Here is a 72,089-nt window from a genome sequence, read left to right as displayed (position 1 = left end):
AAAAAGAAAGGCCCAAAAAAGAAAAAAAAGAAATGAAAAGGGGCAATGTTACTATCCCTTTTTCCACACTTGTGCTTCGAAGTAGCACCATGATCTTTATGATAGAGAGTCTCTTGTTTTGTCACTTTCATATACTAGTGGGAATCTTTCATTATAGAACATGGCTTGTATATTCCAACAATGGGCTTTCTCAAACGCCCTAGGTCTTCGTGAGCAAGCAAGTTGGATGCACACCCACTTAGTTTCTTTTGTTGAGCTTTCATACATTTATAGCTCTAGTGCATCCATTGCATGGCAATCCCTACTCCTCGCATTGACATCAATTGATGGGCATCTCCATAGCCCGTTGATTATCCGCATTGATGTGAGACTTTCTCCCTTTTCATCTTCTCCACACAACCTCCATCATTATATTTTATTCCACCCATGGTGCTATATCCATGGCTCACGCTCATGTATTGCGTGAAAGTTGAAAAAAGTTTGAGATCACTAAAGTGTGAAACAATTGCTTGGCTTGTCATCGGGGTTGTGCATGATGAGAGCATTTTTTGTGTGATGAAAATGGAGCATGACCAAACTCTATGATGTTGTAGGGATGAACTTTCTTTGGCCATGTTATTTTGAGAAGACATAATTGCTTAGTTAGTATGCTTGAAGTACTATTATTTTTATGTCAATATTAAAATTTTGTCTTGAATCATATGGATCTGAATATTCATGCCACAATAAATAAAATTACATTGATAATTATGTTAGGTAGCATTCCACGTCAAAATTTTTGTTTTTATCATTTACCTACTCGAGGACGAGCAGGAATTAAGCTTGGGGATGCTTGATACGTCTCCAACATATCTATACTTTTTGATTGTTCCATGCTATTATATTATCAACCTTGATGTTTTATATGCATTTGTATGCTATTTTGTATGATTTTTGGGACTAACCTATTAACCTAGAGCCCAGTGCCAGTTTCTATTTTTTCCTTGTTTTTGAGTATCGCAGAAAAGGAAAACCAAGCGGAGTCCAATTGACCTGAAACTTCACGGAACTTATTTTTGGACCAAAAGAAGGCCACGGAGTAAAAGAGTTGGGCCAGAAGAGTCCCGGGCTGCCCACGAGGTGAGGGGCGCGCTCACTCCCCCGGGCACGCCTGCCTACCTCGTGGACAGCCCGGAGACCCCCCTGACTTGTTCTTGATGCCAAAACCTCTTATATATACATAAACCTCTAGAACATAACCTAGATCAGGAGTTCCGCCGCCAGAAGCCTCCGGAGCCACCGAAAATCAATCTAGACCCGTTTCGCACCCTGTCGGAGGGGGGGAATCCCTCTCTAGTGGCCATTTCATCATCCCGGTGCTCTCCATGATGAGGAGGCAGTAGTTCACCCTCGGGGCTGAGGGTATGTACCAGTAGCTATGTGTTTGATCTCTCCATCTCTCTCTCATGTTCTTGTTTTGGCACAATCTTGATGTATCGCGAGCTTTGCTATTATAGTTGGATCTTATGATGTTTCTCCCCCCTCTACTCTCTTTTAATGGATTGAGTTTTCCCTTTGAAGTTATCCTATCGGATTGAGTCTTTAAGGTTTTGAGAACAGTTGATGTATGTCTTGCATGTGCTTATCTGTGGTGACAATGGGATATCACGTGATCCAATTGATGTATGTTTTGGTGATCAACTTGCGAGTTGCGTGACCTCGTGAACTTATGCAGAGGGGTTGGCACACGTTTTCGTCTTGACTCTTCAGTAGAAACTTTGGGGCACTATTTGAAGTTCTTTGTGTTGGTTGAATAGATGAATTTGAGATTGTGTGATGCATATCGTATAATCATACCCACGGATACTTGAGGTGACATTGGAGTATCTAGGTGACATTAGGGTTTTGGTTGATTTGTGTCTTAACATGTTATTCTAGTACGAACTCTTGAATAGATCGACCAGAAAGAATAACTTTGAGGTGGTTTCGTACCCTACGATAATCTCTTCGTTTGTTCTCCGCTATTAGTGACTTGGGAGTACTCTCTGTTGCATGTTGAGGGATAGTTATATGATCCAATTATGTTATTATTGTTGAGGGAACTTGCACTAGTGAAAGTATGAACCCTAGGCCTTGTTTCCTAGCATTGCAATACCGTTTACGCTCACTTTTATCATTAGTTACCTTGCTGTTTTTATATTTTCATATTAAAAAAACCTATATCTATCATCCATATTGCACTTGTATCACCATCTCTTCGCCGAACTAGTGCACCTATACAATTTACCGTTGTATTGGGTTTGTTGGGGACACAAGAGACTCTTTGTTATTTGGTTGCGGGTTGTTTGAGAGAGACCATCTTCATCCTACGCCTCCCATGGATTGATAAACCTTAGGTCATCCACTTGAGGGAAATTTGCTACTATCCTACAAACCTCTGCACTTGGAGGCCCAACAACGTCTTACAAGAATAAGGCTATGTAGTAGACATCACTCGTTTTCTTTCACACACAAATGATATATCTCCCTGTTCGGGCCTCGATCAACACACTCTATACTCTCTCATGCAGATTGTCTATCTAGGTCAGTCCAACCTAGTCGCCCCCACTCTTTCAACCTCATGGTGGGATACGCTCGCTCAATCTCTCTCTCTCTCTCTCTCTCTCTCTCTCTCTCTCTCTCTCTCTTTGTATGTCTTGATTGACCTCGCTCTTTCTCGAACACAAACGATATATCTCCATGTTTGAGCCCAAATCGACATATTCATATTGTATATGATCTCATGCACATTGTCTATCTAGGTCACTCTCTCCAACCCATCTCACTCTTTTGATCGCACGATTACCCACACTCGCTCAATCTCTCTCCCTTTATATATGTAATCGATTGACCTTGCTTCCTCCAACGCACAAAATATATCTTCATGTATGTGGCTGGATCATCTCTCAAGGTCTATCTTACAGCCCTCACCCTTCCCAAAATCTCAATCCGACAATATCTCTCTAGAGCATATACATCTTTTGAATGAATATCGAACCACACTCACTTTTTCTCTATCTATATGTCTCTCGATTGACCTCACTTTCTCACGCCATATCGTCCACACATTGAAGCTACCTCTCCATCCCTCGCAAAGCCGGAGCTATTTACATTGTGAGGGGGACTCCAACCTTGGATTAATTTGTGTAGGCATTTATTTCGGTGGGTTTAGATTATATTTTCGTAGCATTCGGCCCACAACTACTCCAAACACCGTTGCAACCCCCGCACCTCCCCCAATTGATTTCCCTCTCGCTTGGTCATCGCTCTCTCGCACGTCCTTTCTCGCCTTCAATTCTGCACCATGGTATTATTGCAAAAAACTCTATTGTTCTCTTTAATTATTACAAATAAGCTACAAAACTACACACTACTAGGGAAAACCTTATACACAGAATCTTAGCAGCAGCGCGGTCTAAAAACAGACACTACTGCTAATTAGCAGCAACGAGCTTTAGAAGAGAGCGCTGCTAATGACTGAGTAGCAGTAGCGCTCTAGGTGAAAAGAGCGCTACTACTATAATTGCCACGGTGTTGCCTCCAGGCTAGATATAGTAGTAGCGCCCTTCCCGTGGACGTGCTACTGCTAAAGAACTTAGTAGCAGCGGTTTTGCTCAAAACTCGCTGCTGGTAAGTATGACCGCAACTAATTAAGTTTAGTCCCATACTGCTAAGCGAACAAGATGTTTACCACCTTAAATATGTTGCTTCTCAACCTATCTCGAGCACTTGGTCTTCATTGAACTATATGTGTATGATTTGTGGTTGCAATATGAATCCTCGCCTGTACCTATACAGGTACAGTGAGGATTCATGTTGACTATTTAGATTATACACAAAAAGATCAATGATGACCAATGTATATTTTTTATGTTTTTACTAAACAAAAGAAATAACTGCTTCCATTAGCAGTAGCGGTTTTTCCCAAAATGCGCTGTAGATAAGTTAGCTATAGCGCGTTTTCTGTATGTGCGCTACTGCTAGTTCGAGTTAACCACCCCCCGCATCAAAATTTCGCTAAGTCCTCCTTTCCCCTCCATCGGCATGTTCCCCTACTCCCTGTCGCCGCCGCCCGAGCCCGAGCGCTCCTGCTCCCTCACCGCTGCCGCCGCCGCCCGCCCTCAACCTCACCGCCGCCGCTCTCGACCACACTGTCGCCGCCCTCGACCTCACCGCTGCCACCCTTGACCGAGCCCGCCAAGCCCGCTGCCCAGGACCGCCGCCCTCCCGATCCCGAGCCCGCCCTCGCCGCCCCTCCGTCGTCGAGCACCTCCCCACCACCGTCTCTCCCTCTGTAAGCCCCCCACCCCTCCCCAACCCCCTCTCTCTTTGCTTAGTTAGTAGATGATTTTAGTAGTAGTAGATGTTAATTTAGGGTTCATAGATAATGATTTTTAGAAGTAGTGGATATTAATTACTGGTAGTGATGGTAAACTAGTTGTATAATTAGCAGTAGTACATGTTAATTAGTAGTTAGATGTTAATTAGTAGTAGTAGATGTGCTAGTTTCTTTCTATTTATAGTAAGTTTATATTTAGTAAGAACTAGTTGAATTAATAGAACTAGTTTAGTTTTAGTTGAACTAGTTATGTTTTAGTTGAACTAGTATAGTAAGTAAATTAATAACTAGTTGAACTACTTCATTTTTAGAAAGAACTAGTTAAGTTTATATTTAGTAAGAACTAGTTGAATTAATAGAACTAGTTGAATTAATAGAACTAGTTGAACATGCCATATTTGGTGTTATTTTTTAGTTTAAGAAATTATTTCATGTTTTGGTTACACCTCCAAGTGGCCTATGTTTTGCCGAAGTGTTGATTAATTTCCGTTCCGGCAAATTTCAGGCACTCGATATGTCCCTTTTTAGCAAAGGTCATGCCGGATTTTTCCGTGAATTCAGGCATGACTTGTGCTAGAATATGTGGGAAATATCGAGTGGCCTGGATTTTCTTTGAAAAATAATGGTCTAATTTAGGTTTTTTAGTACATATATTTAATTGTACAAGTTTAATCTTTGAATTATGAACGTAGAAAATGCCGTACTTGGATGACGACAGTCTCCCGGGGGAGTGCAGCTGGTGCCATGATGATCGAGGTATGTGCGACAGGTTCATTGAGCTGGACAAAGATCGGTGCTTCAGCATTAAGCTCGAGGAGACCTTCGATGTTGAAACGGTACACAACAACGACAAGTGTTTTTTTCGTAATTAAGCATGACTTCAACTATTTCAACGTCTAATTTTCATCTTTTACAATTCTACTAGCTTATCCCATGCCATGCAAGACGCTATGTCTTGGAGAGGATGGGTTTTGAAGACCATGAAAATTTTCAAACAAAGAAAATACACCTAAGGACCCATCATGATATCGATTTTGAAGCAAATCTGTATAATTCTCAGAGCGTAACCCATTTTGGTTGTCAAAATTGGGAAGCACTTTGCAAAATGTATGGTTTTTATGAGGGTATGATTGTCACCATGGATCTTGGTCATCCTGACATCGAGCAAGACAATATGGACATTTGGGTCCTTGTTGATACGCTTCCGATTCTACCGCAATGTGAGTTTCTCAAACATAGTTATTAACTAATTTATATTGTTTATTTCAAAATAGTTGACAGCTTATTTCCATTGACAGCTTATTTTGAATCTTCAAAGAATGTGCAGAAGATGGTAGACAAAACCCACTACATTGATGGCTCCGAATTAACTTATAAGGAGAAAAATCATCTGATTGCTTATTGTACTTTTTTTGAGAATTACAATACCTATTATCGAACTCCTCCAAATTATGGTGAATACGTGCCACTAGTGCACGTGTTGAACCATGATAACTTCTATGGAGATACCCTGGTAAGATATTTTACTATTACGACATCCGTGCATCTTTTGCATACTTCTAAAACTAGTACATCATTGCTAACTACGAAGTTATTACTATGTTTTTCAACCGAAAATCCCGATGGATTGTGTGCCTCATCTGATGTATTACAATGGTCGCCTTGAAGTTCTGAACCTACAGCCAGGTCATCCTACGGATCTCACCTGTGCATATCGAATTTCTGAAACCGGTGAACACATGCTAATCAAAGAGTGGAAAAAATGTTTGGACATTCGTAAGGAGGTTCTTGGAAGCAACATTAAGCGAAAGGCAAGAATTGGAGACAGGATAATCTGCATTCTCCATAATGGAGAGCGAGGGGCTATCTTGTTTTTTGCTATTTTACCTTAGAGAATATAGTAGGTCCTAAGAGAATGTAGTAGGTCCTATGAGGTACAGTATGTTTATTATGTGATACAATGTGTTAGAGTTGAAGATGTCAGGAGTACTTGTGATTACGACTAGTGACCAATGATATGATGATGATGATGATAAGTTGTTAATGATATGATGATGATGATGATATTTATTATATCATTGGGTGAAAGAACCGCGGATTTGTTTCAAGTAGATGTCCGTCCACTTGAAACTAGTCCACACGGTTCTTTCACCCCGTGATGTAATAACTCATTATGATGTAAAAACAATTTGTAAATTCCTGTTGTATGAAAATTTGTGTAAAGGTGTACGAATACAACATGAAATAAAAAAGAAATAAAATACGAAATAATAGTAGCAGCGCGGGCAGAGAGAAGCGCTACTACTAATTACCAGCAGCGCTCCTCCTGGAACTCGCTGCTACTAAGTTGATTTAGCCGTAGCGTGGGTGGAGGCACGCTACTGCTATTCGTTAGCTATAGCGCCTTATTAGTAGCGCACCACCCCGCGCTACTGATAGGTCTAAAACCCGCGCTGCTGCTAGCCTTTTCCCTAGTAGTGACACACCGATAGTCCACCTGGAATGGAACAAATTTCGACCCACAAAATAAAGTGCTAAAACTACACACTGAGGGGTCCACCTGTCTGAAACTAATTTGGACCCATATACAAATTAAAAAATAAAGGACAAGGATCGAACATGCGACCAAGGCCTTCAAGCCGCACACCAATAGGCAACATACGTAGAACATCAATGTTTGTTTTACCCCCCTTTGTTCATATAATGTTTTTATATTACCACATACTATTTAATGGATAACATGTAATATTATTTTAGTACATTAGTGGGACCGGCTCGTTAGCACGTAGTACTATTTGCCTTCACTTACTGGTGGGTTCCATGTGTGCTCTCTCTCTTCTCCCCTTCTGCGTTTAGACGCACAAGCAAACACAAAGAACTCGCGGGCGATGTTGCCGTTGACCATATCTGGACGCGTTCACAAGTTACGGCACCAGTTTCACGTACTAGTAGTAATAGTCAACATGACGATCGATCTAAAATAAACGGACATGATATACGTTCGGATTTTAATCATGGCAATCCGAACATTTTTCATAGTAAATTTAGATTACGCGGCGGCGGCGGGGGCGTCTTGAGGTGGGAAGCGGCTCCTCTGCCATGCTCTGTGTGTCGTCGGGCCACTGACCAATGGCGACGGCGGCGTCTTGCGCCGTAGTTGGCGTACTCCTGGACATTGGCCCTAGCTTCAAGGAAGGCCACAATGTTCTGGACTTCGGTCTCCAGGAGTGAGTCAACTGGTGGGAGGAGGCGACTGGCGTTGGTGCAAGGAAGCGTTCGACGGCGGCCATCCATGCCGCTGATGGGGGCACGGGCACCCACGCGGGGTGATAATCCCCATGTGCAGGCAATCATCGTAGCAATTTCCAAAGGTGGAAGTGATAAGTATGGAGTGACAAACCCACAAGGAGCTAAAGGTAAGATCAATATTCTCTCAAGCCCTATCTGCCACTGATATGACTCTTCGTACACCGAACGTTTGCTTCCAACTAGCAACGAGAAATAAAACTACGTTGTGGGTACGAAGAGGATAACTTTGTATGATATCGGAGAGCTAAAATATAAAATTAGGTGATGTTATCATAAAGTTAGAATATGTTCCTAAATATTATAAATAGAGAGTGTGGAATAATGATGGGTCGATGTGCGGAATTGTCCTAAGAAATTGTTAACAAGACCGGTAATCACTATTGCAATTTCATATGAGGGAGAGGCATAAACTAACATACTTTCTCTTCTTGGATCATATGCACTTATGGTTGGAACTCTAGCAAGCATCCGCAACTACTAAAGATCATTAAGGTAAAACCCAACCATAGCATTAAAGTATTAAGTCCTCTTTATTCCCATACGCCATGTCCCGCTTACCCGTGTTTGTGTTTCAGTCACTCACGCAACGCAGAAAATAAGAAAACCATGGACATATTGCAACACCCTACAGCGGGAATCCCTCACGCTTGCGCAACACGGAGGGCACCATAGGACATCACCAAAGTAAAACATACAAATCATACCAATCTAGATCATCAATCAACCCAAAGACAAAGGATATCTACTCAAAACATCATAGGATGGCAACACATCATTGGATCATAATATCTGGCATAAAGCACCTTGTTCAAGTAGATTACAGCGGGGTGCGGGGGAGTGGACCGCGTAAAAGAGATGAGGATGATGATGATGATGGTGATGTTGATGAAGACGATCACCGCGGCGATGATTCACCTCCCGATGGCACTCCGGTTCCACCGAAAGAGAGGGGGAGAGGTTCTCCCCCTTGTGCTTCCTCCTCCATGGCCTCCCCCTGGATGGGGAGAGGTTCTCCCTCCGGTCCTTGGCCTTCATGGTGATGATGGCCCCTCCGGGACCCTCCTCCATGCCCTACGGTGATGATGGCCCCCTCCGGCAAGGTGCCAAAGAGGGCCTAGATTGATTTCTCATGGCTATAGAGGCTTGCGGCGACGGAACTTCCGATCCAGGTTAATTTTCGGAGGTTTCTGTATTTATAGCAGAAGTTGGAGTTGATTTCACGTCAGGGGGCCCTCGGGGAGTCCACGAGGTAGGGGGGCGCGCCCCCACCCTCGTGGGGCCCCCGTGACTCCCCTCCGGTGGATTTTCGTTCCAGTCTTTTTCATATTTTCCAGAAAAAATCTTCGTTGATTTTCATCACATTCCGAGAACTTTTATTTCTGCACAAAAACAACACCACGGTAGTTCTGCTGAAAACAGCGTCAGACCTGGTTAGTTCTAACCAAATCATACCAAAATCATATAAAAATATTGTAAACATGGCATGAATACATAAATTATAGATACGTTGGAGACATATCAGCATCCCCAAGCTTAATTCCTGCTCGTCCTTGAGTAGGTAAATGATAAAAGAAATAATTTATGAAGTATGAATGCTAGCAAGTGCACAAGTTTAATCAATGATAGTTCCAATCACTTTTTCTAGCATCATTATATGTCATATAGGTAGCTCATCTTCATAAAACTTTTCATGATCAAGTAACAAGCTATTCACATGTTAAAGTATAGATCATAAACTTTCTTGAAGCTAACAGACTATATTCTCAGTCATCAAATAATTGCAATTCATCTTATTTTCAGGAAGGGTCTATGTCAGAGCTTTGATTTAGCAAACTCCACATACTCAACTATCATATAATCTTTCACAATTGCTAACACTCACGTGATATTTATGGGTTAAAAGTTTTAATCGGACACAGAGAAAGATAGGGGCTTATAGATTCGCCTCCCAACCTTTTACCTCAAGGGTAATGTCAACAATAATAGTTCATGATAACTTACATCCAATTGGATATATATATATATATATATATATATATATATATATATATATCGGGATCTCTCCAACACAATGTGCTTGCCAAAGTATAAAATGAAAAAAGGAAAGGTGAAGATCACCATGACTCTTGCATAAGGTAGAAGATAAAAGTAAAAGATAGGCCCTTCGTAGAGGGAAGCAGAGGTTGTCATGCGCATTTCTGGTTGGATGCACAAAATCTTAATGCAAAAGAACATCACTTTATATTGCCACTTGTGATATGGACCTTTATTATGCAGTCTGTCACTTTTATTTCTTCCACATCACAAGATCGTATAAAGCTTATTTTCTCCACATTAATAGATCATACATATTTAGAGGGCAATTTTTATTGCATGCACCGATGGCAACTTACTTGAAGGATCTTACTCAATCCATAGGTAGGTATGGTTGACTCTCATGGCAAAACTCATTTTAAGGGATGTTTGGAAGCACAAGTAGTATTTCTACTTGCTGCAAAGAATTTGGCTGGCATGAGAGGGAAAGGCAAGCTCAACATGTTGGATCGATCCAAGACAATATACTTTATTTCGGATATAAGAAAACATAACCCATTATGTTGTCTTCCTTGTCCGACATCAACCTTTTAGCATGTCATATTTTAATGAGTGCTCACAATTACAAAAGATGTCCAAGATAGTATATTTATATGTGAAATCTCTCTTCCTTCAATATTCTTTCATGAATTGTTCAAGTGACCGATTCTATGTTTGCTAACTTTCAATAAGTTTACTACCTATACTTATTCTGTGTGAAGTCATTACTCCCCATGGTATAGGCATATGAAACATATATAAATTCAGATTTATGATATTCAATTATTCAACCATTTACTCATAGGATATACGTGAAGCACGTGAGTAAATGACAAACTACTCCAAAAGATATAAGTGAAGAACACTCAGTAGTCAAATAATTAACTAGCCATGGGAGGATTCTTTTTCATTTAATATTTCAGATCCAAAGATTTTATTCAAACAACAAGTAAAATTTAAAATACGCTCCAAGCAAAACGCATATCATGTGACGAATAAAAATATAGCTCCGAGTAAGGTATAGCGATAGTTTTGAAGACGAAAGAGGGGATGCCTTCTGGGGCATCCCCAAGCTTAGGCGCTTGAGTCTTCCTTGAATATTACCTTGGGGTGCTGTCAGGACCCTGATTCTAAGTCACACCGATCTAGCATGTAACACATCATATCACTTTGCGGCCTCACGCATGGTATTCCCACGGGTGCCACCTTACCTGGCCTGGGACTGTTTGGGCCTTTTGGCTCACATATATGATAGTGCCGCTAGCATCCATATGACAGAGAACCCGGGCCGACATGACTAGTCGTGAACCCAAAGTGGCACTAACTTACGGGGACAGGCATACATGAAACAACATCAAACATGTCGGTCATCAGTGTGTGAATTCGGGCTGTAGCAACTAGGCTACGACTCCGGGAACCCGAGCTGTAGTAGGCTAGAAGGACTCCGGAAGTCACCGCGTGACATTTCCCCGAAGGGATAGACACAGGAACGAAATGAATCACATGCCGGCCAGTCTAAGTGTTCTAGAGCAGTAGTACTGGGCTAGCAGGACTCCGGTAAACCGGGCTATAGCAGACTACCAAGGCTCAGTGGAAGCACCAGACTACATTTCCCCATAAGAGAGGCTACCAAGGATAAACAACTAGGTTGTCGGATCCCACACATACCAAGCATTTCAATCATACACACAATATGCTCGATATGTGCAAATACAACATGGCATCACAACAAGACTCTACAACTCGGAATATTTATTCATTAGGCTCCGAGGAGCCAAGTATTACAAACATGGGTCTCATGACCCAACATTCAGAGCATACAAGTGAAAGCACATGCGTAAGCTTAACATCTCTGAGAACAGACATCTTCAAATGAAAAAGGCTGAGAAGCCTGACTATCTACCAGATCCTGCCGGGGGCACAAGATCGTAGCTGAGGTATCAAGCTAAACGTCGAAGTCCAGGCGGAACTACTAGCGAGACTGAAGTCTCTCTGTAAAACATAATTTAAGCAAACGTGAGTACAAATGTACCCAACAAGACTTACATCAGAACTATCTACATATGCATCATTATCAACAAAGGGATGGCGGAGTTTGACTGTAGCAAGCTAGCTTTGACTCAGTGGCTATCCTAAACTATGAATGCAAGTAACTCTTTTGAGGTGGCGCGCACGAGTCCACATATTCACCATTCAATACCCCACTATAGATTCGCTCCCGTCTCCCTACGAGAACACCATCCATACATCCATAGAACTCATGCTTATCTTGCGCATTTTAGAGTATCCACTTTCACTTGTCTATGAACTATACAGGCAACCAAGTAGTCCTTTACCGCGGACGCGGCTATTCGAATAGATGGTGTTAACCCTGCAGGGGTGTACTCCTTCATACACGCTCTCACCACTTACCATCGTTTACACGACATGTACTCGGCAACCTTCAAGCGGAAGCCCAACGAGGGTGTCGGCCACGGCCTACCTAAACACTTAAGTCCCTAGTTCAGGTTTATCGCCTATCCAGGTTCCATCCACAGGGAGTCCGGCCGAGGTTTCCACATACGGCCCCGAACGATGTGTACGGGGTTCCCGAGACACCAAATGGGCGACTCGGTACACCGTGCCACGGTGTATCTACCGCATCATAGACCACCCCTAGGGTCAGTGCTACGCACGGCCGCCAACACATATCCTATAAACACCAGAAACTAATTGCAACTCCTGGACAGAGGACTAGGGTGGTTAAGAAGCCGAGAGGGTCCATTGGTTTCAGGCCCAATGCATGGTAGTAGCTGGTTCTTAAATCACACATATAGATCTCGGTGCTTAAGGACGGTTCCAATGAAACAACCCACCATGTACTCCTACATGGCCTCTCATCAATACCTTTACCAAATCGTGTTCAACACGCATAGCTCACACATAGTATGACATGTTCACAACTTTCCAATTCATCCCCGATGAATCAGACCTGACACAACTCTAAGCAATAGCAGGCATGACAAACAAGCATGAATGAGTAGGCACATCAGGTCTCAAACAACTCCTACTCATGCTAGTGGGTTTCATCTATTTACTATGGCAATGACAGGTCATGCAGAGGAAAGGGGTTCAACTACCACAGCATGTAACAGTTGAATCGTTGTTGTCCTAATGCAGTAAAAGAGAGCAGGAGCGAGAGAGTGGGATTGTATCGGAATGAACAAGGAATTTTTGCTTGCCTGGCACTTCTGAAGATAATATAGCTCTTCATCGGTGTCATCGAATTCATCATCGGAACATACGTCTACCGAGGGGAACAACCACCGGCAAACACAGAAAGAACACAATCAATGCAATGCACAATATGATGCATGATCATGACATGTCAATATGATGTGTTTTGAGCTAATGCAACTAAAACCAGGGTGGTTTGAGCTTATTTGAATCAAATATTCAAATACAAGCCTAAACTATGAACTCATATAAGTGCATTATCATGTTTCATCTAAACAGCAAGGTTAGGTTGCTCTAACATGCATGAAACCAGTACAGATTGATAATTGGATTTTTCTGATCATTTTTCATATATAATTTGTTTCATTCGGAGTTACGGTTGATTTTATATGATTTTTAGAAGTTTATAACATTTTCTAAAATAAATAAACCATTTAGATTTGTTTGAATTACGGAAAAGGGTTTACTGCGCCAACACTAGGTCACGCTGACCTTAGCAGGTCAACAGGCCCAGTCCAGGTCAAACCTGACCAGTGGGACCCGCGTGTCAGTGTCACATCTAACTAACAGTGTCTGTTAGTGCTAATTAGGTGATTAACTAAACTAATCTAGGGCTGGGCCCACATGTCAGTGGCTCATCTAGTTAACTAAGTTAATTAACACTAATTACCTAACACTAATTAAATAGGGGTCTGTGCCCACATGTCAGGACCCAGGGGAGGTCAAACAAGGGTCAAACCCTGCCGGCGACTCGACGCCGGCATAAGCAGAGGCGGTGGCGTTCGTCTTTCCGGCGATTCCGACGACGGGAGCAAGCGAGGCTAGTCCCGTTGGAACGGCTATGACGCGGCGCGTCCAATGGTGGTCGTGTCTGCAGCTAGGGTGGCCGATAGCGACGGCGAGGAGCTCGACCGCGGTGGCCGGAGCTCGGGCGTGAGCGCGGGCAGTGCTACGGTGCGTGAGCTAGCGAGCTGAGGCGCTAGCGGGGGCCTACGCGATGCGCTGAGTGGGTTGGACGCGTCGGGCGGACCATTTGGTCGCCGGAGTTGCGTCGGCAACGAGCGCAGGTGGCGGCGGGTTCAGGCGTAGGCGGTCCGGTGGCTACAGCGGCCTACGGGGAAGAAGAGAGGGATGTACGGGGTCAGGGGCTCACGGCGAATCGGACAAGGAAGTCAGCAAGCTCGGAGACGGTCCGAAGTAGTCGGGGCGGCAAGGGGATCTCCGGCGACCCATAGAGGAAGAAGGGGTCGGGGACGATGCTTCGAGGCGTCCTGCGTTGCATAGCTCAGCGAGGAGGTCAAGGACGACATGGCGGAGCTTCTGGACCACCCGAGAGGTCGTGGGAGAGGCGATGGCCGCGGTGGTGCGAACGGTGGCGGCGGTGGGGTTCGGTGGTGAGAGGGAGAGAGAGCAAAGGAGGGGGATGAGCTCGAGAGAGAGTGAGAAGGGGTCAGCGGGATCGGGACGACACAGGAGAGGCGTCCACGCATCTAGGGGCTCGTTGGCAAGGAGGAGGTGACCGGGTGCGTGCCGGCGTGCTGCGGCCACGCGCTCCAGTCCTTCTATCCAACGAAGAAGAGGACTGGCAGCTGGGCCATAGGCTGCACAAAGGTCGGCCTCTGCTACAGTAGCAGGCCAGGTAAGGTTTCTCTCTTTTTTGTTTGTGTTTTTCTATTTTCTGCTGTAGTTTTGATCTTAGGAAAAAACCAAGGCATTTCCTAAAATCCTGAAAATGTTCACGGACACTTGCTGAATTATTTCAGTGTCCCACAAATAGTTCCAACATTATTTGAGCATTTAAATTATTTATAGTATTTAAATGCCCAAAGTCAAGTACAAAATATTTAATTCAAAAATCCAGAATGGCCTAGAAATAGGTGCATCATTTTTGGCAGAGGTTTTCACCTTTATCAAAAATCATGAACTTTTCTAAAGGGCATTTTGGGTTTGTTGAAAATATTTTTATTTGAACCTAGTTGAATTTCATTTGCTGCTAGGGTTTATCAGTCCCCATTTCAACTTTCTGAGTAAAGTAGACATGATGCAACACTAGAAGCTAGCACTAGGCATTACTAGAACTAGGGATGTGACAACTCACCCCCACTAAACAAGAATCTCGTCCCGAGATTCAAGAGGTCAGGTAAGAAGACAGAGGGGATACAAGCTAACATGATCTTCATGATACATTGCTTCAGATCCATCTTGGCTTCTTTGCTATCGAGATCTTCATCCAACATGACCACGAGAAGAAAGGGAAAACTCTAGAAGGATCGATCTTCTCGAAGATCGAGCAACTGACGATCAACTCACGGAGTGAGATGTAAGAACACCTCTGGAGTTGAAACATAAATCACACATCAGGAATTAGGAAAGGTAGAAGATAACGAAGGTTCAATTCAGTAGGCAACAACTCCACACTTGGGTAAGATGATGCATGGGTTTCAAACTAGCGAGGAAGTAATTGCGATGGTTCTATAATGGGGCACCTTAGGAAAGGTGACTCATAGAATTTATTCTCTTAAGTGTCAAAAAGAATTACTTTTGATCCTTATATCATGGAAACTCTCTATACCAGCCTAAGGGAATTCACAACAAACATTTGGCAGAGTAAGAAGGGATGGCATACCCAGACTAGAATGGATGATGTGGACTACCTTGTTGAAGACAATGTAATGGATGATTTTTGCCTATCATTGGAAATGGATGGGACCCATGGTAGGACCACTTTTGAAGATGATCCTGAACAACAACTGCTGAGAAGGGCAGTCCATAGTACGATGACACAATGGCGGTGCAAGCTGGGAACAAAATGCAAATGTTGGGAATGTTCCAACCATCATATCTGCCTGAGATTTAGATCTGGTCAGTAACAGGATACTTCAGACTCAACATGTCTGAAAAAGAAAAGCTGCAACACAAATCGACGAGATAATGTTGCGAGATTCTCGGGAAATGAACTACGATAGCAAGCTCCAAAACATGAGTGGGTTCTGCTACACACATGTGAACATGCTGTCGCAGACAAGCATGACCACGTAGTAATCTTATAATAAAACACTACCGAGTTCAAGTCGAGAACCATCGTCGAGGATATCAAAGTCCTTGTATAAGGCATGCTCTTAAGAAGGAACTTCTTCTCCTTGAACAATTCATTCAGTGGCTTGGTGTGCTGGGAAACACATATAGAATGGAGCCGGCCAACCTATCAAACCATAGAGTACTTTGCACATGCGTGACTAACTTGGGATGATTCTAGAGAAAGCAAAAACAATCTTTCTTGTGTTCACGGCAACAACTTGCATAGAATGCACATGAATTCGAGGAAGTCACTTCTTCCATCCAATCATAAGCTTCATGAACGGAACACGAATCATTGCTTACAAAGTTTCCAACACTAATTTACATGTTCAACATGAATCATGGCCAAGTTGAAATTGTTGTCAATGGGCTCAACAACAAACAATCCAGACTTCCATATAGATGGAATTCCATAATTAAGTGAACATGGTGATAGGATTGGTCAGACCAAAGGATGTAATGGTGTATGCCCGAGGAATCAACCACGAGTAAGACAACATTACAAACATCGTTGGTTCTGATTTGATTTGAGAATATCCCACACTCAAATCAAAGTTTGGACAAGACAATATATCCAATAACTTATCATGAGGACCAATCGATGAAGATTTTATCTTCCTTCAACACACACACACATAAAAGATATCCCTTAACACGAACTAAGTCAGACAAGCTTTTATCTTCCAACTCTCCAAGTTGTTGTTTAGCTTAACCAACTAGCTTAGGGGTATCCAACACGGATTCTTGGAGAAGGAGTGGTTTACAAGAAACCAACTTGATCACGAACTCAACATAGCGGTCAGGTGACAACCTGGTAACACTTCCGAGAAGATATTTGGAAAATCACGAACCACCGAAATGTTATTATGCTCAGGAGCAATCTTGCTTTCGAGGCAAGATGATATGATCAAAAGAGCGAGGGATTGACACAATCCTAACTCATTGATCGAAAAGTGCACTGGAAATAAGGCTAGGTAGCACGATCAATCTTAGGATGATGATTCAGTAACCAACACGCTAAGAATGAAATTATTGTCCATTAACTACCAAGCAACGGAGTTGCTAGGAGTATAGATTTCACGCATCATGATTCACTTGTCGACATTCCGGTTACAATAACATGGGGACCAAGGAATGAATAATGATGGCAAGAAGTATCATTGTATCAACAGTTCATAGGATGGTGTGCAATTTCCATGACATCTTGATATAAAGATGGTAATACTCCAAGGTAGAACAGAATCAAAAGCTGGATTGGCATTTGATTTGCGGATTACAACTGCTTTGACCCAATTCTGGATATGGATGAGGTACTGGAGTTTGTTTCTCCTAGTCATTCTAGAATAGAATGGCTTGAGGAACCACAAGAGTAATAGGCATCGATAACATGAGTGCACGACTACTCCTGACTACAAATTGATAGACGGAGGTCAGAAAACAACTAATGAGGGACAACTCAAAGAACATATGATTTTCTGAGTTGTGGATGCATGGATTAGTATGTCGAGCAAAGCTCAACATTTCTTCTGGATAACCCATGTAGAAAGGTAGAACTGGCAGATTCACAATGTAGAACGAAGAACTCATCAAGAGCACTCTTGTTGTGATCTTTTGGTTCAAAAGAACTTCTGCCATAATTGTTCATGGTGTTGGAAGAATGATACACCATGGACCTTGAAGACTATCACAAGATTACTAATTTCCTAAAGGAACTAGCAAACACTATCAACATGGGGTAAGTAGAGTGTATCTTGGGTTCAAGAACCCAGGAAAGGAATACCTAATAACTAATAACATCACGAGATGCTTTTGCGAATGGCGGCCAGAATCATCACACTGGGACACAAAACATGGCTAGATTACTAGGTAATCTTCTAAGACACCTAGGGTCATAATAATAGCTCCAACATATATACTGAGGCAATGAAGTACCTCAGCACACTGGTTAGTGTGGTTAATCTGACACAAAGGAACTTCAGAGCAGTAAGAAGGAATTTGCAAATGCATCAGATTGTTTCGAAACCTGGGATGACTCAGACAGCATAACGGCTGTAAATGCTCAAAAGTATTTGAGACATCCTGCAAAATGGTGGCATAACCACTCAACAACACAATATTAAGGTTCTGAGATCAACTGTCAACACACAGAAGTAGTCGGAACTGAACTGGGGCTTGAAACCAACAATCATATAAGTCTACAGATTAGTAACACGTGATCCTGATAGAAGATGAGAAAGCCTAGTTCTTAATCCCCGCAGAAAAGAAGAGGGTGACTCAGATCAGAAGGGCATATGGTATACACTACAAAAAAATACACTTCCGTGATGATACGTGTTTGTCATAGTAGGTCGCATTTTCTGTCATGCATGTACATCCATGACGATTTTATGACAGAATCAAGATAGTCATACCTGTGCTGTCATAGAAGTGTTCCACGACAATACCAAAACTATCATCACGGAAGTGTCCACTTCCATGACGATAAATACCGCGTCACATAAGTGCTTTCGTCAAGGGTGACCAACACGTGGCATCCACCGTAACGGAATGTCATTAAGCTATCGGGTCGGGTTTTGGATCCGATAACCTGTTAATAGCCCCGACCAATGGGGATTTTCCATGTGTAAAATCATCATTGGCTGGAGGAAACACGTGTCGGCTCATCGTTGGGACAGATGTCATCCACTCATTGGACAGCAGGCGCCTATGATACGTCGACACGTGGCACGGCCCAACAGAGGCCCATTCCTATGAAAAGGCCGGCCCGTTTGACTTGGTCAAAAGGTGGCGGGCCGGCCCATGTAAAGCCTGTTAACGGCATGTTCGCATATAGCCATTTACAGCTCGCTAACCCAAGGCCCGTTACACCCTATCCGAATTAGGCCCAGTAGCGTCATCTGGGCCACCCAATATGATTCCAGCCCATTTTCACTTCTGGCCCATGTATGGCCCATGACGTCTTTCAGCCCATATGAGGCCCTATGTAACTCTTGGCCTATTAACGGCCCGTGGTCAAACTGGCCCGTAATGAACAGTGTATCACTTTACACCCATTAACGGCCCATCGTGAAACTGGCCCGGAATGTACAGTGTATCACTTTATACCCATTAACGGCCCGTTATTCCGTTGGGCCATTTCCTGCCCATGTTATCTTTCGGCCTTCTCAGAGCCCATTTATTCTTGGGCTCATTTCCAGCATTCGTTTACTTACGGCCCGTTACTGTCATTTTCTGCCTGTGGGCCAAATTCAGCCCGTGATTATAGTCGGCCCGTTTGTGGTCCGTTAATACGTTAGGCTGTTTTCATAGCGCCATCAAATACAGCCTATTAACGATGGCCCGTTATGGTCGGCCCATGAACGGACGATTCCAACTCTAGCCCGTTTACGGCCATAATGCGGCCTGTTATTGGCCCATGTTTGGCCAATCGATCATACTGCCCGTATAAGGCCCATTGATGATACGGCTCGTAGAAAGCCCATTGTTTCTATGGCCCGTAGAAGGCCCATTGTTTCTACGGCCCGTAGAAGGCCCACTTTTTCTATGGCCCATAGAAGGCCCATTGTTTCTACGGCCCGTACGAGGCCCAGTGTCACTACAGTTAATATTATCCCATGGTTATTGTGGCCTAGTTTTAAAAAAATAGGTTATTTGCATCCACTAGCAAACCGTGGAAAAAGAACTGCAATGACTACAAGGAAACAAATAAACAAGACAACAAGGAAGTAAATAAGGAAGCAACTTACGCTAGGCTATCACGGCTATCACACATATTACATCCACTTGGCATCAAAGTTCGCCACCAATGCAAATAAATGCGCTGACTAAAGAATATACAAAACTGAGAGCACTTCAGAAGGCACTAGGCCTGGCTAGGTCGAGCCCCCCCAAACAGCTGAAGAAGCTGAGTAGAACTTAGTTGTGTCAACGATAGATGCATCAACACTAGATTTAAGGCATGATGGTGCGCACGGCAGTCCTCCGACATCTTCATTGCATCTTTGACTTCAAGTCGGAGCTATGCTAAAGCAAGCCTTTCTGCTTTAAGTTGAGACTGAAGAAGACGAACTGATTGAGGCAGCGACCTGCACAGAGGTTGTCTCACACATGCTGGTGAGTAGCTTCAACTCACTGTCTTCATCAAGACACGACCTTGGGGTCATCTTGATGTACTCAAGATGGTTTGGCTCACTATCTTCCCTAAAGTTCTGCCTGGCGTAAGAGATACGAGTCTGAAAGAGAAACAAGGAGACACGTAACAGGTTTCACAATTATATAAGCAAATAAATGGATCTGTTCTGCATAAGGAACATGTTTTTACAACTATAATTTGAAACTGGTAGTTGTTGCAAACATCCAATTAGATGTAAACAGCAAAGCAAACAGCAGTGGAGGAAATGATGCCTATCCAAATCTATACTAGAACAAAGTTTGAAGGCTTGAGAAGGATGAACTTACATTACATGTTAACACGGGCTGGACAAAGCCCTTCTCCATGTTGATGGAAGGATAATTCAATAAATTCCCCAAAGAAAATTCTTTATAAGCGTTGCCATTATTCTACATTTTGCAAAGAGTAAATATAGATCAAATAATATTGGAAGAAACAGAGGATAATGAAGCTCAGGTGCAGACTGATGATACATAATCAAATAGCAATTAATTAAGTACAACGTTACAAGGCAAAAGGGAGAGAGGTACTGACAAGAGCAATGCAGAGCCCATTATTGTTTTGAGATCGTATGATCCTTTGAGCAAGGAGATTCATCTGAAATTAGTTTTCATACAAGAGAGAAGGTAAGGCACAAGCAGAAATTTAGGAGTTCAAATTTTGAATTGATATCATAGACAGTACCTGACGCTGGGCTCCCAGCAGTTCTAATAGGGGTTTGGCCACTGGAGTAGGGGTAAAGTGTGGTACAGTTGGGCCTGTGTTTTCTGTGGCTGCTGATCTATCTGATTTAACAGGTATCACTACCTTTTCCAAATACCTAGTTTGTACTCCTTGAGGATCTGCACTCACCCTCTTCCTTTTGGACATCTATTACGAAAGAACAACATTTGACTGGAAAAACATAGTGTGACGACACATGGAATAGGTACAGAAAATGGATAGGTATGGCATATACTCATATATGATGCTTAAACTAAGCAGATGGTGTAACAAAGTAGAAGTAATGCAAGAGGTCAGATGCAAAATATGTGCGACCAATACAACTTTGCAAAGTTAGAGCAAGCACCTTGATGGGTGAATAAGATAGGCCATCCTCCACCATGCCAAGTTTGTTAGCCAGTGGATCGTTCCGCAATATTCCTCTCGTGCGCCCATTCTCATATTCATTTTGATAATGTTCAATATCTGACATGCATGAAAACATAAAAACAAGTGAGATTTTCTTTGTAATGCAGAAGTGATTCTAATCCAATACTGCCTCCCTGTAAACCCCTTTGTGCTATCTCTGCAATTCTTTTAAAAGATGCCATGCATGCTGTAATTTGTTGTGTGCATTAATATAATGTGGCCTACTACTCAAAATATGAGAGCTCCAGAAGTGATGACACTTCGCAGATGATAGCTTCAACATATAGTAAAGAAGAACAAGTCGACCTGACCTGACAGATTCAAAATATACTAAGGGAGAACAACTCGACCTGACCAGTCGACCGCAAGAGAAGAGTATCATCTTAAAGAAGAGCAGAAGAGCAAGCAGATTGAAGATATTACAAGTCTTTCAATACAATGTCGGTTGGCCACCCATGATGAACCAGAGCGCACAGAGAAATACTATTCTTTCCGGTCTCTCCATATGTGGCTCACATGCATTTCGAAACTAAAGTAGGAACATTTAGCTAACCAATTAAACATCTCTCAGTTTTACTAATATCAGCAATAATATCAGATATGAATTTGTACAACTAAGCTTGTTTAGCTCGATGGGTGGAGCAGTGCTATTACGACACGAACCACGTAGGCTGATTGTGGTCATCATAAAATGGGGAAAACATAAGCATGATGAGTACAGTGTTGACCGTGGCAGTGGGATGGCAGATCTGAAGCTGCAAACCGCGCAAAGGGTAGTTAGCAACCGATGTTTGCTTTGAAATAACAACTAAGATTTGGTATGGACAAGAAAGTACGGTCAACAAGTGACAAAGAAATGCAATTATGCTGTCTCTCTATATGTCGCGACATGCATTTGGAAACTCAAGTGGGACCTTTAGCTAACCAATTAAATGTGTCGGTTAACTAATATCAGTATCATATCACAATCATATTTGAACAACTAAGCTTTCGAATTCTGAGTGTTGTGTTGTTTAGCTTGAAGGGTGGAGTAATGCTAGTACGACAGAAAGCACCTACGCAGATCATAGTAGAGTAGATAAAAGGGGAAAACCCTAAGCATCAAGAGAAAAATCAGGAAAGTGGAACTAGCTGGACCAGTGGGTGGCGCACATGCTTTTCGAAACGAATATAGGAACATTAGGTGACCAATTAAACGTTCTCTGTTTTAGTGATATGAGCATCATATCAGATTCGTATTTCAACACGTAAGCTTTGGGTTGAGGTCTTGAGGAGCAGTGCTAGCACGACACGAAGCACCTACGATGATGGTAGTGAATATAAAGGGGGGAAACCATAAGCTTTACGAGTATAGTGCCCGTGCCATGGCGGATCTGAAGGTGCAAACCGGACAAAGCTACTTCGCAACCAATGTTTGCTTTCAACTAGCCACTACGATTTGGTACGGACAAGAAAAGTACAGTAAACAAATTACGATCTATTTTCCGGGTGAGATCAATAACTTAAGCACATATGGAAGAGTACCACCTCTCTTGCGACGCCGTGTAGGCCTATGCTGATACGTTGAGGGTGCTGCGGGTGCGATGGCTGTCGGCGGCGGGGAAGAAGACTTAGACGGCAGACGGCTGGGTCGGGGGATATATCCTGTTGCCGTGGACGAGGCGGTAGTAGGAGCGGCAACGGCAAGGTGGACGACGGCGCCGATGAAGCGAGAGGAGGCGATGAAAGGATCCTGGTCCAGCGCCGTGGATGAGAGACGTCCATCTCTTGCAGTGGACGACGGGGTAGGGGTAGCGGCTCCGGCAAGGTGGAGGATGGGGTGGCGGACGGAGGAGGCTGGCCGCAGTGCGGAGGTTGTCGTGCCGCTGAAGGTGTATGAATGGGGAAATGGAGGGGAGCGGGGATCTCAAACTTTGGGACGCGCTTCTCTGAAATGGGGGAAAGTTACGAACTTATCCCCTGTTTAAAATTTCGGACATCGCGTCGGTTGGGGATAGGACGGTAATCTCGCATCTCCCAAATATTTGCCGGTAACTATTTCGGGCGAGGAGAGGGTGTTTTGCCGCCCACGGTTGGCGCCCACGGTGTATGAACGGGGCTGACAGGTAGGGCGGTTGTGTCACGTCTGATGGAAGTTACACATCTGCCCCTATTTAAAATATTAGCCTACATCGATTTCGGACGAGGAGAGTTTGTTTTGCCGCCCACCGTGTATGAATGGGGAAATGGAGGAAGAGACACATGTCTTTCGGACGAGCTTGAATCAAATGTGTTTTGCCGCCCACGTTTGGCGCCCACCGTGTCTGAATGGGCTCAGAGGCCGTCGTGTCACGTCTGATTGAAGTTACTAGTCTACCCCTATCGACAGCAGTGTAAATCCGGTCGATAAGGATGTCAAGTGTCAGGGGTAGACAGTAATTTCCATCTCGCAAACACTTGCTTCGGGCAGCCCACAAATTATAGTGGGTGTTTAGCCGCTTCGTTCAAAACTTGGGAGAATTAGCATTCACGTTTGCCCTGGGACCTGGCAAACTAAATTCAAATCCAATTTGTATTCGATTACGAATATCCACAGATAATTATACGTTTTGTTATTTATTTCTTCAAAACCACAACAAAGATTTATTCCACCTTTATATATGATTATGATTTAGAAATGCCGTGATCTTCGAATTCAGTAGGTTGGATACACTCTGAGTCAAACAGTTATTTCATCCAATACAATATGCTCACACGAAAAACAGTTCACCTTATGTCAATCATACAAGTACTGAGGATTACCTCGCCTAAAAAATTCGGATCATTACAACACATGGACAACATAGGGGTCTTGCAACATAATCCATTCAGAGACATGACACAACATGCAAGTACAATAATCTAATGACAATTTCAACTGGTATCTAAAGAAGAACCGGGATTACCTTGGGCTTCAGATAGCAGAAACAGCAGGACCTCCTCCGTCTTCAAATGCAACATTCTTACTTCCTCCAATTCTTGGGTTGCTTGCATAATGCATGCCGCTAATTCCGTGATTTCCAGCCTCAAGATAAAGATTACCTCATTCATGGCAGCCACACCATCTCTTTCTGTCTCTAGTAGAGCCTCAAGCACTATAATATCTGTGCTCAGACTGCTCTCCGGATGTGTTGCCTCTGAACTGCTACCATCTGGTAACATGGATGGCGCACTGCTTCCACAAATAGATTCTGGGGTTGTACATTCTGTCCTAGTGTGAACGACATCCTGAAAGGTTTCCTCTGGACATCAGTAAGAGATAGTTATCGTATGATCCAGGCAGTACGCTTACATGGTAAATGACGGACGAATTATTGCCGAGCATGGCAAACTATATTTAAATGGTTCGAAGCAGCATCAGCCGAAAAGAAATTAAAATGGTAAGATGAAACTAGGGATGTAAGTGGCAAATAAACGACATCCGCCAGTCCCATCTAGTTAGTTTTTGCCACCTCCCTAGTTCATTTCCCTCAAAAAACGAAAACTCTTTTGAACTATCATACCATTAGTGGACTTTAATCAGGATTAATTGGGACCCAGTTGACATCCCTAGTTGAAAGGGAGTGTACAACCGCTATATTTAAGTTGCCAAGGCATCTAAGCAATTGAAATAATCTAAGAAAGCACTTAACAGTGTGGCCTCATATAAACTACGAAGACAGTCTTGTGATGAAGTTGAGAGGAAAAGTTAAGGACTCAAATGAAAAAGGCATGCATTTCTTTACGATAGTACAGCAGGCACTGCTAACATATTGGCCAACTCAGGTATAGAGTAACAACAAATAAGCATTCGAATCAAGCAATACAGCAAAGAAGACAACTGAACTATTTGTAATTCGGTAGGATTACACATTGAGGGCACAAGCCAAGAAAGCGGCCCACTCACATTACATTTCACATGTACTAAAACACACTGGCTTACCATATGTTGTTGTGAAGCCTAGCTGCTGTTGCAATGTTCTTTGAAGATGTCGTCAGCATCCCATGGTTGCAAATCTAGTTGTTGTAGTTTATTCTGCACCATCTATTTAGGTAAAATTAATTTTAATCGCATGCACTGGTCCGAATTGATCATCAATGGTTCATCTAAACTAATGAAAGAAGGGTGTGTGCATACACGACAATATATCTTCTTCCCTCTATTTTTATGCTTGTTCAAGGTGCCAGCCCCAAAAGAACAAATATTTTGCTTGATGGGGTTGGCAGCTCCATAATTAATAGAAGCATCAAATTAGTCATGCAACTTGGGAAGATCAAGAACACACAAACAAGTAATGAAAAGAGGCTTGGAGCAGTGATGTAATAGCTAGTATCAGAAAATGTAGGGTAAAACAAACAAAAAGCAGCGGAACCACATGCTAGTTTGCTGATGTGTAATTAAGCATAGAGAACTTAAGCAGTCTGATGGAACCAACAGGTGGCATCAGAACAAAACTAAAGCATATTAACTATATGTGCACTGGTATGTAATTTAGCACATGTAACATGTTCACTGCCAGAAGTATGGCCCTACACGTGCAAGCAGAATAACGCGTCTCATGAAAACTGAATGATGCCCTGAAGAAATTCAAAGGTGCGGTGCTTATGCTAGGAAAGTGAATGTAGGCGCCGGCCATTAGATAATAGTACCTGATTCTCGGTGGCGTATGGGTATCGTTGTCATACTTGATAGCTAAGGATCGTCGATGGTGCTCGTGTTGCGGTTGAGTTTGGGCCGGCTGTCGCCGTCGCTGAAGTGGCACTGGTGCTACGGTTGCGGCGCCTGTCGATATAAAAGAAAGCTCATCCGTGGTAAGTGAACAGTTGCATGATAAAGAGAAAAACCGAAGGAGTACAAATCGAAATAACCTGATGAGGATATGGTGTTGGTAAAGCAGGGCCGACGGCGTTGAATATGGCGTCCGTGGAGCGGGTCCGGTGCAGTGGATGAAGGCTTTGGTGGGCGCGTTGTACAGTGCTTTCGGTGAGGCGGATCTATTGCGGCGGACGAGGGCTTGTATGAAGGGCCAGCGAAGGGGCGGATGAGGGAGTCAGTGAAGGGCCTACGCTGTGGTGGACGAGGGCGCCGGTTAAGCAGATCCGCGGTGGACCATGATGGTGGTCAAGGAGATCTGGAGCGGTGGACAAGCTAGTCGCTGAAGCGGCTCCGGTGAAGTGGTGAGTTGGCAGTTGGGGGTTCCAAGGTGCGGAAGGTAGATCCGGAGGGGTGTGAGGTCCACCGCTGCGGCGGAGGACTAGATTCGGAGGCTTGCCGTGGTTGGGGCGTCGTGGAGGGGAAGGGGAGGGGCTTTGGGGAAGAATGTTGGGGGCAAAGAGGGGAAAACAATGGAGTTACCAAAGCTGCCCTTTTCCGTTCATGTGGCAGGTGTAAAACAGGAATATCGCAGGGCTAAACTTTCGGGCACGTGATATTTCAATGTGAGCGGTCTCTCATACGGCCGACTATGATATCATGGCCGACAATTTGTTTGTTTTGCACGCAAAAAAATGTGCATGTTTTGAAAATCAATGTCTCCAACTCGAAACTTAGATTGTCCATTCAATTCAAATATGGATCATTGAGCTACTACAAGCAAATACCATCATACGGTCCAATTCAAATTAAATTCCAAACGTGTTTATCCTAAATATGATGACAAAAGCAAAAATGTATATGTGTATGAATAAAGTGGATGATTATAAAGTTTGAACATGGTTGTATGTGTATATCTCTAGGTTTGATATATGAATTTTAAATCACGAAATCCCGGCTTAAAAAATGTACCTCTGTTTAAATGAATTACAAAAGCTAATGATGGAGTCGAATTCCGAAATTCCAATCTTAGGTTTGTAATTCTGGTACATCAAGGTATATCACGCATGTTCAAAAGTATCGTTATCTCATAGTACAAACTGTGAAACAAATTGATCAGCCATGAGTGCACAATATCTCAATTACGCTAAAGTCCCTCAAATATAGACACCTCACTCTTTATCTGAAGTCAACCCCCCCCCCCACCATACACACACACACACATAGAGAAGTCGTTCTCTCCCCCAAACACCAACACACGAGCACATTAACACCCCTCTCTCTTGTAAAGTCCGGACCCCAACATAGGTCTCTATCACTTTGTCTCTCGGGCATGCACACATCTCTTCCCTCACTCTCTAGGTCTCCCGCTATCTCTCTTACCCAATCACACGCACTATGTAGAGTGTATATTTCCCATACACACAAAACGTCGCCCCCAAACGTCTATCTCACTAGTTATGTGGTTCTCACGCACTCACCTCACACACCACCCCCACTGCAAACAAGCACACTTTGTCTCCTTGTGCACCACTCTCCTCTTTCTATCTCTCCCACATGCATACCCGCCCCAGCTCCTTTCCTGTATACATATGTGTCGTGACTCTTTGCATAGCTCCCTAATGTATAATCGTTCTTGATTTCGCACATTGTTCTCTACACCATCTATTCTAGATCTCTCATGAAGTCCCTATCACACACACGATGACTCGCTTCCCTTGCATCTCCATTCATAGGCCAATTTCGGACAACATCAACATTGTATCCCTATCTATACGCCATTTATGGACACAAATGACCCCTCTCGCCCCCTCTCTTCTGCTCTCTCTCTCTCGCTAGCTCTCTCTTTCTCTTGCTCTCACACCCCTCTCCCACACACACTCGATGTCTCTTCCAAATAGTCTGCTCCCCCTGCCCGCACCCGTGCTATCTCGCTACTACACATGTCACACCATTCCCCCTTCCCTTATACTAGGTTTACATCATCAGTGGTCTCTCTACTCCACATACACTCTCTCCCTCTCACACACAAACGTGTGTACAAACACACACAGACACGCACAAACACCCATTTATCTGGATCCTCATCTCTCCTCATGTACACATGTGTATCTCACACACTCACTCTCTAATTATGTATATGTGTCTCCACATTACACAACACAAAGCCCCATGTACATGTCTCTCTCTATCCTCCACACACATAGACACAAAGAATTTGTTATCATTGCCTCAGTCTGTAACATATCACACACGCACACTGTCTCTCTCTCTCGCAAACACGCTCAACAAGGGTTTCCCCGTGAATAACTTACCGTCTATTCATCAACAGTCGTGGTAGTATGGCGAACACGAGACGTGAAAAAGAATAAATCTACACGTGCTTAGACCACCTAGTATGACTACTAGGACTAGAGCAAGCCAAAAAGCGCGCCGCCGTCACCCCCTCCTTGTCGGCGACGGGAAAATCTTTGTTTTACACAGTCGAGAAGTCATTGTGCTAAGGCCCCACATGCCGAGGCGTTGAATAGAATGTAGATGCTAGTTTATGGAAGAAAGTATCGATAATACGTTTGTATCTCCATACTTATATTTCTTCTCTTATAAAAAACCGAGTTGGTGATGATGGTACGTGTGCCATCTTGCAATATAGACCGTCCGATCTATATCTGACGGATGGAAATTAAACTAAAAGATACCCGCACCCCTCTCCACATTTGCAGACAAGGCCTTCCCTCGTTCATCCTTATCTCTAGCAAACCTCCTTGTTGAGCAATTAAGAAAGGAAGCCTATGGAACAAATTGGCCTGGTGCCCGCTGCCGGTGTCGTCGGTCCCCATGCCTCCGCTCAGTCCGACCACCAACCACCACCACACCCCACTCCTCTTCACCTTATCTCATATTTCTCGAGATATCATTAGTTTATACACATGGGATTACTCCCGCAAGGGTCAATCACAACAAGTGTTTTATAAAAAAATGCATCTTGATGTTCCGTGCAATGCACGGATCTGGCTAGTACTCCTACACAAGACTAAGTTGGTGATGCTGGTGTGTCTGCCATCCGTCATTTCTGACCATTAGATCTACATCTAACAATTGTGAGGTAAGTTGTTGCCTTTTCTCACCAACATCCCACTTGTCTACCAATTTGCGGAAAAACCCATAATTAGTATCTTAAAACCAACCACATCCCTCCCTGACCTCACCAAAACAGCCCAAGGAATATATTCTAATTGAAACATAATATATCTCTAGTGACATATGTATATCAAAATTAGAGTGTTTTGTACCAAGTTTGTGAATAAGTATTATTCTAATTATGATTCGTTGCAACGGACAAGAACATTGCTAGTATTTCCAACCATGCATTTTTTCATAGTATTCCATAGTTTCGAGTTTTCCATCAAGATATTAGTCACTCATGGTTGATATTTACTTTCAATCATGTACACGTATGCACTATGTAAATAGCCTTGCTTATTAGCTTCCAAAGCTTAACTTTCACTCCTACTTACAATATGTAGAGTATTTAACAAAAAACTACCACATTCAACCAGCTCTAGGAAGAATCTATTGTACAAAAAATAGCAAAAACATACCCAAAATTTCTTAATCCATGCCAAAAACTACCTAGTACTCCTACCGATTAGGTTCGTTTAAACCCATTTATGACAGGGTTGGCCCACACGTCCGTGCTGATGACGCAGCTTAAACCAACACATTTTGTTTGACCCGTTGACATGAGGGACCCACATCTAACCTTCTATTCTGTTATTCCCCCTCAAATCATTATTTTTCCTGAACATTACTTCAAACAGTACTGATGCGTGTTCGTCGGTGGCACCGGTGATGAGCGATTTGGCCGCTGCTCCGCCGGACGGGCCGGACGCCGCGCTGGCCTCCGCACGGGTTGGCAGGCTGGCCCGAGCGTGACTCACGAGCGAGCAAGCCGTCGCGCTGGACTTCATTCGAGCAAGATGGCTGGCCTTAGCGCGGCGCGCGCGAGCAAGCCGCCTCGCTACCGTGCCAATCTAGCTAGCAAACCTTGTAGACAAGTAGCTGGACGGAGCTATCTTGGCTAGCTAGCAGCCGTGAGCGCCTGACGGAGCTGGCATCCGGGCTGCCGCAACATGGGCTCCGCACCGCCGGTGATTTTGACCTTGCCTTCTGTCGGCGGCAGTAGCTGTGTCCCATGGCCGAGGATGACTAGGTGGACGGGCCGGAGGTAGGAGGTCACTCGAGGATTTTTGTTGGTAAGAGCATGTACAATGCTTGATAAGGTAGTATTATCTTAAGTCTGCCACGTATGCAAGTGGTAGTAGTTTCTTGGCATTTTAGTGGTTTCTTGCATTATTAGAGCAAGTACAATAGAGCTGAGTCAGCGGGCTATATGAAATAAACTAGTTATTTTCTGCTTAGTTGGAGGAAAGAGAAGAGGAGAGAGAAGGTAAGCGGGCTCTTCGTGAAGAGCCAGCTCTAGCACGTGCTCCTAGGCACTTTGTGAGAATGAGAAGTGGGCCACATAATAAAAAAGTAGTACACTCTTTTGATCTATTATTGTACATGTTAGCTATAAGATGGGATGATGACATGGCACTGGCTTATAGCCAGCAGCAGATGATAGGGGTTTCTTGTAAGGAATAATGTATGTACTACTAGCGACAAAAGGCGATTCTAGGTTGCGTTGTACTCCAACGAGTAGTACTAGTGGTCGCGGGAGTGTATACCACGTTTTGTGGGTTCGATCCCGGCCGAACGCACGTCGACCTTTTTTTTAAATAGTACTACTACACTTCGCTGCGAGCCAATATTTTACACGGGTAGTTTGAGTTTTGAAGTCAAACGGACGTGCGGCCCCACAATCTGGGTGCACTGGACAGCCTAGCCACGTGAACGGGTTTTCCTTCCCAGCATCCCGTGGCTCGCGCGCTCGCCCTAGCCGCACCTCGCTTGCAGCTTCCTCATCAGCTAGTAGCATATTTAAACTAGCGCTTCCCAATTAAGCCCGAGGAGCCGGAAAATCCTGGTGGGGCATTGGGAACTGTGCAATATGGCTCTATACGTAAAGTGCTCTACTCCCTTCGTCTAGGTGTGTAAGTCACCTTATGAAAACTAAATAATCCCAAAACACTTAGGCACCGTACATTAACTCCCTTCTCGTTTTTTGTTTTGTGGCATATCAACCAATAAGATATGTGGGATGTGCATGCTTTCAATGACTTGAGACTACCAAACATAACATGCAGTGGTTAGTTCATTGCATGCAATGCTATTAATTAGCAAAAAGACATTAAGTTTTCTCGTTTTCCTCTCCGCCTTGGTCGCGATGCACAACGTAACATGACTTACACACCTAGACGGAGGAAGTACTACTACTCTGTAGCTTGTGGCGTTGCACGCATGGACTTCATTCCATTATCGGCTCTACTATAAAAGAAATTCCTCTTGACGTGTTTTTTTTAAACGGAGGCAAAAGCTTTGCTTCATCTCATTCATAAAGAAGGAACTACTAACAAATTTCAACGAGATCCATTACACCTCCACAAATGGAAGCAAAAAGACTAGTCTCGCTATATCAAATAACTCAAATGTTCTTCCCCTGCAGTAACCGTCGCTCATAAACAGGCTGCTAGTGTGTGCGTGAGAGGAGCGGCTGAGTAGGCCAGCTACGTGAGAGGAGCGGCTGAATAGAGCACCGAGAGTACCCACTAGGCCACTACGCAGGTGCACTTCCCCTGCATTGATAGTACAGCGATGGTTCTAGAGAACAGTAGCACCCTCCACTTCCAACTGTAGCTCCTTGGCCCTGAGATTCAAGAGTTCAAAACTGGAGCACTATACTAGACTAGACTAGAAGTACAGTACATCGCACTACTAGTTGAGAAAAGTAGTACTTGTACTGCTACAGTACGTGTACGTACTCCTCCGTCACATAATGTAAGACATTTTTTGACACTAGTTGGCGTGTACAAAAAATGGAAAAAACATACCCAAAATTTCTTAATCCACGCCAAAAACTACTACCTAGTGCCAAAAATTTCTTACTAGTGCTATTATTTACAGTATAATGCAATCCCATCACGTTCCATAATCCATTTCTTTCAAAAAAAATCTCTTCTGGAGAGAAGATTTCTATCTCCACGTGAGCTTCTCATAGGCCAACGCCACCGCATGCAGTCATGTGAGAGAGAGGGAGACATACATGCAGCATGCAGAGAGAGGAGAACACGGGCGGACAGCCAATGGACTGCATGGGGCATTTATAGCTGCTAGCTCCTCCCATCCTTGTGCCAGGGGTATTTCCGTCCAGAAAGCATGCAGCGAGCCCCTGCCTTGGTATACGGGTCTGCTCTTATGCGCAGAGTAAAAAGAATCGGAGGGAGTACTAGTAGTAAATAATAGCATCACGCCTTCGCTGAGGAACGATCTACAGTTGGAAGGGACGAGGCCTTGCGGTTACAACGCTCTTATCTCCTCCTCGCTAGTTCCCCTACCCCGAAGAGAAGGCAGATCGTCGCTGCTCCCATGGATTTGCCAGGCGGTTCTCCTCCTCGTCGGGGCTGGGAGACCTTGGACGATGATCCTGTGGGAGAAATCGCACGCCGCTCCGACGTCCTCACCGCCGCACGACTCGGTGTTTCCTGCACCAACTTTTTCAAGACACTGCTTAAACAGGCCATGCTTGTTGGTCTTCCATGCGTCCTCGAGGAGAAGGTTCTTCTATGGGACAATCCTTCGAACATTCCACCGCTCCCTGGCCATGGTTGCATGTTGACTCCGCTAGAGTTGCCGATGTTGAGAGGTAGTCGGATTTTGTCCGATGAGCTGGTCAGTAATGGAGTTTGATCATGTAGTACTTAGTTATTCCATTTCCATCCCGTAATTTCTCCGCTGCCCACAGTCTTATATATAGGTCTGGGTCGGTGCCAACAAAGATTGGCTTGCATACCTCCGGCCGGATACCACCGTCATTTTGCACGACATCCACAGCAGTGCGGCCGTTCTGGTAGACCCCTTCTCCACCATTGGGATCGGCCTTCCGGACTGGCTGGGCTTGAATACGTATGATGATGCCTACATGATATTGAAGAAGATAGCAATTGCGGACCCGCAGACAATGCGATGCGGCTACGACGATTACTATCTCATCGCGGTGTTCGACATAAGGATTGCCATCAATGCAAGAGGCAGTAACGACAAAGGCTAGCGCATGTTGGCGGCGGTAGATTTGTACCCCTACACGTTCGAAGACGTCATGAGCCATCTAGGCCGCATCTTCGCGGTGACAAGCTAGGGGACTTGTTTCATCTAGTTGCCATCCTACGGTACAGGAGATTACAAACGGAATGCACAAACCATCATTTGCATCCCTAACGGTACTCCATTATTTTGCAGGGACCAGTCATCCCCCGATCAAAATAAGATCGCCGATCCTGGATGTGCATTTGCATCCCCGATTCGGTCTAACCTGGAACCTTGTAGCTGACTTTGGCATATTGGGATCAACTATCTTAGCAGTCGTTACCCATGGTACCACTTATGTGCAACATGGTCACACAATCTACCACGATCGGACCGTCACCATCTACCCAGGTATTCCATTTTTTAACCCTCTCGCCTTCTCTTTCATTGTTGTACTAGTAGTATACTTTGTAGTACTAGTAGGAGTACTTTTTACCTTGGAGGACGCGTATCGCTAGCTAGGCCCTTGAAGACTTGAACCCACTAGCGGCCACCATTTTTGTTTTTCCATGTCTTACTATCTCATCCATGTAGCCAAGAGTGGCTATATATAATAAGCTAGTTATTTTACTTCCTCTATACCGGAGTAGTACTATTTGCTGCATAGTATTATTGACCGCCAGATTTGAGCACAACATTATTATGCATGGACCTTGACTATGTATGTCACCATGTGTCCAGATCTGGGATGCCGCGTGTACCAGATGAATGGTGCCGAGTTTGACCCCCTTGATGCTACGTGGGTGCCGAGGAACACTCTTGGAGAGTACTCGCTTTTCATCGGGGACAGCTACCCCATTGTGAAGTGGATGCCACCTTCCGTGCACGACACGGAAGGCCTGCCGTTCATGAAGCATGGTTGTGTCTTCAGTGTGCACCGCCGGATGAACGACATGCTGGGACACGCTATCCCTGATTTATGCCGCTTCAGCTTGGATGAGTCTCCATCGTGTGGAACCGGACTAGAAAGCTGCGATAATGATTCCCGTTGCCCACCGCTATGGATCGTGCCATCCATGAAGAACACCTGGGACTGGAACCTGGAGGAGGACATGTAGCCCATCTATAATGTGTAAGTGGAGTACGGTAATTGTGGACGGTAGCGCTGTGAATATATGTAGACTAGTCGTGCACAAATTTATCACATGAATTGGAGATGAACTTGTGTGGCATACTGGCATTTGTCCTTTAGAATTTATTACTAGTAAATGTGTTATGTGTACATGCAACTTGTGTAGCTGTTGCACGGGCTCCAACACACTCTTTGAGAAAAAAAGGTGGCACAACTTTGGATATACGTGACATGGCGGCATCATACAGTAGCATCGTTCGCTATAGTTGTAGTACACTCCTACTAGGACGACAACTCCTATAAAACCTTGCGCTTGGCTCTTTGCCTCTTCGGGAGGTTCAACAGTTCATACTCGTGTGAACCTTGCACTTGGCTCTTCGCCTCTTCGGAAGATCCAACAATGATGATACTACAGTACAATATGCTTCTGGCAATCTGACACCGATTGAACTGCTACACGTCCACCGTGAGGGTGAGGGCGAGGGAGAGGGAGAGGGAGAGGGAGAGGGAGAGGGAGAGGGCGCTGTAGTCAAAACCCTCTCCACGTCCTGCGAACCACCGCACGCGTGGGCGAGCGAGAGGCATAGTAAGCAAGCTTCTCCTCGTTCGGTGAGTTGACGGGACACATCAAAGCAGTACTAGTACTAGTAGTAGTAGTCCATATTGCGTCCTTTCTGATTAATATGGCTTAATTTGAAACAATAAAAATACACTGACGGTCAAGGTATGTGACAATACGCTCTTTACGGTCACTATATATAGTTTTGCAGCGATTATACGATCACTAGCTCATCGTAGAGCACCGTATTGCACCCTACTGACCGGCCACATAGTCGACGTGGCACTTTGTTGACTGGTTAAATTGTCACCTGGTTTCCGGGTCCCACCTGTCAGTTGGCAGAGCAAAGAAATCAGTTAAACAAAACTTTACGCAGGCGCAACACGAGTCCAACCCTTGCGCACGAACCGCCCTGGCTGTGTATGTGAGTGCATGCACGTGTCCTCCCTTGGTCTTCCAACAAAGAGTGTACATCGGCTATAAAACAAAGAGTGTAGTACATGATGTACATCTACACTTCCAATGCATTTAGCCTTTAATCTAAATCGATATTGATTGACTAATGCACCAACTTGTGCTGTAGGTATAGGCTACATGTCTATCCTTAATTACAGCATGCGACGGTCTTCATTTAATCTTTTTATCTCAATGGTCGCATGCACACAAAAGTCTGCTACTTTTGGGCGTTAATTATGCCCTGGTCAATGTGTAAATCTCTAAATGTACAGTCTTTCACGAACGTAGGGAGTAGGTTGAGCACTTGAGCGTGAGCGTGTGTGTTGCGTCGTGTGCTATGTGCCACATGGGTGCGTGAGTGTTGCGTGCGTCCATGTGTACGTGTGAGTGTTGCATGTTGCATGCATGCATGCATGGGGCTTACTCCCTCCCATTGACATGTTCATATTTCAAGCTTCCTCTGTTCCCTCCATATGGTGATACTCCCTCTGTTCCCAAATAGTACAGAGTAAAAGCCTCCCTCTGTTCCCAAATACGGAGTATTTGTCTTTCTATAGATTTCAACAAGTGACTAGGTACGGAGCAAAATGAGTGAAGTGAGCGTAGAGGCATAGGGATACTGTAGAAAGGAAGTCCTCGCGATCCATTATTCCCATCTCGGTTAGAGAGAACTATTCAACTAGTCTTCACAGTGAAGTGACAATACACGCTGCAGCAGATGGGACACATAATTAATAAGCTGAACCAGCATGTTGGTGTTACTAAGTCAGCCTTACCCAGTACTGTCATCTCTTCTTCTTCCTCATCTCTTCCCCATCGTCGGCCGCACACCATTTACCCCCTCTCACTGCTCACCCGCCAGCGCCATCTTCCTTGGTAGCTCGCACGTACCATATCCCCCCGCTCACTGCTCGGCCACACGAGGAGAAGCTTCTTCGCTCGCCCGCCCAAATCCACTTCCCCGCTGGCTCGCAGGCACCGAAAACCCCAATGGCAGAACCGACTGACACGCAGAGCCGTGATTGGAATTCCCTCCCCGATGTTCTCTTGGAGCAGATTTGTAGTCGTATGGACCTACTCAGCACCGTCTGTCTGGCCGCATGCTCGGTGTCTTTGTACCTTCTACTCGTTTGCAACCGGCTGGCTCTTTTTAAGACACCCTGCTTGCTGATGCCCGATCCTCGCAGGTGGCCCAGACACCGACTTGACGATCCTACGGAGGTTGTCGTGGTGCCCCTCGACATGCTAATACCCGTCCACCTGTCCTTCATGCGCGGCCACTACTGGGCGGGCATGAAGGCCAACTGGATCGTCCTCATCCACCACACCGGTAGTCCGTGGCGTCTCGTGGATATTTACACCCAGAGAGAGATCACCCTTCCATCGTTGGATACCGCCGCCATCGAGCCTCGCGGCCCGCCGGACACTCCTGCCTACTACGCATGAGACGCGTCAAGCTTTTGGCTCGACCTCTGTTTGCAGAAAGTTGTAATCTGCGAAGTGCCCACACCATCAGAAGACTACATGGATTACAAGCTAATTGCCTTGTTCAACATGGGATTAGTCTATCTGGAATCCGGTCGCCATACATGTTATGGCTCATCATCAATCTTGTTGAGGCAACATTTCTGTCTGATGCTATAGTGCACGATGGCATCGTTTATGCAGTCGACGCATAGATTGGCTGCCTATACTGGTGGAATTTATCCTCGTGTAATTGTTCTATCTCATCTCATCTTTACCTTATGAATACGGCTGCCTGTTCATTTGTTACAAATTTAGAATGCATAGCATGTCTATAACCACATCATTGCTATATGTTCCTCTCATTTCCTAGATTTTTATGACCACACATGTTATTGTTAGAGTTGATATGAGAACAATTGGCATCTAATGATTGTTAGAATACATATTATGAGCATAACATCATGATTGCTATATGTTACTCTCGTTTACAAGATTTTTACAACAACGCATGTTATTGCTTAGAGTTGATATGAGAACAGTAGTAGTAAGTGGTATGGTAGAATATGAGTAGGCGATGTCATAGCTGTTTTCCTCTTATTGTTACATGATGTTTGAACCATGACATATTGCTAGAATATGAAAGCCATTGGCTTATTTTTTTAACTTGGGGTATGGTTATGACCACGGCATTGCAATTCTCTGTCTATGATATGTGTCACTGTTATAATAATCTTAATTCCACACATACCTTGAACATGATTGTTTATTTTTGTCCTTTTGGTCTCCATTTGAATTGTTGCAGCAGACGCAAATGCTCTGGCCTTCATGATTCCAGGACCTGGAATCATACCAGCCGATGGGTGGTGGTTTATCGCTCGTTCAGCTGAGGGCAGTCATTTCATGCTTATTCACACGTACCAAATTAACCAAACCATTACATCAAACCCCATGCAGTACAATGGGTGGGGCGTTCATGACATTGATGGCTATGGCTGCTTCGTGTTCGAGAAAGATCCCAGCTCCATTGGGCCAGGCGTATTCAACTGGAGGCGGGTTTACAGCCTCGGCAACCACTCCTTGTTCCTCGGGCTTAATTATCCGATCATCCAACCAATCTCGATCATATCACCGGCGATGATTACTGTGCTATGCAACTTCCATTCGCGAGGGGGCTGTGTTTACACATCATACCATGAGTTTCATGAATCACCATATCCAGAGATTCGTCGACACAGCTTGTTGCCAGATAATCTTCAGTGTGTGAAAGGCATCCATCTTCCATGCGATGGATGGCTTTTGCAAACCCAACATGCAGCGATGTGGTTCATGCCAACAGCAAATATGCACAACTTGATTCATGCTGATATCTAGACTGAGCCATGTATTCTGCTGCTGTAGCACGACCCTCTTTTGTTGGATATTATGTACTATTGTTAGTTTGAAGCACTCCTCTGGTTTAAAGGATAGATACCTTCCTGGGATCAAGTGCATCCTAACTCACGTGCGTAGGATGTACTGATAATGATGATGGAGCTGCTGTGCAGAAGCCATATATATATATATATATATATATATATATATATATATATATATATATATATATATATATACCCGTCTATTCTGATAATATTATCAGAATAGTTATTCTGATAACACTTCCGCACTGCATGCTCAACGCGAGGGCACTGCACTTTCTTGAGGAAGAGCACTGCATTACAGAGACTAATGAACTTCGTGTCGGAAAAAACTGCGCGTAGTGTTTTTTTGGTACCATTTTCACTCTAATTTTTTAACCGTTTATCGGAACGAGGCATATAATATACCATCGAAAAGCTACGGATTAGGCGCAACTTCGCCATGTTGAACACTTTTCGAGATTCCCCGCGGTTTAAGAGCAGTTTCAAAAACGATGCGGCCCACAAAGAATGGCAGCGAGCGTTTTTTCGCGTTTTTTCCTAAACCGCCCGTCGGAATGAGGCAAACGATACACCATTGGATAGATATCGTTGAGGCGCATCTTTTTCATAAAGATTGTTTTCTCTAATTCGTTATGGTTTAAGAGCAGTTTCAAATTTACTAAATCGCGGAATTCTGTTTTTCATTTTTTTTCAAATTTTCGGTACTGTTTTTGCTCTAGTTTTTTAACCGTTTGTCGAAACATGGCATGTAATATACCGTTGAAAAGCTATGGGCGAGGCGCAACTTTCATATGTTGAAATGTTTTTGAGATTCCTTATGATTTTAAGTTAATTTCGAAAATCGTGCGGCGGACGACGAGTGGCAGCGGCCGTTTTTCATGAAATTTTTACAAGCCACTGATCGGAATGATTCAAACAATACGCCATTGGAAAAATATTGACGAGGCGCAACTTTTTCATGTAGAACACTCTTTGTAATTCTTTACGGTTTAAGAGGAATTTCAAATTTACCGAAATGCGGACACTCTGTTTTTTGCGACACCTAAATCGACGTGGGTACTTCATCCGACTGAAAATCGCACTGCATCAGACGTGTAAGAGAACTGCATGGTTTATTTTATTCAAACGTAATTTTTTTTTCAAGAACGAGAAAGTAGAGTGCACTTCACATCGGGTGTAAATAAACCACAACATTATTAAGAAGTGAACCGCGTTACTTTTTTTCGCTTCCGTAGCAATTTTTTTGCACTTACGGGATGAACAACATCATACGGCCGACCGCACTGCTTCAGAATGAAAACCGCACTGCATCAGACGGGCAAGCGAGCTGCATAATTTCTTTTGTCGGACGTAATTTTTCTCATCCGAGTTTTTGTTGTTTTTGTTTTGACTTTTTTATGAACGGTAGTGCACCGCAAAGACGAGGGCAAGTGAATCTCAACATATATCAAAGTGAACCGCATTACTATTTTTTTGTTGTTTCCCTAATGATTTAGTTTTTTGCGCTTCATCCCGGGTGCAAGTGAACCACACCACTAATGAAAATGCACTTAACACTCTCAGAAGTGAATAACACTAATTTTTGCTAGTAAACCTCAAATCCATATTTTTCTATCGTCCCAAAAAGACAATCTTCATCTCGGGTGCAAGTGAACCAGACCACTATTGAAAATGCACTGTAACACTCTCAGAAGTGAACCACATTAATTTTTGCTAGTGAACCTCAACTCCATATTTTTCGATAGTCCCACAAAAATAATCTTCATTCGAAAAAGAAGTGAACCTCTCACGTGAATTTCTTTTTCTCCCTTCTAACAAAGTAAACTACCAACCACCACATAATGGACCACATCATGTTTTCTCGAAGTAAAAAAATAACATCAGTGCTTCAGAATGCTCAAAACACAAATTCATATATTTTTTACACAGCCATACAAGTATATACTGTACCAGAGCACCCCAAGCAGAGAAACTCATGTTGCACTGCACAATATAATCTGAAATGGCACAAGGTCAAACTCCAACGGGACATCCAACCGAAATGCACCACTTTCTTTCCTGCAAAAAATAAGTAAAGGAAGAAGGGGTTACAGTACTGGGCGATATGGGGTGCAGCTATGTGTCCACCCGAGAGGAGACACAAAACTGCATCACACACGCCACTATGCGACCTAAAACTACAACACAGGTTCAGCGACGAACTACACCAGTATGCGACCTGTACTACACGCATGGCCGACGGACTACATGCACATGTGCTCCACACCGCATGGGCGCATCGCCTGAAACTGCACGTGGACAGGAACCAAGATCGCCCTCCTCTTCTCGCTTGGAGAAGAGTGTCTGCTCAGCTGACTGCACCTGTCGCGTCACCAAGCTGCACAACAAAAGCACCGAGGTGATGAAGCTCGTGCTCAGATTAACCACAAGCAGAGGAAAAGCAAACCTCACCTGGCCAGCCACTGAGCTGTACCACAACGGCCACCAGAGTGCACCACGGCAACTACCGGAGTGCACTGCCTTGCTGCCATCGTCACCGGCGCGCTCATGAACTACACCCACAGGAGCACTGAACCACATCTCATGCCTGCGAGCTGCACGTCCGTGGTCGCCAGACTGCACGGGGAGCCATTGGTGAGCAGAAACAAAATTATATGTTTCCACCTGAGCACACTGCTTTCACAGACGTGAGCACCATCGAGGCTTCACCTCCATGGATCTTGAGCCAGAGGAGTGGTTCCGCTGGGGCCGGGGTGGAGCTGCCGCAGGGGAGGAAGATACGACCACGAGGGGAGCCGCGACCTGATCCGGTAGATGGGAGGGTGTGGGCGGCGTGGGAGGAGTGGACTGCTGCGCCGCGCAGAGCCAGTGCTGGAGGCACGCCAGCGGGGCGCTCGGGCTGGTGGAGGTAAGGGTGTGCGCCGCCCGCCGGATCCATGTTGCTGCTCGGGGGGCAAGGACGAGGGGAGTTGGAGGGGGTTGGGGGCAGTCGCCGGGACAGCGCTGGGGAACGGCGGCGCTCGACCCCGGCGCCTGGGCGGTGCAGCGGGGCTGGATCCGTCGCCTGACCGCCGCGGCATGGCCGGATCCATGGCCCGAGCGGCGCGGAGGCGCGCGGGTCACGAGGGCGCTGGGGAGACGGCTACGCGGGTGCGCGAGGGCGGCGTCGGTGCTGCAGTGGGGGCGCGGCGAGGGAGGCAGCGGCGCTGCAGCGGGGGCGCCGGGAGGGAGGCGGTGGCGCTGCAGCGGGGGCGCCGGGAGGGAGGCGGTGGCGCTGCAGCGGGGGCGCGGGGAGGGAGGCGGCGGCGCCATGGGATGGAGGAGCACGGGGCAGAGAGGAGTGGGTGGGGCGGGTCGTGGGATGGAGGAGCACGGGGGGAGAGATGAGTGGGGTGGGTAGCACCGTGGTTGGGATAAGGTTAGTTTTTTTTGTGTGCGCAGTTCGGAAGGTGTTAGCAGAATTAGGCTCTAGTGTTACTAGCACAAATGTCCGTGCGTTGCAACGGGTACTATAGAAAAATGCTTAGAAACCTGAAAAACAATTGACCACTTAAACAACTTTGCAAGTAGTAAAACAATATTTAACATAATCACATGTACCGAGGACCATATTCTTGAAACAAAGAGCGAAAATCTGATGATGCTTAAAGAAAGAAAGAAATTCCCTTAGTTGCGTGAGGTTAGAAGCAAAATGATGTACCCCGTGTTCTTGTTTCAGCTGACACCAGAACATAAAGTAGAAAATAAAAGGCTTAGTAATCAAAAGAGATGTAAAATGTCCAGCAAAAAGATAAAATAGTGAGACCAAGAGTAATTGGGTACCAGTCACACCTTAAGCTAAAGGTTTGCTAATGTGAATATTTCTATCTCTACACAACGATGATACTCACATATACCTGTCACAAGGAGTTAACACCTAAAGATAAAAAAATTGTCTTCTGGCTCCATCTCGGTGATATGCAAAGATACAGGTGATAGACTTTTCTAGGGGCTTGATGCTGGTGTAAAGATTGGCATTTCTGTTTGACGTGCTTCCTGGTCAAGGTCGCAGCGGGAGAAGGTCGGGCACACACACACTTTCTTGTTTTTGGTGAGAATGTACATGCGCTTTTTACATGAAAATCAATGAACATCTATTGATTCAGCTCGTAAAATATATGCTTCCACTGGTGAAAAAGTCTGAAAATGGATTACATCACACACTAGACGTAAAGAATGATACAGAACACACATATCAACAACGCCGACAGGAAAGTAGGTCTAGGCATGTGCGCAGAGCTGCTCGAGCTGCTCCTCGAGTGCAGATCCACTCTCTAGTGAAGTCATAGATGTTTCTACATAGGCCTTTACTGAATTAATGAAGCCTGTTCGGAATTCCTCTGCAAATACTACGGCTCCAATCTTTCAGTATCGAGTTAAGTAGTTAACATTATAGTAGTGATAAATCATAAAATTCACAGCAAGCTGGAACCTAAGTCGCTTCTAAAACCACATACCAAGTAGGATATCCGGTCCCTTCTGGCCATTTCATAGGTTGTTTAATTTGTGGGCGCTCTGAATAAAATAGAAACAGGAATTTAGCCAAACATGCATTATAGACAAAATGCAGTTGCTCCTTTTGAGCAGGTGCTGCATGAATATGATGCTTAATGGCCTAAAATTGCTCAAAACACAGCCATGCGCCAGATGGGCAGGCATGTGTAGGGCTTTGCTTTGGATTTTGCTCTCTGGTCCTCTAAGTATAAATCGACAAGGTAGTACTGAGGCTGAGAGTCACAAAATAATTCACTTCAAAACGATTTATATGTTCAACCATTGGCCCAGTTGCCATGAATTTTCTAGATAGTAATATTGTTCCGCCAAAGCTCCAATCCATCACTTTATCCTCTCTTTTTCCCAAATGGAAATGCAAGCATCCGTGCTCAACTTAACAATTCATCAAGAAAATTAAAATAAAAAATGGTACATACCATTTGACATCGCTTCTGAATAATTGGAAGACCTTGTCAAAGGACCAGAAAACTTACATGTGAAGCATCATCAACAAGGCGATGATGGTTCATGAAGCCTAATTCTGGTGTTCTTCAGCATATACTTCTCTGAATTCAAACTTTATGGCGTCATAATACTCTTTGCTTTTTTCCTTATGGTGACAAGGGTTAGATCTCTTAAGAGGGTGAGGCCAATCAGTAAACACAGGGAATGACACTCCCCCACCGCACAAATATTATTGCATCATTTAGCAATCAGTATACACAGGAAGCCCAGTATGCCTTTTGCACCCTTCCAGAAAACTAAATACAGTACTATTTAGACCGCACAAATCTGCAACAACAAAACAACAACTTTTAGCATAGGAACACTCTCCTTAGGAAACGGTGGATACATGGTACGGACTGCAACAATTCTCAAGCAGTAAGAATAGACGAGAAAAAGAATGAAGAGAGCTTTTCAAAAGAAGAAAAAAAGGACTAACATTTGTTTTTATGAACTCTGCATTCCAAATATCTTCTAGGACATATGCCCGTGTGTTGCAACGGGGTGACAAAATTCAGCCTTTAAATGAAAATAGTATTAGTATAAAATACTGAAATTGTTCAACCATGCCCATTTATTTATTTTCTTCGTTTCATAGCATTTATTTATGCCAACCGGGAGGCCTTTGCTTATTTTTTGTTTCACAGACCACAGTCGCTTTTATTTTTCGTTTAGCATACAACAATCGTGCTCAACTGAGATTATTTGTTTCGTAGCCCACAATCTCCTTTATTTATGTCAACCAGAATTTTTCATTTCAGAGCCCACAATTTCCTTTATTTATACTAAACAGGGTTTTTTGATTCGCAGCCCACGATCCCTTTTATTTAGGCTTCCTGAGATTTTTCGTTTGGCAGCCAACAATCCCCAACTCCTTTTATTTATTATGCTAACCAGGTGATACTTTTTGCTAAACACAGCTCACCCTCCGTCAGTTTATTCTCAGGCTGCTTGTTAATTCTCATACTTATAGGCATATATAAATTGATAGAATTTTTTTTAAAAAAACTTGATAGAATTAGCTGTAAGAAGCTAGGTGCGACTATTTAATCTGTTAACAAACTTGTTTTATTATAAGCATGAGCAGATTCTGCCCAACTTGGCCCAAAAACATCAGGGTCGCAGCGAGGCCCAATAACAGCACAAATCAAACTTGATTGTGCTTTGGTTGGGTTCCAGATCTAGGAAGCGTCATGTGTAGTGGTATGATTGCAAGGACATAACAATTGTAATGGATTGTGAAATGAAAAATGGGCAGAACAATGCGATTATTTATCAACCATGTTTCTACTTTCTTTATAGCAGCAAGAGGTACTGCTGAATATAAAGAAAGAAATGCCTCCATCATATATAGATATGTCTCAGTTTTGATGTAAATAATTTACGTGCTAGTCTGCTAGTATATATATATCTACATGAGGGAGATGGCACAAAGTACAGCTGCAGAAATTCTACAAATAGCTGGCTTGGCAAAAACTTGATAAACTATTGCTGCCAAATTAATTCAAACTAATACCTTTCATCACTTTTCTACACCATACTACAGGTCACATCCATGTGATACAGAAAGCCTTATCCAACATGACAAAAAGGTCGCACTGACACCAATTTGAACTAAAATCAGCAGTGCAAAAGAACACCAAATGAGTAATTCTTTGTTAGAGAAGCACTTGTGGTCCTCTTAGTTTAGATAAAACTAAATTCAGGATAATAGCAGTTAGGTAGTTTTTCGAACCCAAGAAGCTCAGTGACTTGCGTGACAATTCACGGCTTCATCATGTCCATCTGCACCTTTGACATGTTCACCTAAACACAATAAAAGAAACAAATGTTTACCTTGGACTTGCATCAGATACCCTCTCTACACTATTCGCCTCCCATTGAACATGAACCAAAAAAACCTGGCGGTCGAGCTTGTGGGCGAACTTCCATATCTTGAGCATCTCAGCATGCTTGTTTGAGAATTGGGTATTGTGACGCCCTCGATTCAATCGTACACTAATCATACACGCAAATGTGTACGATCAAGATCAAGGACTCACGGGAAGATATCACAACACAACTCTAGACACAAGTTAAAATAATACAAGCTTTATATTACAAGCCAGGGGCCTCGAGGGCTCGAATACATAAGAGTCAGCGGAAGCAACAATATCTGAGTACAGACATGAGCTAAACAAGTTTGCCTTAAGAAGGCTAGCAAAAAAGCAACATTGATCGAAAAGGCAAGGCCTCCTGCCTGGGAGCCTCCTAACTACTCCTGGTCGTCGCGATCTTCATGAGGTAGTAGGCGCCCTCGGTGTAGTAGCAGTCGTCAAAGGTGTCATCTGGCTCCTGGACTCCGTCATCTGGTTGTGTCATCCGAGAAGAATGGAAAAGGGGAAAAAGAGGGAGCAAAGCAACCGTGAGTACTCATTCAAAGTACTCGCAAGCAAGGATCTACACTACAGATGCAACATTATCAAAGGAAGGCTGTATATGTGGACTGGGCTGCAGAAATGCCAGAATAGAGAGAAGGCCTAGTCCTATCGAAGACTAGCATCTTCTGGAAACCACCCTCTTGCAGCAAACAGGAGGGAGTAGAGTAGCATAAAGTAAAGTAGTAGTAGCGTTATCAACCTCGGCCAGAGATCCTTTCTCGACTCCCTGCGAGAAAGAAATCCCAGAGCCGTACTATCCAATTATCATCACAATCAAATCCTCATCACCATCCAGTTCTCATCACAAGTATCCAGTTCTAGTTGTATCGATCGGGATACAACTCCAAGTGTCCGTTACCATAGGACAGGCTATGCATAGATTAGTTCTTCCCTGCAGGGGTGCACCAACTTACCCACCACGCTCGCTTAACTCCGGCCGGACACACTTTCCAGGGTCATGCCCGGCCTCGGCCAAACAATACGCCGCAACCCGGCCTAGTCTTAATAGAGAGGCCAGCACGCCGGACTAAACCTATGCCCCCAGGGGTCATGGGCCATCTCCCTGGAAACTCCTGCACGTTGCGAACGCGGCCGGTGAGCAGACCTAGCTACCTCCTTAAAAAGGTAGGTGCTTACCAGTCCAACCCGGCGCGCGCCGCTCAGTCGCTGACGTCTATTAAGCTTCGGCTGATGCATACGACGCAGAACGCCCATACTATGCCCACGTGATGGTTAGTGCTATCAGGCCAGAGGCCCCTCGGATCAAATATCCAAATCGTAGTGGATTAGGAACGCGCGATAACAAGTAGAGACTCACAAAAGATGTGACCCCGTTGCCCCGTCTCGAGGACTTGCGGCAAGGGCTAAGAATGCCCGGCCACGCCTCGTAATTATCTCACGGGCACCTTCCAGGTCAACCCGACTCCTCATCACTCGCAATTATGCTCGCGCGGGCACCCCTCAGGGTCGACCCGTCTTTAGTAACATGGTTCAGTGTAACATAGTAACCATAGTAACTGTGTGTCCAAACATCAAGGGAAAAACCCGAGGAATCACCCCCGATGAATTTCACTCGATGTAATCATCAAGGTGAACGTAAGAGGAATCACCCCCGAGGTTCACACTTGAGGGGTTGCACGACAGAGTCGTATCGAAAGTGGTTAAGGCGGAATCACCCTCGATGACCACGACCGAATAGCTACACCACAGGGTTAACATCAGAAGTGTTGTTCACCCTCGGCACTCGATAGTAACCCAGCAGTGTCGAGCAACTAAGGGGAAAGTGATGTGCGGTGCCGGGGCCTGGTCTTCAATCCCGTTGATCGGGTCTTCAATGATGAAGCAGGGGCAACAAGGACAAGGTGGGGGCCACTGATGGATCACTAACCAACCTATACTAAGCAGTTTAGGATAAGCAGGTAAGGTACAACAACAGATACAAAAGCAGGCTATGCATCAGAATAGGAGCATACAATAACAGTAGCAAAATCTAATGCAAGCATGAGAGAAAGGAATGGGCGATATCGGGATGATCAAAGGGGGGGCTTGCCTGGTTGCTCTGGCAAGGAGGGGTCACCGTCGACGTAGTCGATCACAGGGGCGGCATCGGTCTCGGGGTCTACCGGAGAGAAGAGGGGGAAGAAACAGTAAATACATAGCAAACAGAGGTAACACTAAGCATGACATGACGATACGTAGCGCTAAGCGTGCTCTAACGCGGTACTACACATTGCAGACGAAGGGGGGAAACATCCGAGGGTGAATTCCCGACATTAGGTGGATTCCGGACAAAGGAAAAGAGGGGGAAAGTTCCATGTTCAGCATGCTAGGGGCATGTGACGGATGAACGGACCACGTATTCGGATTCGTTGGATTTTTCTGAGCAACTTTCATATACAAAACATTTTTATCCGAGCTACGGTTTATTTTCTATGAATTTTTAAAGTTTTATTAATATTCGGAAATTATTTAAATTAACAGAAAAGGAATACGACGTTAGCATGACGCCATGCTGACATCAGCAAGTCAACAGACCGGTTGACTGGTCAAAGCTGACCAATGGGGCCACTGGGACCCACATGTCAGCCTCTGCTGGCTTAATAGTGGATTAATTAAACTAACAGGGTTAATTAGGGGCGTGGGCCCTGGGTGTCAGTGAGTGTTTTAGGTTAACTAATCATTTTTATTTATAAAACGTTATTAGACTAATATAACAGAGGGGGCCCACATGTCAGTGCCTCGGGGCTGCCCCGATAGCACGGTTGACTGGTCAAACCAGTCAACGGGGTCAGCGGGTCCACTGGGGGCCACCAGTCAGTGGCACGGGGCGGTGCCACGTGGGTGCCAGCTCGGCACCGGCCGGAGACGCGCCGGAGCTAACTCCGGCGACCATTCCGACGGCTGAGCGAACGGGAGGGCGGCGGGATTCGTCCACAGGGGGTCGTTTCGCGCACGCGAGGGTGCGTTCGAACGGGCGAACGACGCCGCGTCGAACGGTGGCAGAGGCACGGCCGGACTTGGATGGAAACGGCGCCAGCGACGAGGTTTGCGGCGGCGGTCCTTGGGTGCGAACAGAACGCGGCTCCTGGGGTGTTTTGAGAGAGCTAGGTGGCTGGGCGGTTTCCTGGGCACGCCAGAAGCATGACGGTCAAGACGGAAGGGCTCGGGCGGCTGCGCTTCGAGCTGCACGCCGGCAATGGCGGACGGCAGCACGTGGCGTCGGTGTCGGGTAGCTACGGGGCAGCAGCTCGCAAACAGAGGGGAAGAGGAGAGGGAGAGACGCTCACGTAGGGGCTCACGAAGGCCGGTGCTCAGTTTAGTAGCAGAAGCAGTCGGGGGAGGTCGACGGAGTTCCGCGGCGGCCGGAGAAGAGGACGAAGGGGATCCGGTGCTGCAGCGCCTCCGAGCCCCAGCTGAGGCCACCGCTCGAAGGAGTCGACCCCGGCGGAGCTCGTGGACGTGCAGCCTAAGCTCGGGGTCGACGGTGGCCGTAGTGACGGCGGGGGACGGCGGAGATGGCGCTCGGGTGAGGCGGGCGAGCGAGACAGAGAGGGGGAAGAGCGCGTGGATCTGGGAGGCGAGAGAGGGGAGACGTGGGGGATGAGTGGAGCAGGGGAGGAAGAGAGAGCCGGGGACCTTATCCCCTTGCCGACGCCGGTGAACGGGTCCGACAGGGCTCGCCCCTGTTGCGACCCCGGTCGGAGGAACAGGGAGTAGAGGTGACCCCGGGGCGGTGGTTGGTGGGCTGGGCCGGTCGGGTGGTCGAGGCCCAGGTCGGGGTTGGGGCCTTGCTCCTTTTTCTTTTATTTATGATCTCCCTTTTATTTTTCTATTTTCTTTTAACATCCTCCATTTGCATTTAAGCCACAAAAATGACTTTGCAAAAAAATGTGGAGGTGGACAGAACAAATACTAGGAAATAATGAGCGTTGCCACAAAAAGTTTGGGAGGCTTTTGAAATGTTTTGGATTTTTCATAAATTAGAAAATCATTTTAATTAAAGCCTTGGCCACTGTTTTATTAGCTTAGGGCATTAAAAACACACTCTAAAATATAGGTTTCAACATGACAAATAACCAGAGATTATTTGCCACACTTTGAACATTTCAGTTTTCAGGTTTGGCAAATATGAATTTTTGACTTCAGATTAGATTTGAATTTGAAGTGTGATTAGGATCAAGTGAAGATTAGCAACAGTAACATGATGACATGGCACCATTAACAGGGGATTACTGTAGCATGACACTCGGGGTGTTACAATTCTCCTCCACTACAAGAAATCTCGTCCCGAGATTTAAGGGGTGGAGTAAGGGGAAAAGACTCGGGAAGGACGGAGCTCATCACAATATAGTTACCTGGGGGCTATCTCAGTGAACGTGGCAAGGAGGCATCTCTCGAGTTGAGATTCAAGAAAGTCATCGATAGCAAGGTAAGAAGGTGTAATAAGAAGCTTCAATCGGGTAGGCAATCATTCGTTGCCTGAAACAGAGTGCGAAAGGAGTTTCAGAGCGACGGGGATAAGTATTTTGTCTGATACCAGAATAGACCACTAGGAAGGTGGCTCGTGATTTGCATACGATGCCAAGTGCAAGGAACAATTTTGGAGAACAGGAATTACAGGAGAGTCAGGTTTCGATCCTGTGGAACTGTGGGTTATGGGCCCACCATGTGGGTTAACAGCAGGAGGGCACTAATCATTTTGCACGATCATGATATCAAGGCAGGTCAGAGTATAGCCTGTCAGTTATGTTGGCAACAACACTGGTACCAAGGGTGAGGGACGAAGAGAACCATTTTCCTGCTCGTTAAACGAGGCGGACCAATAGGCAAGGTTCTCGTCCATCGGTGGTTACCAGAATGTCATCAACAATAGTAGAAGGGTCTCACTGACAAGGTTGTACATCAGGGTATTTTATAAGCAAGGAATTATTTCTGCTTATATCATATAGACCATAAGAAGGTTAAACAACCCAACGGAAAGGAAAATGAAATTATCGGATTAATCAGACCAATGGAAAGGAAAATGTGTTTACACACCAGAATTGGGAGTATATCCTTCCCAAGGGAAAGTAGAGCATGATATACATGTTACAACAACCAGTACATCACCATTTAGATAAAGGGCAAGGAAATTCATGATGTTATCCATGCAACGGTGTCCGGATGATAGATCCAAAACCTTTGGTAATGTGCTACCAATGTTCTTGTCGATATTCGGAATACCACAGTCATGCGTCGTGGTAGCATTGATATGGTGTTTCAGGTAAGGTTGGATCTAAAGATCACAAGAGATACAAAGGAACATTTCCAAGATTATCTCAGATCATAAGGAATAACCAAACACAACCAGGTCTGTGTTGGTAGAAAGTCAAGGATGTCATCAATGATATCACAAATCATCGAAGAGCAAGGATGGTATTTCTCAACATGAATTCGATTGGCATCTCTAAAGAAATCAAAGTGTTGACGGTGATCACAACAAATTTTGTCAGGAGATTCTAGGAAGATGCCATCAAGCAGCGACGGCAACAAACAAAAGGAAAGATGAAGTGAAATACCATGAGAACCACGGATTCGACACAAGCTCGAAATCAAACTTGTTGTTCGAGAATGATAGGATGCGGAAGATCGACGCAAGCTTTGCTCGTGTTCGGAAGTTGCTCCGGGCATAAGGACCAGGTAGCACAGTTAAAATTAGCACGATAGTGATAAAGCCAATCAGGCTAGGAATGACGTGAGGTGGTATCTAACTCCACAGCAACAAGGCACTAAGAGTGATGTATCACCGAGCAAAATCGATTCATTGTTTGGTGGTCTCGGTTGATGACAACCCAGATGCCGTGGAGTTACTAAGACAGGGAAAAATTACCACTCCATCGAAAAGTTCATAGGACATAGTACAATAGGATGATATCCTCGAGACAGTAGAGCTAATACTCGAGATAGTTCGGTATAGGGGTTGTACAAGCATATCGATTTGCAGAACAAGTGCTTTAACTTGCCCGCGAAATGGGGTCAAAGAAGAACAATCATGGTCGGGACAACGATTGCAAAGGACCAAATATAGGTACAAGATGAACTTATACCAAGGGGAATTATTTTTATGAGCAGCTTCCATGATAAGATCTACCTCGTGTCCATGGGCATGAACACAAAGTTCAAGGTCGCTCCCACTTCTTCAATGCATAACCTTTCATTCACTCCTCGTTTTCGAAGAAATTGTAGTGCGAAAGATTTACCTAGTGAAGCACCAGAAGAGTATGACTCACATCTCTTTCGAGTTCACATGTATTAGTGAAGGCATAGGTTCAACCCGTAGGGGTATCTTAGGAACATATACCACTAACTTCAGGATTAAAATATACCAGCTCGAAAGCAGAGCATGGTTGACAAAAGCAGATGATAGAATTTACCAAAGGCATTATGTGTCAGGGCAAAACTCACAAGTTTAATGAATATGAAGGACATTGTCGGATAATAATCCAACCAAGGATATGGCGGTCCATAAAAGATCTGATGTGAGTATCGATACTCACCTAGAAGAAGAAAGAGTGCAAAGACATCGGGTTATAGATATAACTGGATAACTTCAAAGCTTGAATACAAAGGAATTACGATTTTCAAATCAGAAGATCTGAAGCAGAGGCTCTGATCAAAAGATAATTGAGTTGAATCGATACAGATCGATAGTCAAACAAGGTTTGATTTGACAAGAACAAGCTCATTTTTGGAGTGACGTCTAAGCCGGAAGGATGAATGTTAGGATCTGATTGAGGATTACGAGCATTCGTGACATTGGATCAAGGGACTCGAAACGATAGTGATAGAGGATGTCAACGAAGATTACTAGAATTATGGAATTAGCCATAATACAAGCAAACAAGAATTTCAACAATAATAGGCTACTGAGGATTATCGGAAGATCAAATAGTATTTCGAAGAATTTTGTGAATCACACGAACAACTGAGGATAAACTGATCCTCGGTGAGTGCGAGGAATTATTCAAAGGGGGGGGGGTATTCATGGGGCAAGGAACTGCAAGGCAGTAAGCTCAAAGGATTCTCGAAACAATGACAAGTATTTCAGGGTATCTTGTAATAACAAGAGCAACTGGGGATGAAGGTATGAGCGACAAGGATATGCAGTTATCCATAGGGATTCAACGGTGTTAAGGGACTGGAAAGGAAATGAACACAAGTTCTCGGGAGTAGATTGGAGAATATCTTCGAAGTCTTCTGGTGAAGCAGGCAACCATCCAGAATGAAGGGGCTCTCCGGGGAAAGTCGTTACGAGAACCTAATGTAGTTAGTAAATTCATCTAACCCGAATAGAAGAGAGAACAGAGTCCCAGAGTAAAGACGAGGAATAAAAGATCCTAATACCACCCAATAGCGACGTGGGCCCGTAAGCCACACAGCCAATGTTAGTAAAAGTTTTTCAGTACTAGACTCAACTTCGGCCAAGGAGTTGGAAAGGGGGCTACCTACAGGCAGTTGGCTCTGATACCAACTTGTGACGCCCTCGATTCAATCGTACACTAATCATACACGCAAATGTGTACGATCAACATCAAGGACTCACGGGAAGATATCATAACACAACTCTAGACACAAGTTAAAATAATACAAGCTTTATATTACAAGCCAGGGGCCTCGAGGGCTCGAATACATAAGAGTCAGCGGAAGCAACAATATCTGAGTACAGACATGAGCTAAACAAGTTTGCCTTAAGAAGGCTAGCACAAAAGCAACATTGATTGAAAAGGCAAGGCCTCCTGCCTGGGAGCCTCCTAACTACTCCTGGTCATCGCGATCTTCATGAGGTAGTAGGCGCCCTCGGTGTAGTAGCAGTCGTCAAAGGTGTCATCTGGCTCCTGGACTCCGTCATCTGGTTGCGTCATCCGAGAAGAATGGAAAAGGGGAAAAAGAGGGAGCAAAGCAACCGTGAGTACTCATCCAAAGTACTCGCAAGCAAGGATCTACACTACAGATGCAACATTACCAAAGGAAGGCTGTATATGTGGACTGGGCTGCAGAAATGCCAGAATAGAGAGAAGGCCTAGTCCTATCGAAGACTAGCATCTTCTGGAAACCACCCTCTTGCAGCAAACAGGAGGGAGTAGAGTAGCATAAAGTAAAGTAGTAGTAGCGTTATCAACCTCGGCCAGAGATCCTTTCTCGACTCCCTGCGAGAAAGAAATCCCAGAGCCGTACTATCCAATTATCATCACAATCAAATCCTCATCACCATCCAGTTCTCATCACAAGTATCCAGTTCTAGTTGTATCGATCGGGATACAACTCCAAGTGTCCGTTACCGTAGGACAGGCTATGCATAGATTAGTTTTTCCCTGCAGGGGTGCACCAACTTACCCACCACGCTCGCTTAACTCCTGCCGGACACACTTTCCAGGGTCATGCCCGGCCTCGGCCAAACAATACGCCGCAACCCGACCTAGTCTTAATAGAGAGGCCAGCACGCCGGACTAAACCTATGCCCCCAGGGGTCATGGGCCATCTCCCCGGAAACTCCTGCACATTGCGAACGCGGCCGGTGAGCAGACCTAGCTACCTCCTTAAAAAGGTAGGTGCTTACCAGTCCAACCCGGCGCGCGCCACTCAGTCGCTGACGTCTATTAAGCTTCGGCTGATGCATACGACGCAGAACGCCCATACTATGCCCACGTGATGGTTAGTGCTATGAGGCCAGAGGCCCCTCGGATCAAATATCCAAATCATAGTGGATTAGGAACGCGCGGTAACAAGCAGAGACTCACGAAAGATGTGACCCCGTTGCCCCGTCTCGAGGACTTGCGGCAAGGGCTAAGAATGCCCGGCCACGCCTCGTAATTATCTCACGGGCACCTTCCAGGTCAACCCGACTCCTCATCACTCGCAATTATGCTCGCGCAGGCACCCCTCAGGGTCGACCCGTCTTTAGTAACATGGTTCAGTGTAACATAGTAACCATAGTAACTGTGTGTCCAAACATCAAGGGAAAAACCCGAGGAATCACCCCCGATGAATTTCACTCGATGTAATCATCAAGGTGAACGTAAGAGGAATCACCCCCGAGGTTCACACTTGAGGGGTTGCACGACAGAGTCGTATCAGAAGTGGTTAAGGCGGAATCACCCTCGATGACCACGACCGAATAGCTACACCACAGGGTTAACATCAGAAGTGCTGTAGAGGTCTCACCCTCGACACTCGATAGTAACCCAGCAGTGTCGAGCAACTAAGGGGAAAGTGATGTGCGGTGCCGGGGCCTGGTCTTAAATCCCGTTGATCGGGTCTTCAATGATGAAGCAGGGGCAACAAGGACAAGGTGGGGGCCACTGATGGATCACTAACCAACCTATACTAAGCAGTTTAGGATAAGCAGGTAAGGTACAACAACAGATACAAAAGCAGGCTATGCATCAGAATAGGAGCATACAATAACAGTAGCAAAATCTAATGCAAGCATGAGAGAAAGGAATGGGCGATATCGGGATGATCAAAGGGGGGGGGGGGGCTTGCCTGGTTGCTCTGGCAAGGAGGGGTCGTCGTCGACGTAGTCGATCACAGGGGCGGCATCGGTCTCGGGGTCTACCGGAGAGAAGAGGGGGAAGAAACAGTAAATATATAGCAAACAGAGGTAACACTAAGCATGACATGACGATACGTAGCGCTAAGCGTGCTCTAACGCGGTACTACACGTTGCAGACGAAGGGGGCAAACATCCGAGGGTGAATTCCCGACGTTAGGTGGATTCCGGACAAAGGAAAAGAGGGGGAAAGTTCCATGTTCAGCATGCTAGGGGCATGTGACGGATGAATGGACCACGTATTCGGATTCGTTGGATTTTTCTGAGCAACTTTCATATACAAAACATTTTTATCCGAGCTACGGTTTATTTTCTATGAATTTTTAAAGTTTTATTAATATTCGGAAATTATTTAAATTAACAGAAAAGGAATATGACGTCAGCATGACGCCATGCTGACATCAGCAAGTCAACAGACCGGTTGACTGGTCAAAGCTAACCAATGGGGCCACTGGGACCCACATGTCAGCCTCTGCTGGCTTAATAGTGGATTAACTAAACTAACAGGGTTAATTAGGGGCGTGGGCCCTGGGCGTCAGCGAGTGTTTTAGGTTAACTAATCATTTTTATTTATAAAACGTTATTAGACTAATATAACAGAGGGGGCCCACATGTCAGTGCCTCGGGGCTGCCCCGATAGCACGGTTGACTAGTCAAACCAGTCAACGGGGTCAGCGGGTCCACTGGGGGCCACCAGTCAGTGGCACGGGGCGGTGCCACGTGGGTGCCAGCTCGGCACCAGCCGGAGACGTGCCGGAGCTAACTCCGGCGACCATTCCGACGGCCGAGCGAACGGGAGGGCGGCGGGATTCGTCCACAGGGGGTCGTTTCGCACGCGCGAGGGTGCGTTCGAATGGGCGAACGACGCCGCGTCGAACGGTGGCAGAGGCATGGCCGGACTTGGCCGGAAACGGCGTCGGCGACGAGGTTTGCGGCGACGGTCCTTGGGTGTGAACAGAACACGGCTCCTGGGGTGTTTTGAGAGAGCTAGGTGGCTGGGCGGTTTCCTCAGCGCGCCAGAAGCATGACGGTCAAGACGGAAGGGCTCGGGCGGCTGCGCTTCGAGCTGCACGCCGGCAATGGCGGACGGCAGCGCGTGGCGTCGGTGTCGGGTAGCTACGGGGCAGCAGCTCGCAAACAGAGGGGGAAGAGGAGAGGGAGAGACGCTCACGTAGGGGCTCACGAAGGCCGGTGCTCAGTTTAGTAGCAAAAGCAGTCGGGGGAGGTCTTTGGAGTTCCGCGGCAGCCGGAGAAGAGGACGAAGGGGATCCGGTGCTGCAGCGCCTCCGAGCCCCAGCTGAGGCCACCGCTCGAAGGAGTCGACCCCGGCGGAGCTCGTGGACGTGCAGCCTAAGCTCGGGGTCGACGATGGCCGCAGTGACGACGGGGGACGGCGGCGATGGCGCTCGGGTGAGGCGGGCGAGCGAGACAGAGAGGGGGAGGAGCGCGTGGATCTGGGAGGCGAGAGAGGGGAGACGTGGGGGATGAGTGGAGCAGGGGAGGAAGAGAGAGCCGGGGACCTTATCCCCTTGCCGACGCCGGTGAACGGGTCCGACGGGGCTCGCCCCTGTTGCGACCCCGGTCGGAGGAACAGGGAGTAGAGGTGACCCCGGTGCGGTGGTTGGTGGGCTGGGCCGGTCGGGTGGTCGAGGCCCAGGTCGGGGTTGGGGCCTTGCTCCTTTTTCTTTTATTTCTGATCTCCCTTTTATTTTTCTGTTTTCTTTTAACATCCTCCATTTGCATTTAAGCCACAAAAATGACTTTGCAAAAAAATGTGGAGGTGGACAGAACAAATACTAGTCAATAATGAGCGTTGCCACAAAAAGTTTGGGAGGCTTTTGAAATGTTTTGGATTTTTCATAAATTAGACAATCATTTTAATTAAAGCCTTGGCCACTGTTTTATTAGCTTAGGGCATTAAAAACACACTCTAAAATATAGGTTTCAACATGACAAATAACCAGAGATTATTTGCCACACTTTGAACATTTCAGTTTTCAGGTTTGGCAAATATGAATTTTTGACTTCAGATTAGATTTGAATTTGAAGTGTGATTAGGATCAAGTGAAGATTAGCAACAGTAACATGATGACATGACACCATTAACAGGGGATTACTGTAGCATGACACTCGGGGTGTTAGAGGTATCCTGATCAGCCAACAACCCCTGCAAAAACCACGACAAATCAGACTACCTCTCAAAGGTCTGAAGAACATGAAAAAATAATAGATACTCTGAAATTAAATGGATCATGTGGTTAGCGATCTAGGAATCAAAGATCAAATTATATATGGAGCCTTTGGCCAAACATTAGATGATAATTTGAATATGAGCATAGAATATGGCAATCCCACCTGAGAGGGTTGTGGTGTTCATATCCGTTCACTCTCACTGGAGCTATTCATGCTTTGTCCTTCCTCATCTCTGTTGCGCCCCAATCCAAATCTGCAAAGCATCCAAATCCATGGCAGAGAAGGGGATATTAGAGGTTGGCACAAAAAATAAAATCCCCGAACAAATTGCTACCCATTCTTTCTGTTCCCCCTTCTATTCAACCTTAGAATCCTTTAATTCAAGATCTTAAATTTGTCCTTGTAGCCAGTAGAAAAAAGCATAGTACGCACCTCGTCCTCGTCTGACGGGAGGACGTACTTGGGGATGGAGGTGTCAGGAGGCAGTACTTGAGCTCCAAATCGGAGCCGTCCTCCTCGAGGCGGAGGAGGCTGGGGGTGAGGAGTTGGGGCGGGTGAGGAGGCGAAGAACAGGGCAACGGCGGCGCTGCTGGAGGATAGCTAGAGAGGAAGACCGGCCGCGCGTGGCGGCGTCGAATCCTATCCAAATCGGAGACGTCCGCGTTGAGGCCGAGGAGGCTGGGGGTGAGGAGTTGGGGCGGGTGAGGAGGGGAAGAAAAGGGCAACGGCCGCGCTGCTGGAGGGTAGCGGGAAAGGTATACCGGCCGCGCGCGGCGGCTTGATTCATGGCGGCGCTGCCGTGCTATCCCCAGGAAGAGGACCCGTGCTGTTGTGCGTACTCAGAGAGGACAGGCCGCCGTGCTATATTTTTTCCCTAAAGGCCAAGCCGAGTCCCAAGACAATACACGAAACGTTTTCCCTTTGTTCACCACTCAAAACTGTACTGCGGGTTAATTGTCAAAAAGCACAGGGACTTCTTTGCAAAAACGCTGCAACGGTGAACCCGGAGACCCAATCCGTGCTTTATTATTAGGGAGAGATTAGAATAAGGGTCATAAGGGTGTTATTAGAATAGACCCACCCTATATATATATATACATCAGTTAAGCGTCAAGTACGTACTTGTTAGTTAAACCTATGTATAAATTGTGACACTAAATACGACTAGTAAGTACTCCAGTACAGTAGCAGTACTAGTATACATCGGTCAAATTATTCATCATGTCCACACATTGAATTGACGTGACAACACACTGCGCGTGAGGTGACACAAGAATCTCGACGGTGTGTTCGGGTATTCTGAACTTCAGATTTGGAGTACCACTATATATCAAAATCTTTCATCATTCACTTAAAATAGTCGATTGATCATACATTGAGTATTATATAACTGGAATTACCGATGCAAGTCGAAGAAGGATTGGCCGGTGCTGCCGGCTGGCGTCACGTTCGATCCCACGGATCAGGAGCTGAGCGAGCACCTTGAGGCCAAAGTGAGTGCTGACAACGCGAGATTTCAGTCTCTAATCAATTTGTTCATACCAACCATCGACAGCGAGCACAACATATGCTACACCCAACCTGAGAAACTTCCAGGTAAGACACCGATCGGTCGTCTACTTGCACAAACATATTCCTTTGTTTATAGCTCTATTTTTCTTTTTAGACGCAGACCTGGTGAAGCAATTACAATTTGATAGTTAATAAAAGGTGAAACAAGTGACTGCAACATGCCAAAGATGTTATGAAAATGCCAACTAGGTACACTAAAACATGTATTCCACAATACTGCAGGTATCACACTGAGTGGCCTAAGGAAGCATTTCTTCAGCGCAATTCCAGGGCGTTCAAAAGGGGCACGTGGACGCGTCGCAAGATACAGTCGGAGTGCGTCATGCACGTGATGTGGCACAAGACCGACAATACCTTGCCGGTGATGGTCAACGGCCGGCAGACGGGCAGCAAAAAAGGTTCTGGTGCTGCACACCAACAAGAACTTCGACCAGCAGAGGACCAACTGGGTGATGCACCAGTACCACCTCGGGGACCTGGAGCAAGAGAAGGAGCGGGAGCTGGTCCTCTGCAAGATTTTCTACCAGACGAACACTAGGGCCAGGAGTAAAAAGATTATAAGTTAGTTTGGTATTGGTATTTGTACTACCTTGTCGTCCGCAAGTTGGTATTGTTGCTAATGATTTGTTGGTATGAACTTGCATTTGCTTCCAACCATCATGCCGAGGGTCGACGTGGATATAAAGCTGAATCATTTGTTTCGAAACGAATTTTCAGGCACCTGATTTTTATTTGATGGGTAGCATAAGCACCCGCCGTTCAAATTCCCAGTTCTCCAATTTTTTCGAAACAAGTGCATGCACTTATTATCACGATAGAAGAACAATATCCATGATGCATCCTAGTTATCAGTCTGTACTTGAAGAATTCTCTCGTTTATTGAGCACGTATATTTTTTTTAGGTCGAGCAAGTTTCAACTGGGCTGTAGACTGCCCAGGGTTGGTTTTGTTTTTAACAGGCCCAGCCCATAACGACAACGGGGCACAAAGATCCAGCATGTATCTACTGGCCTCTGGCCCGCCAGCGTTAGTTATATTTTGTCTTACAACATCCGCAGGCAGTTTTTTTACTGAATCAAACACACAGCCCAGTTCTATTATCCTCTTGAAACGCATGTCCTACATCTGTTTTCTAATCTCTACCTATAGTTTTACTAATTCATATACACGTATCATTATATTGAAAACACATAAAATTCCCTTTTCATATTTACATCCTTATTTTTGTTGTTTTTTCCCACCTAGCCCTGATTTTTTTACCACTGGTTTTCCCTTAAACCAACTCAATTGTCCCATGTCTTATTTGCTTACAAAAACAAAATGATTTTTTGGTAAATCAATAGATTCTTAAAAAATGTTTATCATTTTGGGATTACAATAGTTCGGACTCCACCGAAATATGCAAAATAAGGTTGAACTTTTTGACCGTGGTCCTGGGCAGAAAATGGGTTGTAATAAATTACTTAAGAATTAGCAAATGGGCTGCAAATTATAAAAAATAGCAAATGGGCTTTATGTTGTCTGCCACAGATTTGGAGGCTGACTTGTGGGCCTACTAAGTTCATGCGTACACAAGGTTTCTCAAAAAGGAAACTTAATCAACAATCGACTCTACCAGCGTCAGCCGTTAGATGTCAATCTAACGGCAATCGTGCTTCTTGAGTCTCTGATCTTCCTGCCCCAGCCGCCCAAACCAGCGCCGTCGGAACCGCCTGCTCCCGCCTCCCATGGCCGACAGTGCTGCCGGGCAGGCCTCACGGCCCCATCATACTCGCATCCCTAGCCTATCTATCCCTCTACTCACCCACCCTCCTGTTATTTTCCGGTGACGGCAGCCGAACCAGTCAACCCTCGTACTCTCCACCGCGTGGGCAGCCACTGTCGTGTCTTCCCCGGCTCTGTGTCCTTCCCTTTGTAGGCCTCGCCGTCGTCCACCGCCCTGGTGCTCTCGGCATGGCATGGTCAACGATGTCCATCCAACGGCCGTAGTGCTTCTTCAACCTTTGGTTCCCCAGCCGCCCAAAGCAGCGCCGGTCGTGCCGAATGCTCCTGCCTCCCGTGGCCGGTTGTGCTGCCGTGGAGGCCTCACCGTCCCCATACTACTCCCACTGCTGGCCAGGCCATCCCTCCACTCACCCACTCCCCATGTTATTCTGCGGCGACGGCAGCCTCACACCGCAGCCGAACCAGTGAACCCTCGTACTCCTCTCCGCGTGGGCATCCACTGCCGTGTCTTCCCCGGCTCCGCGTCGTCCCCTTCCAAGGCCTCTCCGTCGTCCACTGCTGTGGTGCTCTCGGCGCGGCATGGTTAATGTGGTCAACGACCGACTTCCATTGGAAGAGTACTATACATGGAGAGGCTGACAGCTGGGTCCAGGGCAGCCGCAAGGAAGTGCCTCCTTATTACGCGCAAAATAATTATTCCTCCACCTGACAACGGGGACCCACCGGATGGGCCACCGTATTTAAAAAAACGTTTCCCCCTGATTGCTGGGACCCACCAGCTACACCTTCGCACGCAAGGAAGTGCGTCCGGGCAAAAAACGATTCGCCCCCCTGACTGCTGGCACCCAGCAGCTACATCTTCGCATGCAAGGAAGTGCCTGACAGTCAGGACCCACCTAGTCGAAGCGTACGTAGCGTTGTCATTCTGGTCATGAACGTGTATGTACATACTGGTCGATGTAGAGGCGCGCACGTGTCGTAGTAGAGGCGTGCACGTGTCGTAGTAGAGGCGCGCACGTAGCATGTACACGTATGTACAATGGCCAGGGTGCAAGATAGAAAATACGGCCACGTATGTGTAAATACGGGCGGGGTCTCGAACGCCTACTCGCGCATACGTACGGCCAGGGCTCGTGTACATGGCTGGGTCAGAATGGAGAAACATCGTCGTCGTCGTGTTCATGGGGAGGCAACGGAATGCGTCGTGTTCATCGGGAGGCAACGGAATGCGTCGTGTTCATCGGGAGGCAAGGTAATGCGTCGTGTTCATCAGGAGGCAACGGAACGCGTGGGAGCCAACCGGTTGGGTCAGAACGGAATGTGTGGTCGTGTTCATCGGGAGGGCTTGGACGGAACAGGCGATGGAAACGAGGCATGGTGTACCATAGAACGGAGGAAACGGACCTCCTACGGTCGAAACGGGTGTCCTGTTGATCGAGAGGGGTGTGGCGTACCGTAAAACGGAGGAAACGGACCTCCTACTGTCGAAACGGGGGTCCTGTTGATCGGGAGGGGTGTGGCGTACCGGAAAACGGACGAAACGGACCTCCTACGGTCGAAACGGGGGTCCTGTTCATCGGGAGGGGTGTGGCGTACGGCAAAACGGGACTCCACGGGATACTGTTCATCTCCACCGTCGACCTCCTCCAGCCTCCACGGGCTACCGTCGACCTCCTCCAGCCTCCACGGGCTACCGTCGACCTCCTCCAGCCTCCACAGGCTACCGTCGACCTCCTCCAGCCTCCACGGGCTACTGTCGACCTCCTCCAGCCTCCACGGGCTCCTGTTCATCAAGCCTCCACTGCGCGCTACTCCACCAGCTACTGTTCAACCACCCCTCCACCGTCTACTGTTCATCCAGCCCTCCACACCACGGGGTCCTGCTCAACCACCCCTCCACGGGCACCCCTCCACCGTCTACTGTTCATCCAGCCCTCCACCACACCATGGGGTCCAGTTCATCCAGAGGCAATGCCACCGCTCACTGTTCATCCACCCCCCCCGCAATGCTCACTGCTCATCCAATCGATTGGCTTCAGTTAGCAGCAGTAGCGAAGGAATCGCTCGATCGGGTTCAGTTAACAGCCATCGATCAATTGCTCGGGTTCAATAACGCGTAGCCTGCAGTGAAATCGCTCGGGTTCAGTTAGAGCCCAACGCCTCGCACGGGTTCAGTTAGAGCCAATGCCTCGCACACACGCGCGTACGTGTACGAGAAAAATGCGCATCGCTCGGCCCCCGACCTCCCACCGTAACCAGGAACTCCTCGAAATTTTCCTCCCCCTCGCTTCTACCATGGTTTTTTCTGTCATGGACGACCCAAAGAATGTCATGCAGTTGCGTCTCCGTCCCGCCCAGGACGAAAAGCCCATTTTCTGTCATGATTTTTTGTCATAGAAGTAGGAGCCCACCACATCTATGATGATACCGGGTTTTGCCACAATTATTGTCATAGAAGTGTCATATGTATGACAGAAAAAAAATCCGGCGGCCCAAAATGTCACGGATGTGTCTTTTTTTGTAGTGATAAGAAGTAAAAAGAGCCTTACGTTCCCTTCCACAATCAATTCCCTTACATAACTAAAGAATTTCTAGACTCAACTTTGACCAGTTTGGCTTGGTAATCCTACAGGCAGTCATGCTCTGGTACCAAAGCTGTCAGGACCCTGATTCTAAGTCACACCGATCTAGCATGTAACACATCATATCACTTTGCAGCCTCACGCACGGTATTCCCACGGGTGCCACCTTACCTGGCCCGGGACCATTTGCGCCTTTTGGCTCACGTATATGATAGTGCTGCTAGCATTCATATGACAGAGAACCCGGGCCGACATGACTAGTCGTGAACCCAAAGTGGCACTAACTTAAGAGGACAGGCATACATGAAACAACATCGAACATGTCAGTCATCAGCATGTGAATTAGGGCTGTAGCAACTAGGCTAACAGGACTCCGGGAGCCCGGGCTGTAGCAGGCTAGCAGGACTCCGGAAGTCACCGCGTGACATTTCCCCGAAGGGATAGACACAGGAACAAAGTGAATCACATGTCGGCCAGTCTAAGTGTTCTAGAGCAGTAGTACTGGGCTAGCAGGACTCCGGTAAACCGGGTTGTAGCAGACTACCAAGGCTCAGTGGAAGCACCAGACTACATTTCCCCATAAGAGAGGCTACCAAGGATAAACAACTAGGTTCTTGGATCCCACACATACCAAGCATTTCAATCATACACACAATATGCTCGATATGTGCAAATACAACATGGCATCACAACAAGACTCTACGACTCAGAGTATTTATTCATTAGGCTCCGAGGAGCCAAGTATTACAAACATGGGTCTCATGACCCAACATTTAGAGAATACAAGTCAAAGCACACGCGGAAGCTTAACATGTCTGAGTATAGACATCTACAAATGAAAAAGGCTGAGAAGCCTGACTATCTACCAGATCCTACTGGGGGCACAAGATCTAGTTGAGGTATCAAGCTAAACATCAAAGTCCACGCGAAACTACTAGCGAGACGGAAGTCTCTCTGCAAAACATAATTTAAGCAAACGTGAGTACAAATGTACCCAGCAAGACTTACATCAGAACTATCTACATATGCATCATTATCAACAAAGGGATGGCGGAGTTTGAGTGCAGCAAGCCAGCTTTGAATCAGTGGCTATCCTAAACTATGACTGCAAGTAACTCTTTTGAGGTGGCGCACACGAGTCCACATATTCACCATTCAATACACCACTATGGATCCACTCCCGTCTCCCTACGAGAACGACATCCATAGCACTCACACTTATCTTGTGCATTTTAGAGTATCCACTTTCACTTGTCTATAAACTGTACAAGCAACCAAGTAGTCCTTTATCGCGGACGCGGCTATTCGAATAGATGATGTTAACCCTGCGGGGGTGTACTCCTTCATACACGCTCTCACCACTTACCGTCGTTTACACGACATGTACTCGGCAACCTTCAAGCGGAAGCCCAACGAGGGTGTCGGCACGGCCTACCTAAACACTCATATCTCTAGTCTAGGTTTATCGCCTATCCAGGTTCCATCCGTAGGGAGTCCGGCCGAGGTTTCCACATATGGCCCCGAACGATGTGTATAGGGTTCCTGAGACACCAAACGGGCGACTCGGTACATCGTGCCACCGTGTATCTACCGCATCATAGCCCACCCCTAGGCCAGTGCTACGCACAGCCGCCAACACATATCCTATAAACACCAGAAACTAATTGCAACTCCTGGACAGAGGACTAGGGTGGTTAAGAAGCCGAGAGGGTCCATTGGTTTCGGGCCCAATGCATGGTAGTAGTTGGTTCTTAAATCACACATACAGAACTCGATGCTTAAGGACGGTTCCAATGAAACAACCCACCATGTAATCATACATGGCCTCTCATCGATACCTTTACCAAATCGTGTTCAACACACTTAGCTCACACATGGTAGGACATGTTCACACCTTCCCAATTCATCCCTGATGAATCAGACCTGACACAACTCTAAGCAATAGCAGGCATGACAAACAAGGATGAATGAGTAGGCACATCAGGGCTCAAACAACTCCTACTCATGCTAGTGGGTTTCATCGATTTACTGTGGCAATGACAGGTCATGCAGAGGAAAGGGGTTCAACTACCGCAGCATGTGATAGTTGAATCGTTGTTGTCCTAATGTAGTAAAAGAGAGCAGGAGCAAGAGAGTGGGATTGTATCAGAATGAACAAGGGGTTTTTGCTTGCCTGGCACTTCTGAAGATGATATAGCTCTTCATCGGTGTCATTAAATTCATTGTCGGAACATATGTCTACCGAGGGGGAACTGTCGGTGTCAAAATCGGCGGATCTCGGGTAGGGGGTCCCGAACTGTGTGTCTAAGGCGGATGGTAACAGGAGGCAGGGGACACGATATTTACCCAGGTTCGGGCCCTCTTGATGGAGGTAATACCCTACGTCCTGCTTGATTGTTCTTGATGATGTGAGTATTACAAGAGTTGATCTACCACGAGATCGTAGAGGCTAAACCCTAGAAGCTAGCCTATGGTATGATTGTATATCGTCCTACGGACTAAACCCTCTGGTTTATATAGACACCAGAGGGGGCTAGGGTTACACAAGGTCGGTTACAAGGGAGGAGACATACAAATCCGTATTGCCTAGCTTGCCTTCCACGCCAAGGAGAGTCCCATCCGGACACGGGACGAAGTCTTCAATCTTGTATCTTCATAGTGTAACAGTCCGGCCAAAAGATATAGTCCGGCTGTCCGAAGACCCCCTAATCAAGGACTCCCTCAGTAGCCCCTGAACCAGGCTTCAATGAAGATGAATCCGGCGTGCAGTATTGTCTTCGGCATTGCATGGCGGGTTCTTCTCCAAATACTTCATGGAAGATTTTTGAACACAAGGATAGTGTCCGGTTCTGCAAAACAAGTTCCACACCCCATCATAGAGAGAATAATATTTCCACAAATCTAATCTGCTGACACATTTAGCAATATCACATCATGTCGTAGCTCGGTCATTATTCGAACCATTTTCCTCAACCAGCACTACACATATCACGAGGCGGTTTTCTTGACACGTCTAGTCGAAGCAGAGATCATGTCCCCCTTGTCACGGGATTCTCATTAATACGGGTATGGGTAACCCAACCGCGCCATCAATTACGGTGCTCGGGGAGTAAGCGATTTTAACAGGTAAGTGGGGAGGTGCATCGCCTCCTCCGCCCTTATAAAGGGACAAAGATTCACCCTTTTGACCCATGCCTTCTCCCTCCTTGTTTACCCATTCTCGCACACTCGAGCTCCAGCGCCCAAGTTTGTGTCTTTCTTCTCAAACCACTCCCAGCATGTCCGGAGCGGGGGGCAAGTGGATGGTCTCCTCCGTCACGGAGGAGAACATCACAAAGTTACGGGAAGCTAGATATCTGGCCGCGGATATCGCGCACAGGCTGCCAGATGTAGGGCAAATCATCCCTACGCCTGAACCCCATGAGAGGGTAGTTTTTCTTACCCACTTCGTCTGCGGACTGGGATTTCCCCTCCACCCGTTTGTCCGCGAGCTCATGTTCTACTACGGGCTGGATTTTCATGATCTGACCCCCAATTTCATCCTCAACATCTCGGTGTTTATTGTCGTGTGCGAGGCCTTCCTCCGCATCAAACCCCATTTCGGCATGTGGCTGAAGACCTTCAATGTCAAACCGAAGGTGGTGGTCGGCCAGCAAGCAAAGTGCGGAGACACCATGGTGGGCAAGATGCCTAACGTCACCTGGCTCGAAGGCTCCTATATGGAGACCATAAAAGGGTGGCAATCGGGGTGGTTCTACATCACCAAGCCGCGCGACGCCAACTGGGCAGCGGCACCCAAATTTCGATCCAGAATCCCCACACGGCTCACTTCCTGGAAAGAGAAGGGCCTATCCTGGGGTTATTTGGTAGAGCTGACCGGACTCCAGACCTACATCCGGAACATGATGAGCAATAAAATCGAGCTCGTCAACGCGGTCCAGGTTATGCTCTTCCACCGGATTCTCCCATGTCAACAACAGGCATTCACTTTGTGGGAGTTTGACCCGGCCAAGCACCAGATGCTACGAGAGCTCTATGATACGATGCACAAGGACGTTTGGAGGGTGCTGTTCAAGGGCGCCGAGGTACCTCCTTCCCTCACCGAGGACCGTGGACTCAGCGCAAAGCGCCATGCCAATCCGGTGAGTTTCAATATCTCATAGGGTATTTATTTGCCCCAGTTAAATCACGCGCAGGATCTAAGCTTCCATGTCATTAACATGACTGGATAAATACAGGGGAGGAGCTCGATTGCCCAGCCCCCCTGCCTGAAGATCCCGCAGATGCTCTCCTAACAGAGATGCTGGCTCCGGCACCTTACGAGGTGCCGGCAAAGAAGGACAAGAAGAAGGCCACGGGGACCCGAAAGGGTCTCCGGTGCAAGGTTGTATCGGACACATCGTTCGATGACTCCGACGCGCACTCCTCCCACGAAAACATGGAGGAGGAGGAAAGTTCTCTCCCCCCGAACAGGGGAGACAACAAAAGGAAGGCCGACCCATCCGTGGAGGCCGAGGGGTCCAAGAAGGGAAGGACCCGTGCTCCAGACTGTTCCACGACGGCCGCCTACAGCGGCGACGAGTGGCTACCCAGGGTTAAGCCCCTGGCGAAGTTGTAAGTATCCGGACACCATAGTAATTCATGGTATGTTTTATTGCACTGCTTCTCCTCATGCCGAATATGATTATGCAGTCCATCCCGAGCCCATCTCGACGTATCTTCGTCGAGCGGTTCGTTGGACTCATCGGATATGAACAGCGGTTCTCTTCCAACCGCCTCCACTCCTTGCCCTGCGGACAACGTCCAGGTGTTGTCTCAACAGGCACCGGGCCAAGGGGAGGCAGTCCTGGGGGCGCCTCGAGGCGACCTTCCGGACCTTGGGCGCAAAGGGAGCCGGACTCCCATGGGCTCCAGGTTCAGCCCCCAGCCAAACACCGCACCGGAACCTTCAATGGTTCCGGACTCCGACAGGCGATCCCCCATTAGGGGGGAGCCGCCCGTGCCGGCGTCATCTGTCCATCCAGAGGCACCAGACAACTTACTGGAAGCGCTTCGCAGCGCTTCCATCGACGAAGAGCACCGCACTATCATGAGTGCAGTGATTGAGAAAGTTTAGTCCGCCAAAAACGGACTGACCAAAGCTTGTGCCAGCCTCCTAACAGGCTTTGAGGTAAGCAATGAAAATATAGTAAAATATTACCGCATGGACAATAGCCCCTGATGCTCTTTCTGACGTTCGCAAAGATAGGCCGAATAGAGGATCAAATGATAACTCAGGAGTCTAATCAGAAAAATGTCTATGTGTATGTGCATGCTTCACTGCTGGCCGCTGCCGCACGTATTGCGGAGGTCTCTGTGCTGAACCGGGGCCTGAAGTGGTCTGAGGACGAGCTCGGCCTTACCAAGAGGCAGCTCGAGGAGAGAAAAGGGAAGAAATACCCATGTCTATATAGTTAAAAAGAAATTCGGGTGTAAAGTAATAGGATCATCATGAATTTGCCAGGGGCCACTACCGAAGTGGAAACCCTGAGGAAGGCGCTGTCCGAGGCTGAAGACAAAGCGGACAAGGAGCGCATTGAATGGGAGAAGCAAGAAGCCCGAGTAGGAGAGGTGCAGCAAGAGCTCGAGGCTCTCGCCAAAAAGCACGAGTCCTTGGAGCTTGCCTCTAAGACGCGAGAGTCCGAGCTCGCGCAGGCGCTGGAAAGCGTCCGGAGCACCAAGGCTGAAGCCCACAAGGCCCTCCAGGAGATTGATGCGGTGAAGAAGATAGCAGCGGGTAAGGCATTCATTATGGAAAGCAAGCACGTGAAGGAGACTTCCCTTTTTCTTACCCGAGTTCGGAGCTCTCCAGGAGCATTTGCAGATCTTCCCCGCAGTGTACTGGATGTCGCAGAGTTTTACCGAGCTGAGGAGGGGAGCTCGACAGAGAAGTTGTTCTGGTCTCAGTATACTGGGACCGAACACCCGTGCCCTTGAGCGACCAGCTGAAGCAATTGTTCGAGCTTCACAAGGTGGCCGAACAGGCCATGAAGGGCCTTATAGTCTGGATGTGGCCCGGTGAGCCCCTGCCCGGCAGCTACTTCAGTCTAGTGAGGCGGCTTGTGGATGCCTGCCCACAGCTTAAAGTCATAAAGCGGTCTGTCTGCATCGAGGGCGCGTGCAGGGCTTTTGCCCGGGCGAAGGTGCACTGGACGAAGCTAGACGCCGTGAATCTTGTGAAGGAGGGGCCGCCGGAGGGCAAGGAGCATCGCTGCCCCGAAAATTATTATGAGAGTGTCCTGAAGGGTTCACGCCTAGTGGCGGATGAGTGTGCCAAGGATGTAATTTTTGAATGAACATGCTCGTGTGATCCTGTAATATGAAACGAGTTCATTTGCGCCATGCGACGCTTTTCTAATATAAAATATTACCTTATGTGCGGCCATTTATAAAATCTGAGTTGGCCAGTCGTCAGCTTCTGCCCCCATGTAACTAGTGGGGTGTTCGGGATAAATCTGAGCACTCTTTACCCCAATTTTGGGTCCTTCAAGGGAGGTGTTCAGCGCAGTGAACCAGGCAATCAGACTATAAGTCTTTATCACTCTCACTTAGCCATAGAAGTCAACAATTTTAAACTTTGGCGAAGCCCCTATTGTTCGGAAGGCCGAATTTGGGGCTCTATACACGCCTATGCCGGACAAGGTCGACTCGTCGCCCGAAGCGGAAAAAGTCTTTAAGGACTTGAGACCTCTCGAACAGCGACCAGTCTCTTGCCTTATCATGACAGTCAGTTTTCGGCTTTCTCTACTGAGGTGCTCGTATGGAAGAACCGGGACACAATCGCAGTAGTTCTCCCACCGCTACCTTAGCCGATATAGCGGAAGGTAAGGTACCAAATCATGGGAGCCGGGCAAACCCAACATTTGACCAAAGACTTGATTTGGAGCTGATGCATATAATGTTATAAGTTCGGGGTGCCGCACTGTCGAAAGTGTTCGGACTTCTTGTGCCATATTATGGGGTAAAGGAAAGCCCCTGGCGTGCTGACCGTACCCGAACGTGCGGGTGCGTATTGTCATAGGTGGGCATATAAGAGAGAGAGAGAAAAGATAGAATGATGCAATGATAGACTACTGATATGCATTGTTATTTAAATAATACGTCGATGCATACTCATACAAGTAGTGCAATAAGCAGAAAGTAGGACAATGTCCTATCCCAGGGCAAGCTGCGTATAGAAAGCGGGTATTATTATTAGAGACCACCTGGGGGTTTGCGTGTACGTCTTAGCTTCTTGCCGCCTTGGTAGTTCCTTCCCGTAATGTGTCCGACAATCATACTGCCGGAAAGGGCTTCCAGAGAGTTAGGCCTTGAAAGAGAAAAGAAATGATAAAGATATACAGCCCCTAGGGCGGTTAAGCCGCATTGTGGGACGCGCGGCACGGATTTCGTCGCTTGACTGGGACTAGGACGGGGGCCGATTTGCTAGGCGAGATCTGAACGTGCCAGGCGATCCTGTTGCAGCTTACTCCGGACACGCTTAAAGGTGTTCGGGGGCTGTATCGCCGAATTGGTGGTTTGTCTTGAAAGGCTGCTTTGTGCTTCTGCTGCGAGGGCCGCAGTGTGCTCTTCCGTGCGGAGCGAGCATTTTGTGTTTCCATTTACCGTTATGACCCCCCAGGTCCTAGCATCTTGAGCTTGAGGTATGCGTAATGCGGCACTGTGTTAAATTTTGCAAATGTTGTTGGTCCGAGCAATGCGTGATAGCCACTTCAAAACAGGACGATATCGAAGATTAACTCCTCCCTTCGGAAGTTGTCCGGTGATCCGAAGACCACTTCCAGTGTGATTGAGCCTGTGCAATGGGCCTCTACACCTGGGATGACGCCTTTAAAGGTGGTTTTGCTGGGTTTGATCCTTGAGGGATCGATACCCATTTTCCACACTGTATCCTGACAGAGCAGGTTCAAGCTGTTGCCGCCGTCCATAAGGACTCGAGTGAGGTGAAATCCGTCGATGATAGGGTCTAGGACCAGTGCGGCGAATCCTCCATGACGGATGCTAGTGGGGTGGTCCCTGTGATCAAAGGTGATCGGGCAAGCAGACCATGAGTTGAACTTTGGGGCGACGGGCTCCATCGCATAGACGTCCCTTAGTGCACGCTTCCACTCCCTCTTGGGAATGTGGGTTGCGTACATCATGTTCACTATCTTCACTTGTGGGGGGAACCCCTTATGTCCTCCTGTGTTCGACAGCCTGGGCTCCTCCTCGTCATCATTGTGCAACCCCTTGTCCTTGTTTTCGGCGTTTAACTTGCCGGCCTACTGAACACCCAGCATCTCTGTTGGTGTGATTGGCTGGCTTGTCGGGGGTGCCATGGATTTCACACGAGTGATCCAATATGCGATCCAAACTGGACGGAGCCGGAGTACTTCTTTTAAATGGCTTTTCCGCTGACCAGATCTAGAGCCTCTGAATCCGGCATTGACTGCCGGGTCTTCTATGTTATCGCCGTTATTGCGGCGCTTTGGTCTGTTATGACGTTGCCTACCATTGGCATCTTTGGTATCCGAAGTGCCCGGGTTCCTCAATGTGTTGTTGCTGCGAGCCAGCCAGCTATCCTCGCCCACGCAAAAGCGAGTCATGAGTGTTGGGAGGGCTGCCATAGATTTCGGCCTCTCCTGGCCAAGGTGGCGAGCCAGCCATTCGTCACGGATGTTATGCTTGAATGCCGATAAGGCCTCTGTGTCCGGACAGAAGACGATTTGGTTTTTCTCAGTCAAGAACCGTGTCCAGAATTGTCTGGCCGATTCCCTGGCTGCTGGGTTATATGGCTCAAGTCGTCAGCATCCGGTGGCCGCGCGTAAGTGCCCTGGAAGTTGTCCAAGAATGTGTTGGAAATATTCCCTAGAGGCAATAATAAAATGGTTATTATTATATTTCTTTGTTCATGATAATTGTCTATTGTTCATGCTATAATTGTGTTATCCGGAAATCATAATACATGTGTGAATAAATAGACCACAACACGTCCCTAGTGAGCCTCTAGTTGACTAGCTCGTTGATCAAAGGATAGTCATGGTTTCCTGACTATGGACATTAGATGTCATTGATAACGGGATCACATCATT

General features: G+C 46.3%; 1 protein-coding gene and 2 long non-coding RNA genes across 7 annotated transcripts; all 3 read right to left on the bottom strand.

The window, feature by feature from the left end:
* Nucleotides 1-40,253: 40,253 nt before the first annotated feature.
* Nucleotides 40,254-41,739, bottom strand: LOC123062404 (vegetative cell wall protein gp1). Of its 4 annotated transcripts, XR_006429655.1 has the most exons (4): nucleotides 41,072-41,739; nucleotides 40,814-40,978; nucleotides 40,581-40,739; nucleotides 40,254-40,420 (listed from the first exon to the last, which is right to left on the bottom strand). XR_006429655.1 is itself a non-coding variant. In XM_044485894.1 (3 exons), the coding sequence occupies exons 1-2, from the start codon at nucleotides 41,672-41,674 to the stop codon at nucleotides 40,586-40,588; spliced, it is 996 nt and encodes a 331-aa protein (XP_044341829.1). In that variant the 5' UTR covers nucleotides 41,675-41,739; the 3' UTR covers nucleotides 40,254-40,420; nucleotides 40,581-40,585. The 4 variants fall into 4 exon arrangements, 3 of the variants coding, with proteins under 3 accessions (XP_044341829.1, XP_044341830.1, XP_044341828.1); XM_044485894.1 differs by having other exon boundaries at nucleotides 40,581-40,978; XM_044485895.1 differs by having other exon boundaries at nucleotides 40,254-40,739.
* A 360-nt stretch (nucleotides 41,740-42,099) lies between these two features.
* On the bottom strand, nucleotides 42,100-45,371 carry LOC123062402 (uncharacterized). Of its 2 annotated transcripts, XR_006429653.1 has the most exons (5): nucleotides 45,301-45,371; nucleotides 43,839-45,205; nucleotides 43,390-43,687; nucleotides 42,859-42,916; nucleotides 42,100-42,750 (listed from the first exon to the last, which is right to left on the bottom strand). It is a non-coding gene; the product is annotated as an uncharacterized lncRNA (long non-coding RNA). The 2 variants fall into 2 exon arrangements; XR_006429652.1 differs by having other exon boundaries at nucleotides 43,839-45,365.
* An 11,156-nt stretch (nucleotides 45,372-56,527) lies between these two features.
* LOC123062403 (uncharacterized) lies at nucleotides 56,528-57,961 on the bottom strand. Its single transcript, XR_006429654.1, has 3 exons — nucleotides 57,533-57,961; nucleotides 57,263-57,353; nucleotides 56,528-57,074 (listed from the first exon to the last, which is right to left on the bottom strand). It is a non-coding gene; the product is annotated as an uncharacterized lncRNA (long non-coding RNA).
* Between the last annotated feature and the right edge of the window lie 14,128 nt (nucleotides 57,962-72,089).

This window comes from Triticum aestivum, chromosome 3A (assembly GCF_018294505.1).
Source record: "Triticum aestivum cultivar Chinese Spring chromosome 3A, IWGSC CS RefSeq v2.1, whole genome shotgun sequence".
NCBI classification, from domain to species: Eukaryota; Viridiplantae; Streptophyta; class Magnoliopsida; order Poales; family Poaceae; genus Triticum; species Triticum aestivum.
Note: the sequence above shows the minus strand (reverse complement) of the source record. Positions and strands in the feature narration are given on the sequence as shown.

What these genes read in the sequence shown, in the direction of transcription:
- LOC123062404 (XM_044485893.1), bottom strand. Translation starts at nt 41,674, where the DNA reads ATGGCGCCGCCGCCTCCCTCCCCGCGCCCCCGCTGCAGCGCCACCGCC. An exon ending in CTGGCTCAAGATCCATGGAG is followed by an intron (nt 40,979 to 41,071) that starts GTGAAGCCTCGA and finishes CTCCCCGTGCAG; the next exon opens with TCTGGCGACCACGGACGTGC.